General features: G+C 36.3%; 3 protein-coding genes across 7 annotated transcripts; 2 read left to right on the forward strand and 1 right to left on the reverse strand.

The window, feature by feature from the left end:
* Positions 1–3,529: 3,529 nt before the first annotated feature.
* MCM3 (Minichromosome maintenance (MCM2/3/5) family protein) lies at positions 3,530–11,796 on the forward strand. 4 transcript variants are annotated; one of them, XR_016110300.1, is made up of 18 exons: positions 3,530–3,711; positions 3,797–3,909; positions 4,045–4,253; positions 4,898–5,028; positions 5,110–5,348; positions 5,434–5,670; positions 5,748–5,902; positions 5,984–6,192; positions 6,295–6,460; positions 6,558–6,751; positions 7,225–7,284; positions 7,394–7,486; positions 7,712–8,820; positions 8,917–9,065; positions 9,257–9,325; positions 9,438–9,579; positions 9,732–9,824; positions 11,545–11,796. XR_016110300.1 is itself a non-coding variant. In XM_088979606.1 (17 exons), exons 1-16 carry the CDS (start codon positions 3,646–3,648, stop codon positions 9,786–9,788), a joined length of 2,316 nt encoding a protein of 771 aa, XP_088835732.1. In that variant the 5' UTR covers positions 3,530–3,645; the 3' UTR covers positions 9,789–9,824; positions 11,489–11,796. The 4 variants fall into 4 exon arrangements, 2 of the variants coding, with proteins under 2 accessions (XP_088835732.1, XP_088835731.1); XR_016110299.1 differs by having other exon boundaries at positions 7,712–7,887; positions 8,987–9,065; XM_088979606.1 differs by lacking the exon at positions 8,917–9,065 and having other exon boundaries at positions 7,712–7,887; positions 11,489–11,796.
* Positions 11,797–17,651: 5,855 nt separating this feature from the next.
* Positions 17,652–22,961, forward strand: LOC148866922 (uncharacterized protein At2g34460, chloroplastic-like). Of its 2 annotated transcripts, XM_088979498.1 has the most exons (5): positions 17,658–18,237; positions 18,438–18,557; positions 22,004–22,052; positions 22,149–22,276; positions 22,384–22,961. In XM_088979498.1, exons 1-5 carry the CDS (start codon positions 18,040–18,042, stop codon positions 22,546–22,548), a joined length of 660 nt encoding a protein of 219 aa, XP_088835624.1. In that variant the 5' UTR covers positions 17,658–18,039; the 3' UTR covers positions 22,549–22,961. The 2 variants fall into 2 exon arrangements, with proteins under 2 accessions (XP_088835623.1, XP_088835624.1); XM_088979497.1 differs by having other exon boundaries at positions 17,652–18,237; positions 22,004–22,276.
* A 7,053-nt stretch (positions 22,962–30,014) lies between these two features.
* KASI (3-ketoacyl-acyl carrier protein synthase I) lies at positions 30,015–43,302 on the reverse strand. Its single transcript, XM_088977510.1, has 7 exons — positions 42,684–43,302; positions 40,170–40,601; positions 39,429–39,602; positions 30,791–30,904; positions 30,592–30,693; positions 30,416–30,482; positions 30,015–30,329 (listed from the first exon to the last, which is right to left on the reverse strand). The coding sequence occupies exons 1-7, from the start codon at positions 43,140–43,142 to the stop codon at positions 30,262–30,264; spliced, it is 1,416 nt and encodes a 471-aa protein (XP_088833636.1). The 5' UTR covers positions 43,143–43,302; the 3' UTR covers positions 30,015–30,261.
* Between the last annotated feature and the right edge of the window lie 10,544 nt (positions 43,303–53,846).

A 53,846-nucleotide genomic window follows, 5' to 3' on the forward strand; every position in this document is an offset into this window, starting at 1 on the left:
TCATTGAGTCAAGCCGATTCCCCTCAACCATCGATTTAAGACTAATAACCTGCCTGACTCAATTCGGTAGTCCATCTCTCTTCTCTCACTGCATTTAGTTGATCTGATGGAGCAACCTAATTGAACACCATGGGCATGAGTAGGATACTCATGTCGGAATGACAACATCTGTTGGATTTAAGTACCAACTACAAGACTGGCCCGACCAACGCATCTAGCGACGCCACCGCGGCAGCGTCGAAGAAAGGTATTGACCATGGTTTTCAAAACCGGATGGCTGGATTTTTTTCAAAAACTGGATTTTCCCCAAAAATCGTTGATTTTGGTCAGCGAATCGTTAAATCGGGCAGTTAATCGTTCTCGTCTGAATTGTTCAAACAGTTGACTTTTTTTTATTTTTTTGTTAGAATGGGTCGAGCGTTCGGTTTGAGTAGACTGTTTGACCCAGTAATTGGACCCCTAACTATGAAATTTAAATATAAAAATATTAATTGATAGTTTTAATAATATTATTAGATAATTTATGAGTTAATACCTTTATTGTGCATAACGAACTCATTAAAAATGATAAAAATAATGAATTTAAAATGCAGAACCCATTTTATTAACAATATGTTATTGCAAAAATTACTGAATAATAATGAAAAAATACCAACAATTAATTCAAATTAAGAATTTTAAATATAAAAATATTAATTGATAGTCTTAATAATATTATTATATAACTTTGTATTAATGGGTTTTTAATTAATTAATATTTTTTATGAGTTGAGACATTTATGCATAATGAACTCATTAAAAGTGATAAAATTAATGAAAATATAAAATACGGAACCTATTTTATTAATAGTATTTTATTGCAAAAATTATTCATATGTACAAATTACTAAATAATAATGAAAAATACCAATAATTAATTAAAAATACACAAATTTTTGAAAAAAACTAAACATAATTAAAATACTAAAAATAATTAAATAATATTGAAAATTAACAATATTTTATATTAATAAGGGTATTTATTGAAAATAATTAAAAAGTACAATTAATAGTATTTTATTATTAAAAAATTCCAAAGATTATTAAAAAAATACCCAAGCCAAAAATTATTGAAAAATATTGAGAATTAGTTGTATTTTTTATTAACTATTCGTATTTATTTAGTTATTTAATTTATTTTTACTAAAACAAATGCAAATTAATTTTGTAGTGAATAATATGCAAAATAAATGTTGAAAATACTGAAAATTATTGAAAAATACTCATATGCAAAAATTACTGAATAATAATGAAAAAACACCAAAAATTAATTAAAATTTTGAAAGTTCTAAAAAACCTAAAGCTTAATTAAAATACTAAAATATAATAAATTAAATTAATTATATTTTATTGGAAAAAAGTACTAAATAAGAATGTATTTTAATTATTAATAATAATATAATTAGAAATAATTATTTTTAAACTATGATTAACGGTAATTATAATTTAATTTATAAATAGTAAAAATTTGCATTTAATTACCAAAAAATTATATTTAATTAGTTTTGTCCAAGAAAATAGCACTATTTTTTAAAATATGGTAATTTTTAGAAATTACTGTATTTTAAACTTAACCTAACCCGACTAGGTTTAGGTAATTGGAAATTACTGTATTATTAAATAAATACAGTAATTTAATAATTATAATATTTTAATAATTAATAATAAAAAGTAACAAATCATTTATAACTTAACCTAACCCTACTAGATTTATAAATTTTGCTAGCTCAAGCAAATATTTTTTTTAGTTAGGTCTAAGTGATATATCCACCATGCCCACATATTACGAGGGATAATCATATTCGAAGTCTAATTAGGTATCCAAGTTTTGGAGTCCATTGATAGCTTTAGTCGATAAGGCCCAAGCTAAACAACCCCTAATAAGTTCATCTTGGAAGTTATAATTAAAATAGGCCTCTTTATCAACAAAAAATGCGCAAGCCCAAGCTTGAGCCTGGCCCGACCATTGGGCCTAGATCTTGAGCTTGAGCCCAACCCTTATAAAGAGTCCGAAGCTCAAGCCTAAGGCTGAAGCCCGATTTGTACACAAAATGTCTTATTTTCAATATATTTTTATAAACTAATTTTGTATTAATTTAGTAATAATTTGATAAATTAATAAACTAATTTATATTTCCCAATAGTAAATTGATATTTATTAATAGTTTAAGAATCATATATGTATATTATATATAATATAAGTGTTTTTTTATATATGTAATAGTATTGGGTCGGGCTTATTTGAGAAAGCCTGAGCTCGAACCCACTGACCTAAAATTTTGTCAAAGCCTAAAAGATAATAAGTCAGGCTAGGGCGGGTCGTCAGACTACCGGCCCATGAATAGGTGTAATTGTATATATAAACAGTTGTATATATAAAAAATCATATGAAATAAAAACTTAAACATCTTTTTCAAATTAAAAAAAAATGGACCTTTCATAGCTTAGCCCAATCCACAACCTGGCCTAGCCTGGCCCAAGGCTCGACCCATGGACTAACTTGGCCCATGGCACGACATGGGGTTGTGCGGGCTTAGGCTGTGCCGAACCAACCCCCTAAATTATCCCAAGGGAGGGAGGCACGGCTTGAGACGCCCTGTGGACTAGCACGACACGATCCACAGGCGGCCCACAGGGTCGGTCCACCATGCCCCAATTTACACCTCTAATTGAACCCACCCAATACTAGGGATGGGGTGGGGAAATTTGAAGATTCCCCATCCTTGATGAGGAGTGGGGTGCCTTGCCTTTGAACTTGCCCAACATCGAGGAGTGATTGTCTTGCCCTTAATCTGTTTGACACTGGGATGGGGCAAAGATGAGGTAGAGTGTCTTGACTATGGGGCAAGGAGAGGGATAGGGTGTCTTGCCTTAAACCCAATTCGTTGTCATTCCTATATAATTATTAATTATTAGTGAAATTAATAAAAATATTAACATTTGTAATTATTTTTATTTATTTAAAATTAATCAAAAATTCATTTAAAAATAATAACAAATATTAAAAATAGTATAAATTATTAATAAAACTAAGTTTATTAAAAAATATTTGTTCATGTTAAATTAATAATAATTATTTTATACAAATCAACATCGAAGAAATATACTATATTAATTTTAGATATTAACAATAACTTTGAATATTTTTAATTAATTAACAAAAAATTTTTACAAGAAAGTACAAACTAAATGTAGATTTCTAATTTCCACTAAGAGCTATAAACATCAAAATGTCAACAACCCACCGTGAAGTGGCATCAATTCCGGACTAACATCTACTTTGGGCCTATAAATTATGACCTATGCTGAATTATTCTTCTCTCAAACTTTTAATATTAATTAATAATAAATAAAATTATTAAATCTTTCAGATTTTTCGTACATCGCACGGGTTGTTAAACAGCGATAACATCTTAGCACGTGTCACCCTTTCGATTTGCTGACGTTGCATTCCCGCCAAAACCACTCCACTCATCTCTTAGTTCCCGCCAAGAACCCTAAGAGAAGAACAACGAAATCGGTCACAAACTCATAACTCTCTCTGCCTCATTTCTCTCTCTCTCGTTCGCTCGCTTGATCGCTGGAGATTTGTGATAGGGAGAAGAAATGGATGTCAGCGAAGAAATCATGGCTGCTCACAAGCGAACTTTCATGGAGTTCTTGGATCAAGATGTAAGCCTATCGATCTACTCCCCATCTCTCTAAATATCTGTCTGTGTAGTTGATATGATAACAATAAAAGAGTTAATGTAAACAGGTAGGGAAGGGCATATATATGCAAGCTATTAGGGATATGATCGATCTGAAGCGCCGGCGTCTCATCATCGACATCTCCGATCTCCACGACTTCAACACCGAACTGGCTCGTAGGTCAGTCTTCAATTTCTCATCAGTCTTTCCCAAAACCTGCTTGATATATTTTTTTCTCTTTATTCTATCTCACTCAATTTTTTTGTTTGTCTTTGAATGAATGAAACTTGCCATTTTTGTCCTTCTCTCTCACAGGCTCCTGAAGAATCCGAGTGAATACATCCAGCCGTTCTCCGATGCGCTGACAGAAGTGACACGCAACATTGATCCGAAGTACCTGAAGGAAGGGGAACAAGTTCTCGTTGGCTTCGAAGGTCCCTTTGTTTCCCGCAGAGTCACTCCCAGAGAACTTCTCTCCTCCTTCATTGGTTCCATGGTCTGCGTCGAAGGCATCGTTACCAAATGTACTCTCTACTCCCTCCCCTTTTTCTGTATGAGACAAATACTGCGTCGTAATTCTGTCTTGTTTAACAAGAGTTTCTATTTCTAAGCGACAGCCTTTTGTGGAGCTTTAAGTCTTTCTGAAGGTGCTTAAATTGTTAATTCTTTGTGCTTCAGTTAGACTTTCAACCCCTATCCACCAGGGGCAGGTGATCTGAAAACTATTTTACTTTTCACAAGTTTCTGAGAATACTTGATTATGCAGAGGAACACGCATTGAAGAATTGAAATATTATGTATAAGCAGTTTGTAAGGATGAGAAGTTACTTTGCAGCATTACAAAGACATCAAATCCAGTAACTATATCCTGGCGTACAAATAATTCTCTCTGCACTATTTGACCAGTGACATCAAGCTGGTTATCAAAATAGGGACGAATATGTAGCCTTATACAATCTAACGTAGATGGTGGGTTGAATGTTAGGAAACATTAGTATAAAACATTTATTTTGGGTTGACATATTTAAGGACCTGTTTTGTTTGAATGTTCTATGTTCTAGTAGATTCAGCTTATATAATGTCTGAAAGATGAAAAGTCAGTAATTTTCCAAAAAAAGGATGAAAGTTCTGTTGGATGTGTTCTAACCTCGTTTTTCGCCCATGAAAGGTTCGCTAGTGAGGCCAAAGGTTGTAAAAAGTGTTCATTTCTGTCCCACAACTAGAGCCTTTACAAATCGTGAGTATAGAGACATTACATCCACTATGGGCTTGCCCACAGGGTCCGTATATCCTACACGGGTAATCTCAAGTTTTTTGCTGGAAATCTACGTTTTATTCTTTTTCTGGAGGAGGATATGTTAACAGCAAGTTATTTGACAGGATGACAACGGTAACTTGTTGGTGACCGAGTATGGATTGTGCAAATACAAGGACCATCAAACGTTGTCAATGCAAGAGGTGCCTGAGAACTCTGCCCCCGGTCAGCTTCCACGTACGGTGGATGTCATAGTAGAAGATGACTTGGTAGACTCATGCAAGCCTGGTGATCGTGTTGCAATTGTTGGAATATATAAAGCTCTTCCAGGGAAAAGCAAGGGCAGTATGAATGGGGTTTTCAGGTAGCGCCACTCTGTCATTGTTCCTTTTCACGCTAATGTTGTGTTTTCTGTTTTAAAATCCTAATCCATTGACTTTGTTCTGTAGAACTGTCCTCATAGGTAATAACGTTTCTCTGCTCAACAAAGAGGCAAATGCACCAATCTACACCACTGAAGACCTGAAAAATATAAGGAAGATAGCTGAACGAGAAGATACATTTGACCTACTTGGAAATTCACTTGCTCCGTCCATATATGGGCATTCATGGATAAAAAAGGCAGTGATCTTGCTAATGCTTGGTGGAATGGAAAAAAACTTGAAGAATGGGACACACTTGAGAGGGTTAGCATTTTTTCTACTTTTTTTTTTCCGGCACTTAAAAATGTGGTCCCTTCATCTGATTTCCATTGCTGTTTTAGTGACATAAACATGATGATGGTTGGTGACCCTTCTGTTGCAAAGTCTCAACTTTTAAGAGCAATCATGAATATTGCTCCTCTGGCCATATCAACAACAGGTCGAGGTTCTTCTGGTGTTGGATTGACAGCTGCTGTGACTTCTGACCAAGAAACAGGTAGTGTATCTCACTGAGTTATTGTATGTCAATACTGTTTGTGCTTGTCCCAAAACAACATTGAGTGTACTTGTTAATCAGGAGAAAGAAGGTTAGAGGCTGGAGCAATGGTTCTTGCTGATCGAGGTGTTGTTTGTATTGACGAGTTTGACAAGATGAATGATCAGGATCGTGTTGCCATCCATGAAGTTATGGAGCAGCAGACTGTAACTATTGCAAAAGCTGGTATTCATGCATCTTTAAATGCTCGATGCAGTGTGGTTGCAGCTGCAAATCCTATATATGGGACTGTAAGCTCTGCATCCATTTGTTTTCAACTTATTACTATCAATAGATATTTCATGATTCATGTAATGCAAACCTTTGATGCTGATTGCTGACTGAATGTGCAGTATGACCGCTCACTGACACCGACAAAGAATATTGGACTCCCTGACTCCCTCCTATCCCGTTTTGACTTGCTATTCATTGTGTTGGATCAAATGGATCCTGATATTGATCGTCATATTTCAGAGCACGTTGTACGCATGCATCGATTTCGTTCTGCAGTAGATGGAGGTATTTTATAAGTTCTGAAGAAATTGTGGGCTTTCTAGCCTCCGTTCAATTTTAAAAATTCCTACCTGCAAAAATTTGAAAATCGTGGCTGGTGCAGAACTTGATGGGATTTCAAGATATGGAAGAGAAGATGATGCTGAAGCAAACTCTGCTGTCTTTGCCAAGTATAACCGCATGCTACATGGGAAGAAGGCTGGAAGAGGACGCAAGCATGAGATACTCACCATCAAGTTTCTTAAGAAATATATTCATTATGCGAAGCATAGGATTCAACCAGAGCTGACAGATGAGGTCTGCTGGTTGTTTCCATTTATGTCCACACTATTTAATTGTCACCATACAAAATGGTGCTACCAGATTTATTATCTCCTCCAACCTTCCTTTACAAGGGGTGCAGCTTAGGAGTTAGGTCATCTTAGCCTGAACCCAACATGAAAAAGTTGGGCTTGGTTAAAGTTCAGGTTGAAAAATATGAACCCAACTTAACTTCAAGTTGGATTAAGGCTGAGGCCTTGGCCAACCTGACCTAACCTGAATCTGATGTCCATTCATACTGGCATATGTAAATGTGTATTGCATACATGTATGTTGTAACATAAATGTGGTAGTCCTAAAGAAACATAACTCTGTTCCCACATATCCTGATGCTAAGGCTGGTCTTCAACCTGACCTGGCTTGCATCTTGAGTGGTTTGAAACTATAGTGCGTCAGCCAATTTTAGGTTTATGGTGTTTCTTGAGCTGATTCTTATACTAAATCTGCAGGCATCCGAGCATATTGCGAATGTCTACGCAGAACTTAGGAATAACAGTTCAAGCGGAAAGGTTGGTCTTGACAGTTAGTGAATATATTTGAACTGAGCCAAAATTCCTCTAATAGTCATGAATCTTTTAATTCCTGAATAACATGAGTTATCTTTTTTGGTTTCTGTAGACAACTGGAGGAACACTTCCAATTACTGCCAGGACCCTAGAAACCATAATACGTCTATCGACTGCTCATGCCAAAATGAAATTGAGTAAGAAGGTATTTCCTCTATCATTGCAAGCTGATTATCAATTTCAACAATATAGTTTCAAACCCAGAAATACATAGGGTTGTTGTGAAATAAGAAAGTCATATGATGGGCATGGTCCTTGCACATATCTTTTCATGTCTTCTAGCAGCTTGCCTGTGATTGTATCATAACATCATATTTCTTTTCTTTACCAGCTCTTCATTTCACACTTTTTAACATTAATCCGAGTGCAGGTTACAAAGATTGATGTTGAAGCTGCTCTTAAAGTCCTAAACTTTGCCATCTATCATAAAGAACTGACAGAGATGGAGGAGCGTGAACAAGAAAGAGAGAGGGAGTTGGAAAGGAAGCGAAAATCTGACCATGATGGTAGGAATAATGATAGAACTACTGGTGCTACAAGAGATAGGTAAGAAAATGAGGTGATATGTGTTTTCTTCTTTGCTTAGGCCTTAGATATTTACTTCTTATTGGTTCATTGGTTTTTGTCTGTGCCCATATATTGGGTTAGAAAGCAAACATTAATACACATTAACATTCCCATGCCTATGCCTGTGCCTGATTTTAATCTGTCTACAACCTTTGCATAATAAACACTTCCTAGAGTTGATAGAAAAAAAGGGTTCCTACTTGGTGTATATGGTTGTTTCTCTAGCAGAAAATACATCATAATTTTAGGCTTCAAAATCTTTGTTTTCACTAGCTTATACCATAAAAGGGTACTCTTCAAGAATTATATTTGCATATTTATATTTAGTCCAGATGTCTTTGTATGCACACCAATAGACTTGATATTTAACTTTTGGAGTGGCCATTCTCCAAACTTGCTGATAATGCCAGCACCTCTGTACCACTGGCTTCTTTGCTTTGGTTCTCAAAAGTTATATTCTAACGGGTGAAGGACAACTACATAAAGGCACTGGTTTCCTTTGTAAAGAAATTAAAGGAAAATTAGTTAAGAAGGATCATCTTTTATTCAAAAGATATCTCCCAAGGAATCCTAACTTTATTCTCAAATTCGGTATCTCCATTCTTTTAACTTATTTGATTGTATGGTTTCCAAGGGTTCTATCTCTATGGTTCATCAATAAAAAAGTGTTCTATCTCTATGATTCCTTTCACATACACTAACAAAGTCTTGTGTTTTTCTTATTTATGCCATCTACCATTTATTCTCAATACGCTGTGTCTCTTCCCAATGTCTCAAGTATCTGTATGAAGCTCTTTCTACATCTGGAAAAGTACTTATGAAGCCTTATTATATACTGTATGGGTTTCATTACACAAGTCCTGTTCCCCTTTTCCACTCTATCAAGCTACATGTCATTAGTTAAACTGTGAGGTATGAAATTGTTTGTCTACCTACCCATGTTCTTTTTAGCATGCCTCTAGCTCTTCTAAACCCATTAACTCGCATCAAATGATTATTTGAGTGCAGTAGGTGGTTTCTATAGACAGATACATGAAGATTGACACAAAATATGTGGATGCAATTCTTCATTTTTCAGAGTTCAAGACTCACACTCATATGAACGCCCCATCCAATATGCCAATACTACCATATTTTGATTTTTTTTTCTAGACTATGTAAGTTCAATGTATACGTCCCTTCATATCCAAAGAAAATTCCAATTACAAAGTTTTGTAATAGTAAATTAAGGGTGCAACAGGTTGGGCTGAGGTCAATCAAGGCCTTCTGATGAGCCCAGCAGATTAGTAGTGACATTAATTGTAAACCCTTCTTCTGATGCCTGCTTTTTTATTCTTGGCCTTTATAGTGCAACAACAGATGCAATGGAAGTAGATCAACCTCCAGCTGAGTCCAATCTTAACATTTCTCGAGAAAGGTTAGCTCCAACAGATATTTCATGAAAAACTTATTATTGTTTATCAACGTCTTTTTCCAACTACACTCATTTTGACTGTTGCTTTGTCACCTGTTCATCTCATGGATTGCAGAATCGAAGCTTTTGACTCTGCGTTCGGCCAGCATATGCGTGCAAACCACTTGGATCTAATATCTATTACAGAGATTGAGAAGGTTGTCAATGTTGGGGCAGCTGCACATTACACCCGATCAGAGATAATGTCCTTATTAGAGGCAAGTTATAATGATATTAAATAATTTTGTTGAATGCACAAGCTCCGAGGTTATTTTAGTTGTAAAATAAAGTGAAAAGCATTCCATGTTAGAGTTTTTCCTCCTACCAGATACTGCCTAATTTTGGCTACTAACAAGTTTTTATTTTTCAGAGACTACAAGCAGATAACAGATTGATGATAGTTGGTGAAACTGTGCATATGATGTGAATACTTGCAGGAAGAGTATCCCTGATGGAGGCCCAGGTTTGAGAGGAATATTGTTTATGAACTTTCTTGCTTCCTGTGATATTTAAAGAGTTCTGTTTTCCTTTGTTCCCTTGTTTGTTGTTTCTCCACCTAGTTTTTTGGTAAAAATTGGAGGAGAGAAAGGAAGACTAGTTTCCTTATTTCCTTTTTTTCTCTCAATTGGGTTTCTGTTTCTGGGTGAGCATATTTATTTCCCTAGGAACTTATTTCGTAACTTAATACTGCTGCACAAACGAATGGGTTAGGAGTAGGATTCTCTGTCAGGGTGGAGAATGAATTCAATTGCATTTGAACATCTTGCTGGTTTTCTAAAATAGGAACACATTAACTGTTTTTGGTTATCCTGTTTGTCAGAAATTTGTCTAAATTGAGGGAGGAAAGAAAAAAAGCTGACCCTGGGTCTTTATTCCCAGAGTAACCACTTATTTCTAAGGCCTCATTTGGTTTGCAGGAATAGGGGTCTGAAATCGGAATCAGAATGGGCTATTCCAGTTCCAACTGTTTGGTTGGGCGGGATTGGAATCCCATTCCCATTTCCTTCTGGAATGGCATTCCCCCATTTGAGGGAATGGCCATTCCTGCTTATTTTAATTTTTATTCCCATTCCTGTCTGAACCAAACAGACTATGGGAATAGACCAATCCGATTCCAATTCCAAAGGATTTTGATTCCGATTCCGGTTCCGACTGCAAACCAAATGGACCCTAAGAACTTCCCATCCATGCCAAACATATTCTTGTTCCTAGGAAATTATTTTGCTATGAAGAAACAACAAAAGCATTCCTAAACAATATATTCTCATGGAACCAAAGTTTAGAGGGAAATATATAATTGATTTGACTGCAACTTTAAAGAAAGAGCGATGTTGGCAGAGCACTTGTGCAAACAAAACCATCTATGCAAAAACTCTCAATTGTCAGATATGCCGCCTGCATTGAAAATACATGGGTGGGTCTAGGTGTCATTAGAGCTGAAAAGAATTGAGTCTTCCAGTGTAAAGCATTGGAACTTTGATATGGATTAATGCTGATTTAGTAAGTCTAAATTGTTATTTCAATGGGATCTTCATTTTCCACCTATGGTCCATTGTACATAGCTCCTTCATAAACGACTTTATTTGTTGAAGGACTCTTAAAGATGGTTAATTTTGAATGAATTATTGCTTATTTTATTTTGAAATATTTCATGGACCAAAGTTTTTTTGCCTGGTGTCAGATTATAATTTGTTTGAGCTGGCTATAGTGAATTGGGAGTTCTCCATGGGTCTTCTCTAAATCTGAAACTCTTCATTGAAATTTAATTGCCTGCGTCAGATCTTTCCAAATCTGTGAATTTCTTGCCAAATCCATGAATTCTTGTTCAAGTGAATGAAACATTTGGGGCTCTTTCGTTATTTCCTTGGTGAATAAATATATTTAAAAAAAGAATGATGAAAAGAAATGCATAATTAATTAAGTGCATATCAACCCATCTATGGAATGCATATTTTGATTATGGATGAACCCTGAAATGTGTCATTTGCACTACAAATGACATTACTCAACTAGTAAGAGGTGCTCTGGGGTCAACTTTTGGAAATGGAATTGTTGCTTGTGATCTCATTGTTGTGCATCTTTGTTTCCACATCTTTTCTTTTCTGTGATAGTCGGTTTTCCTTTCAGGCATTGTTGCCTGTCTCCTTATCCTTACAACCAGCAATTTTATCAATAAATCTTAGGTTGTACGAGAAACGCACAAGCAGCAGCAAGATGACATGACTGCTATTTGGAAACATGGTGCGACTGCTCAATGTTTGATTCCACCGGGCCTGCAAGATGTAATCCTGCAAATTATGTTGCTCAAAATGTTGTTTGCTAGTGTAGCAAAACTTGTTTGTATTCTATTGCCAGCCCAAGAAAAAGGGATATTTGTGTGTGTGCGCACTTGCAATTGACAATGTTTTCAAGGATACATTTTTAAAATTTTCCAATTCTATTCTTGTTTGGATTACAGTTCAGTTGATCTATCCCTCGTTTCAATTTTTAACTATTTGGCTACCTCTGCCATTCAATCAGACAATGGAAAATCAGAAGGCAGTCTAAAACAAAGTTTAAGGAGTCCTGTATTCAACATTATCTCGTTCAATGCCATATCTTTTATTTTCTTGTTCATGTGGTGTGTTGAGTCTGCTGACATTTAACTATTTAAGAATATCAGTAGTTATTGAAAGTATGCAGCAACCAAGTAAAAGATTAACACCTATTGTTTTTCTACAAAGTAGTCTTGAGGGGCTGACCCAACTTATAATTGATATCGGAAGATAAGGTACGAGTTTTCAACAACAATTGTGGAATAATCTGGCAGAAAATTTTACTTGCCTTGCTGCAAATTCCATCAAAACTTCCAAGGGTCTAATCTGAGACTTTCCTATCTGAACTGTTCCAGAGGTCATTGATTACTTCTGATTTCTAAATCCTTCATTAAACAAGGGTGGCATGGATCAGAAATTCTGGGCCTGACTTAACAGTAAACTTCATTGAATCACCTATGAATCCATGATTCCTAAGTTTTCATCCTCGTTAAAAGGGAGGAATTCTAGTTTATACTACCATAACCATTTCTCTTACGGGTACATGTAATATTATCAGAAAGCCATCAGCCCATCACATGAAAAAGAGTCAAGACACGGGCATTTTTGCGGCTTGACATGCAAACGTGTATGAGCAACAGGAGAATGAATATCGTTACAGGTTACCATTGCAATCTCTAGGTGATGTTCTCACCAACGACTAAATTACCAGTATTGAGTATCACTTGGATATAAATACCGATACACTTTATAAATGTATAGATGCAGATGCACTTTATAAATTTTGGCCACAATTAATGTATAAATACATAGAAAATGTATATTTAGTGGTGTGTACGAAAAAATATATGAAAATTAATATAATATAATGCATAAATATTGATACGAAAAACAAAGAAGACAATGGGGGAAAATAATAATTCTTGATCTCAAATTCAAGAGGTTACAGCCCTATTTATAATAGAGCTAAGGATACAAGGTTGGCTACCTAAATTAGAATACAAAAAGGATATGTACAACTAATTTCGATAGGACTATCTCTCCTTAATTCTAGGATGCTAATGTTGATAGAATACGCTAACATCCCCCCTCAAACTCAAGATGGTAATGTATCAGTCATCTGGAGTTTGCCAACTAGAGCATGGAAGCGAAGAGGAGAGTGAGCTTTGATAAATATATCTGCAGACTGATCCTGGAAAGAGACAGGAATAAGGCGAACAATACCCTCGAGCACATGATGACGAATAAAGTGACAATCAGTCTCAATATGCTTAGTGCACTCATGAAATACATCATTGTGGGCAACTGGGGGGATGTATATAAATCTCTTCAAAAAGATCGCCATTGAGAAAAACATTCTTAACATCCATCTGAAATAGCTGCCAGTGCTTAACTACAGCAATTGCAATAAGATTGCGACCAGAGGTGAGACGGGCAACTGGGGCAAAAGTCTCATCATAATCAATGCCATACTCCTGTGTGAACCCTTTAGCTAGCAATCTAGCTTTATACCTTTCAACTGAACTATCTGCCCGGGTCTTGATTTTGTAGACCCATTTACAACCAATCACGGATTTATCAGGAGGTAGGTCAACTAAATCCCAAGTGTGAGTGCTTGTAAGAGCTTGAATTTTTTCTGCCATTGCTTTCTTCCATAGAGGGTCAGTACTAGCCTCGCGATAGGTGCAAGGTTCGTATAAAGACATAATGGTAGAATAACAATGAAAATCACGAAGAAGAACGGAAGGTTTAGTGACCCTACCGGAACGACAGAGTGGAGCATCAGAATGGTCAGGGTTGAACCCATCAGGAGCAATCAAGGGCTCAAAAGAAGGCAGAGCTGGAGGATCCATAGCCAAGGTAGATGCATTCGGAGAGTTTGTAGGTTGTGGAGTACTGTTAGAGCTATCAAAGGAAGTAGTCGGACCTGCAGGTAAATCATCAGGAAAAAGTGAAATAGTAGGATCAGTAAAAAAATGTGAAGATGTCGTGGTAACTCGAAATGGGGAGAGATTTGAGAACATTTTGTGTTCCCAAAAGGTAACATGACGAGATATGCGAAGTCATTGGGAAAGAGGATCCCAACACCGATATCTTTTATGTTCAATACCATGCCCGAGAAAACAACATAGATGTACTTTTGGTTCCAATTTGGTATGTTAATGAGATTGTAATAGAACAAAACAAGCACAACCAAATACACAAAGTGACTGGTAATCAGGGCAATGGCCATACAATTGTTCATAAGGAGAAATGTTACCAATAACAGGAGAAGGAATGCAATTGATGGTATAAACAGCAATGAGGTCTGCTTCCCCCCAAAAATATTCAGGACAAGAGGAAGAGATTAAAAGAGCTCGAATAGTATCAAGAATATGCCTATGTTTTTGTTCTGCACGTCCATTTTGTTGAGAGGTATCGGGACAAGATCTATGAATGATAGTTCCATTTTGTGAAAGAAATTGGGTAAGGATAGAATTTTTATATTCCATGGCATTATCAGTGCGAAAAATTTTGATGATAGAGAAAAACTGAGTTTTGATCATGGTGGCAAATTGAATATAAATTGCAAGTAATTCAGAATTATTACGCATGAGATAAATCCATGTATATCGAAAGAAATCATCAATGAAGATCACAAAATAACGCGAACCACCCATGGCATTATGAGGCGAAGGTCCCCAAACATCAGAATGAATAAGGTCAAAAGGTACTGAAGAAATATAATCAATTATATTAAAAGACAAAGCATGATGTTTTGAAAGAGGACATGAAACACAATCAAAGTGTGTTGTTTTAACAGAACTAAAACATCCATTAGAAATTAAAGATCATAATCTAGAAGTAGAAATGTGACATAGGCAAGAATGCCAGACACTAGAGGTAACAACAACAGCAAGAGATGGTAATTGAAGAGATGATAGCTCAAACAATCTCCCAATCTTACGACCTGTCCCAATGATCTTCCCTGTCCGTGGATCTTGCACAGTACAACCACGACATGAGAAATGTATTTCAAAATCAAGTTCACATAATTGTCCAATAGATATAAGGTTTAGAAATAATTGAGGTACCGAAAAAGTGTTAGGAAGTGACAAACGAGATGTTGAAATAGTTCCTACACTTTTGATAGTTAAGGTGGAACTATCAGCAGTATGAACAATTGGTGCAGTAGAAGGATGTGACTTGAAAGTAAACATGGATGAATTGGATGTCATATGATTGCAACATGCAAAATCAAAATACCATGATGAGGTAGTACTTGGAATGATGGGCAAGACTGAATTAGAAGGCATACCGGAATTAGGTTGGAGCTGGTGAAGAAGAGCTTGGAGTATGACTAGTCTTCTTGCAGTAATTGCAAAAAATCCGTTTTGAAGATATATATCAATTAATTTCTATTTTTTTACATTAACAAAAAAGTCAATCAAATATTAAATTCTAAAATGTAAATCAAAATATCAGTTAATAATTTATATAAATATATAATCTCAACTTAAAATGTATAAAATTTATTAAAATTTCTAAGATATATATCATATGTGGATTCATAATTTTTTTATATATTTTTTAAATTAAAAATCAATTTTTGATATAAGTGTAGATTAGTAGGTTCGTTAGATTCAATTTAGTATTATATTCTTGAATATTTTATAAATATATATTTTTATTTTAGTAAATAATAAACATGTTATTTAATGTAAATTAAAATATTAATTAATAATTTAAAAAATATAAAAATTTTAAGATATATACCATATGCAAATTTGTAAATTTTAATTACTAAAATAATTATTCTATTATTAATATTTTATTTATATAAAGTTCTTGAGATTCAAATAATTTTTTGATATAAATGTAGATTTGATAGATTATTTTTTCCATTATTTTATAAAATACTATTTTTGAATATTACTCTTTTTAATTTTTAGTTGGAGTTGTTAAACTTAAATGTGCATTCTTTATTTGGATTGCATTTAGATAATAAAATCAATAAAAGTTGGGTCCATTTGGTTCATAGTCAGGAATAAAAAACCATCGGAATCGGAATTAGAGTGGTCTATTCCCATAGTTTGTTCAAATAAGAATCAGAGTGTGAATTTAAATCAACTGGTCCCAAGGGAGGGGGAGGAAATAGGATTCCAATCCCATCCAACCAAATAGTTTGGCCCATTCCGATTATGATTCTAGACCCCTATCCCCGCGAACTAAAAAAACCCTTATTTTAATTCATTTATTATCATAAGAAGCTAAGTGGTTTAGTGGTTTAATAGTTTAAGTGCTCAACATGCTAATTGATTTGGGTTTGAATCACCCCGTTTACATTTTTTAGTAGAAAGTTAAATTGGTACATATGGCGTATCATTGAGTACTAGTCCATATTGGTGTGTATCCCATACAATGGGATGCGGGCCAATACACCCGGTTGGTAGATATACCTCTAGTCATAGTGTATATTGTGCCGCTTAGTAATAATACCGATATGATATACTCCATATAAGACATGTAATATTAATATTTCAATCATTGGTGGTCACAAATCAGGCCTGGGCTGGACTAGTCAAGCATAGTCACCTCACACCGACCTCACACGCACATCCTACCATGCATTGGAAACATCTCCCATACTTGTAAATTATTATTCACGGGAAATGTTCCCAATGCATGGTGGATGTGCTTGTGAGGTGCCCGTGTGTGAGGAGTAGATCCCGTTCCGTACTAACAATCCTGAACTTGTCTTGTTCTTGGTGAAATGTATAATACATGTCTGTAACGACTCAAGTAGTATTACCTTGAAGCTAACAACATCTCTCCCTAAGCCCATGTAGGCATTTGGCATGGAACACAACAGAACAGTGCTATGTATGTATAAGTAGTAACACATATTTTTTGTTTGGAAATAGTGATGCCACATAGGTTGTTTTGTAGGAAAGCAATATTGGTTTTGTTTGTTACCAGTGCTATGGAACCCTTGTTAGTATTGGTCTATATTATCTAACGTTCAAGATGATGCCATAGTAATGCCACATCATTGCACTGCTGGCAAAAACATTGAATTTGGCATTTCTTCAAACCACACTTTCATGATTTTCAAGACATGGTCTAGAGCAACGTTTTTTCTGAAAATACGATACCAAACAAAAGACCATTTTTTGAAACACCACTTTTTCTGATGTAATGCTTATATAGAGCCATTTTATGAGAAAATAACATCGATGTCAAACACTACAAGGGCCTGACACCCAAGGTGAGGTTTTCTACACACTTGTGGCTGCCAAACTCTGCTAGCTAATAGGTTTATTCCACCTCAGCTTTGATAGCATCATATATTAAAGTTCTGCCTTGATTTTTTTTTTTTGTTTTTATATAGACCCAAAACGAATATATTCTCTAATGATGTGTTTGGTTTCCTGGGAATTTATTATTACATTAGTGCGGTGTAAGCTTTTATTTCATATGAAACAATTATTTGATTTTACTATTTATCAAATAAATGGTAGAAAATTGAAATGCTTTGGTTTTTGTGTATAAGACATTTCTAAGATGAAAAATAAAAAAATATTTAAAGTAGAAAAATACAAATAAATATTTAAAATAAAAAAATTATAAATAAAATAGGGCGAATCCATGAACGTCCACGAATCCAAACACATAAAACTTACGGAACCAAACACATAATAAATTTATATTTAATTTGTAAAAATTGTAAAACCTTATTGGGAGGCATTTATTGAAACTTCTAATCTGTAACGTCTGTTGTTTCATTTTATTCTAGGGCCTGGTTTGTTTGTATTCATGGGACTCCAAATGATTCTGATTTTATTCTTGGTTGTAGTGCAATTTCATGGGACTGCAAATTATTCTTGTTTTCTTGGGTTCTCTTAAATTCTGAAATGAAGTTGACACGTGGAGCCGAGTCAGCTAGTTCGTGGCATTGTTCCAGGAGTTGTCCATCTTAAAAATGACGTTTTGACAGTCGTTTTCAGATAAATAAAATAACAGAAGTGGCATAGGCCCATATCTCTCTTCCACACAAACTTCCATCTTCTTTCCGATAGAAATTTTCTCGCCAAACCCTTCTTTTCTTCTTCCCTCTCTACATTCCGACATTCTTGCCCCATTTTATACTAATTCTACTGTCAGATGGAAGGAAGTGAGATTAGAGAAAAAGAAGCAGCAAATGCAACTGAGAGAAAGAAAATCTTTGTTGCTGGAGCTACCGGGGGCACCGGAAAGAGAATTGTTGAGCAACTGCTGGCCAAAGGCTTTGAAGTTAAAGCCGGAGTACGCGATTTGGACAAAGCAAAAAACAGTCTTTCTGACAACCCAGCTTTGCAAATTGTGGGTATCATTTATTTTCAGTTCTTTACTAATTGCGGTTCTCGGTTTAGTATTTTCAAGGTTAAATTGAAATGGGTTTTATTATTTTATTCTCTCTCTCTCTCTCTCTCTTGCTAATCACAGTTCATTGGAGTTTTTAAGTAGTGCATTTTATTCAGAAGTGATTTTGATAGAGTTCTTATTGTTTTGCTCATTTACAGGTGAGGGCTGATGTAACAGAGGGTCCGACGAAGCTAGCAGAAGCTATAGGCGATGATACAGAAGCTGTAATATGCGCCACAGGTTTTCGACCTTCATGGGATCTATTGGCCCCATGGAAGGTGAGTCAGTTAATTATATGACAGAGCAATGGTTGACGTCTTGTTTTACTTAGCTATGTTGCTTCTGTTTGATCGATAAAATAATCAATAGTTTTTTCTCTTCTTTGTGTCCCATCTATATGTTTCTCCTTGTTCATGTTGCATGGAAAAGGAAATGGTAGTCCCTCTGTTATATTAACAATTTATCTATGAACCTGAGAACTACTACTTGTAAAAGGATCCCATGACTGAGAACTTTTACTGCCAATCACACAATTATAATTTCTCTTTATCCTAAATAGTTCTTTCGAGAGGGAAGGATTGATTGTCTGCACTATGTGCATTCATTTAGTTCATACACTTCATTTTTCCCCATATGATAATGCATTGATTAGGAATTAACTTGTCTAAAGAAAAAAAATATAATAATTGCTTTCATATTGGTAATTTATTTCCTGTCTATGCCTAGAAAGCTTGAGTAGCTCAGACTGGTATCACCACCTCTCCACCTTTGCGTGGTCCAATGGACTGCTGAGACTCATTTCTGAGATTACATTCCTTTCAAATAATTGTTGTAAAGATCAAAGATGGTAGTAGAATGCTCTGAATAAACATATTATTGGTGACACTTTAAAATGATGTATCAATCTGGAAAAATCTGTCATTCCTTCGGTTCCTGGGCTTTCTTTGTACACAGTCTTGTCAGTCAAGCACCTGCAAGGCTAAAAGAGAAATCTTCAGTAGTAACTATATGACTAGCTACCTGAGAGGGACAGTCCCTACAGAGAGACTCATACACCCCGACCCAAAAGGAAAAATTAAAAACAAAAAGAAAAGCAGAACAGGAAGCTCAAAGCACAAAATCTGTACCAGAAATTTAGGTCCACTGTCCACATTGATATGACCTACTTTCTTGTGTTGCTGTTTTTTTTTTTTTTGATAAGCAAAACAATTCATTAGAACTAAGCAAACAAACTATTTACATCAGAAGATAACCAAGGATGGGGACACTCCCCTTGCAAAACCTTTACCTTTCTGAGCTAGTCAATGAGCAGCAATAGTAAAAGTTCTGGGAACATAACTAAAATTTACATTAGGAAAGGAGAGTAGAGGTGCCCTAATTGAAATCATTACTATTAGAGTGTTCCATTGGGTTAAGCCCTTGGAACTCTTTGAGGAGGATGTCCGTGCTGATGACTTCATGAGAAATAGAAGGAAGTAGCTGATCCAGCTCCCCTCAAGGCTGTCATCAGGCCAAGTTGGTCCCCACCTTCAGGCGTTCATAAAACTGAACTTTGATCGAAATATTGAAGGAAATTTAGGTCTTTCAGGCATTGGAGGAGTCTTTAGAAATAATGAAGAAAGAATCTATTCTCTTTTTACGGGTCCAATTAGTGTGGGTGATTCTTTGAGGGTTGAAATGATGACCGTCTAGGAAGGTGTTCAAAAAGCTAAGGAGCTGCACATCTGTAAATTGATAATTGAAGGGGATTCAAAGCTAGTTATAATTTGGATGAAAAAGGAAGAAGTTGCTGGTTGGGGGAACTACATTAATGAAAAAAAGTAGGTTTACATGGCTGTCACAAGGAATGGAGGTTAATCTACAATGGGTGAAAAGAGATGCTAATTCTTTTGCTGATACATTGGCTAAATAGGGGGTGGGAAGAAATCAATTGTTTTGGGCTATGTTGTAAACATGTACTTTTTTCAAGGCAGAGCTAAGAAAGCTTATCTCTCCCTTATTTCCTCTTTGTATTTACTTGTTTTATTATTAATTTAATTAATTAGATTCATATATTGGTAAAAAGAAATTTACATTAGCAAAAAATTTCACAACTGAATATATCTGATCCACAAGGCCATGCAGCTTTGCATCGGAGAAACGATATATGTTACTCCAACCTTGATCCCTAGCAAAAAGTAGTGATTGAAGATCAGCAGAAAAACTCTGCTTCTAAAGCTACACTTACAAGACCAACTGGACCTGCCACTGCAACCAAAAAGCATTTGTTAAGTCATAAACCACAAAACCAAAAGAACCTAGGTTATTTTTACTCAAACCACCATCACACTGGATTGAAACAGAAACCTCTTCAAAAACAGAAGATAGAATTTTTAAACAACAGTCAGGTTCAGAACTGTTAGTACTAACTTCTCTGCAGCTCAATGACAAATTATTCACTATATTACAAGCATTCTTAATTACCCACTAGACTGGTCTAGCCTGTTCTGGAAAGAGTTTATCATTCCTGGCTTTTCACACAAAATACAAAACCACAGCAACCCAGGCCAAAAGATCTGAAAAATCAGAAGAATTAATTCCTGAATCTAAAACGTACAAGAAAAAATGAAGCACACTATTACAGTGCTGAGGAATCTGCAGAGACCAAGGGCTCACAAATAAAACTGCCCTCGAAAAAGGACAAACACAGAAAAGGTCAAGCAAGGACTCTTCCTCCTGTGAATATAGAACACAAGTAGTTTCTACTTGCATACTTCTCCTTGCCATTTCTGCTTTAGAAGCCAGAAAATTTCTGCACTCTCTCTACTAAAACAATTTAAATTTTGGAGGTATTCTTAACTTCCAGACCTAGTAACACACAACACAGAATTATCCAAAACATTATGAGTTAAACACCATTCTTTCCTCAAAAAAATTTTAACTGAAAACTTACAATTTGTTTCTTCTAACCAGATAAAATGATCCTTATTTCTGTTTGACAGAATGTACATTCCTAAAATAGCTTCTTGTCCCCACCAGAAAAGTAACTAGACACTTTAGACTGATCCCAATTCCCCCTTGGATTAACTAGGTCCCTTATTACTAATGATTTCAAATTCTGATTTGAGGGACCAACTGGAACCTTAAAGGAGTTTGACCAGAAATCCAGGGGGTGTTCCAAACATTCAGGTTTGAATTAGGATGTGTTTGAACCCCCACTTTATTATACATCTGGATGAGAGCATTAGAAATAGACTTCCAAATGGGAGAAGCATTTCTACCTATCTTCCTTGAAAATTTCTCATTCTTTCATAAGTACGTAATCTGTAGCAGAGTAATCCGCAAGGATTGTTTGTCTGACAGGAACCTCCGTTATTTTGACCCAGATGTTGCTTACTGATACATGTAATCCATTCATATAATGCTAATTGATGGCCTTGGTTGGTGATTAATACATAATTTCCTTAAATAGGCATTCTTCTAACTAGTTCTCTAATTAGTGCAATCTATTTTTATGTTGACACATTCTCTAGGTACTATTCTCTCATGAAAGAAATTCAATAGTCATTCACCATTTTGGTTGAATTACTTGTATTTTTCAATGCTGATCGATAATTCAAGCATATCACAATTTACTCAAATAGTTTATGTACTTCCTGAAACCAATTCCAAAATAAGCTTCAAATTCTCACCTGTTATGTTGAATGCATTTTCTTCTAGGACCTGATGTTTCCTATCATTGCAGGTGGACAATTATGGGACAGTGAATCTTGTTGAAGCATGCCACAAAACTGGTGTTAATAGATTCATTCTTATCAGTTCTATTTTAGTCAATGGAGCTGCAATGGGGCAAATATTGAATTCAGCTTATATCTTGCTTAATGTATTAGGACTCGTGTTGATTGCAAAGTTGCAGGCAGAGAAATACATCAGGAAATTCGGTATAGACTATACCATTATAAGGCCCGGTGGGTTGAGAAATGAACCCCCAAGTGGAAACGTAGTCATGGAGCCTGAGGTAGAGCTGCTAGCATTTCCCTTTTTAAACATGTTTCCATATTTTTGTATGGCAACTGGGTTTCTTATCTATTAGCTTCATCCTTTCTTCTTGGGTCCTCTTTTCAGGATACTCTTTATAAAGGTTCTATATCCAGAGATCTGGTTGCAGAAGTTGCTGTTGAAGCGTTGCTCCATCCTGAATCCTCATACAAGGTTGTGGAGATAGTATCTCGACCTGAGGCTCCTAAGCGTTCCTATGAAGATCTATTTGGCTCTATAAAGCAACGCTGAATTGGTCTCTCAGGTCTCAACATGCAAGCCTATGATTGTGATGCTCACTACTGATCAACCAAGGGTGCTGCTTTTTCTTGGGATATTTTAACAATGACAGGCCTGTCTTGTATTTTTCTTCTTACGTGGTGCTGTAATATGTTTGTCCTTAAGTTGGAAGGATCAATTTACTGTATTTAGTCGAATAGTCGTCAGAACACCAACCACTGTAACTAAGTCCATTTCAGTGGAGCAGAAGAAACTTGCTTGATGATTGTATACTATGCATCAACTTGATCAAAGTAGGAGAAGATGCTGAAACTCTGAAGGAAGGCACAGAGGGGATGTCTATCTCCTCAACATGCTCGTTATGTTGTACGATTGAAGTTCTGTTTAATTATATTGATGAATGGAATGCAGACCATTTAGTGTTAGATGTGTGTGTGGGTGTAGAATTTGGAATGTCCAGACTTCAGATACACAGAGTAACGCATTCGAATGAATAGTCAAACCATTTCTTCACAAAAGCATGAATTTCATGACATGTCCATTTACAGAAAAGAATGAACCCCAACCAAACAATCACGGGAAATCAAGAATATGAAAATATAAAATTCAAAAGAGCCATGCAGCCAGAGAAGCCATGGCTGCAAGAATGGCAGGTGCACAGAGAACAACTCCAGCGTTCTCCATGGCTGGAGATGGGGCAATCTCTCCAACATCTTCGACTGCAGCAGCGGCTTTGGAAGTGTAGGAAACCATCAGGACCATAATGTAGATGGTGATAACCAAGGACAACCTGCGACCCTCCATTACAAGTTCTCTAGATATGAAAGAGGACGGAGAAACTAAAAATGGTGAATGGGACAACTTATCTTTAGAATTGGCTTTGAGTTCTGAGAAGGAAAGTAGAGTCTGAATGCTTTTAAAGAGAGTTTTGAGTGAAAAGGAATCTGCCAGCTCTTTCAGTGATGGCATATCCACAAGCTCAATCATTTGAGGTTGTGGGTTGTCATCATATTTTACAGTTCAGATTGTCTGGACCGGTAAACAGGCTGGAGTCGATGTTGCAACAGTCCAGAGCATTGAATCTGGAGCAAATATATTTGTAGCTTATGGCTTATAAGATTAAATTACATAGAAGCACATAATTGCCCAGACTAATATAATAGATGCTAATATTTTAATATTTTATAATTGCAAAGATTCCTGTTAATTTTAACTATTTAATTATATATGCTTAATTAACAGCCCAAAGCCGGATCTCTGTCAAGATGAATAAAATTACAACTAGCTGCCCCACTGCCAAATTGTTGAGACTTCAGAGATGCCTGTAACTGCCCTCTTTTAATTTTTTATAGAAACACTAAAATATCACTCATGTCACTCGACCTGTAACTTTCTCAAGGATCCAACTCCTTTTGGCTCAGTTAGTGTTAGCTTGTCTTATCTCGCTTGCCCCAAGCCTGGATGAAAGAGGGATTTATCAAGCTGGCAATTGTCATTAAAACTTTTGCCTAACTCTGATGATCATGGTCATGGATCCTGATATGCCTTTGATGTGTTGTAGATTTAGGTGTGTAATTCAAAAGTTTAGGAAGGATAGTTTTGTCTTTTTTTTTTGCTTTTATTTGCACACACTCACACATATCTCATACTCACATAAGTCATTTGATTTTTTGCCAAAGTTCAAATTTTGATTCCTTTCACTCTTTGAGCCCACTTTTCATTTCTTAGCTTTGCTTGAATCCCACATTAACTCAAACCTGGACCCTCATTGATAAAATTTGTCGGCATGCACTACTAAATGCTATGACCAACCAACTGTGTAACGTTTACCAACTATACCCCATTGCTATTGAAATTTAGAATGCTCTTAAAATTAAACATATCATTAAGGATGTTGGGGACAAAAAATTATGTCATTAGCATTTTCCTATCCTTTGCCATGATAGAGGAGAAGTTTGTCTCATCACAGATTCATGACTACCATATGATTATAAATGCAATTTATCATTGGGACTCTCATTGAGAAGCTCCCTACATCTTGGAAGTACTACAAAAATAACTTGAAACAGAAGCAAAAGGAAATGACATTGCAAGAATTGGTGGTTCACATCAGAATTGAAGAAAAGAACAAGGATAAGGAATGAGCTGATGCACTTAGTGAAATGGCCTTGAAGGCTGCTATAAGATAAAACATGAAAAAAACATGAAAGAACCAAAGGAAAAAAATGGAGGACAATACCACCAAGGCAAGAAATTTAAGAAAAGCTTCAACCTCAATTTCAAGAAGAAAGGTGCTTGTCATAGATGCAAAAAGCAAGGACATTGGGCACTGCATAGCAAACTCAATAAGAAGAACTCAGACAATGTTAATAATAACAAAATTTAGTTAAGTTGATTGAATCAGATGTCATTGTTGTAGTTGTTGTTTCTAAGGTTAATATCGTAGCAAATTCTATGGAATAGATCTTGGATATAGGAGCTACAAGACACATTTATAGCAACAGAAGTTGTTCCCAATCCTATACTCCCATTCGGGAAGATAAGCAAGTATTCTTGGGTGATTCTAGGCCCGCTCTTGTTATTCGCAAAGGAAATGTTCTCTTAAAACTGACTTTCTGGAAAATTCTATCTCTTTCTAATATCTTTCATGTTCCCAACACTCATAGAAACCTAATTTCAGGCTCCTAACTCAATAAAATAGGGATAAAACTATCCTTTAAGTTTAATAAATTTATACACAACATAAATGGGGCTTTTGTCAGGAAAGGTTATTGTAGTAATGGTTTGTTTGTTTTGAATGTACTTGAAATCATAAATGAAAATGATTTAACTTCTGTTGATATTGTTGACTCTATTGACATTTGGCATGATAGATTAGGATATGTTAGTATTCCATACTTAAAGAAAATGAAACAAATATGATTAATTTCTGATTTTTCACAACATTGACAAATGTCAAATATGCGTAGAATCAAAATTTACTAAGAAAAGTCACAAACTAGTACAAAAAGAAAATGAGTTACTTGGATTGATACATAGTGACTTAGGAGATATGAAAATCACTATTTAGAGGAGGAAAATCATATCACATAATCTTTGTTGATGACTTTTCTATATTTACCAAAATATATCTTCTTAGAAGTAAAGATGAAACATAAGAAATGTTCTATAAGTATAAAAACGATGTTGATTGTAGTTGGGCAAAAAAATTAAAAAACTTAGAATTGACTAGGAGGAGGATATGATTCTTTATACTTCAAGAAATTTTGTAAAAATACAAAAATAATACATGAAACCACTGCTCCCTATTCTCCTGAATCAAATAGAGTTGCAGAAAGAAAAAATAGGACTTTAAAAGAAATGATGAATTGCCTACTAATAAGTTTTGGTTTGCCTCAAAATATGTGAGGGGAAACCATAATAATTGCATGCTATCTTCAAAACAAAATTGCACATAAGAAAACAAGAAAAACACCCTTTAAACTTTGGAAGTGTTATAAACCAAATTTGAAATTCCTGAAAATGTGGGGGTGCCTAGCAAAAGTTGGAATCCTTGAACTTAAAAAGAGGAAAATTGGACCAAGAACTATGAATTGTACTTTTATTGGATATGTACAAAATAGTGCAACCTATAGGTTTCTAGTGCAAAAAGTCTAAAGGCAATATTGTAGAGCCTAATAATGTCTTAAAGTCTCAAGATACATAATTTTTTGAAGCCATCTTTCCCCATAAATGGGATAAAACTAATACATACAATATAATTAACAGAATAACTGAAAATCTTAACATCCAAGTGCTTGATAATAATTCTGAGTTAATTCTTGATCTTAGAAGAAGCAAAAGAGCAAGAAAAGAAACTAACTTGGGTGATCTTATGTTCTCATACTTGGTTGATGAAGATCCTAAAACCTATAAGGAAGGTGAAGACTACTTTGATACATTTTCTCTAGTAACAGAAATCTCCTCTATTACAACACTCTTAGTCATAGCTTCTATACATAACTTGATTATACAGTAAATGAATGTAAAAACCACATTTTTAAATAGTGATCTTGAGGAAGAAATCTATATGAACCAACTTGAAGGTTTTCAGGCCCTAAGATAAGAACATAAGGTATGTAAATTAGTAAAACTCTTCTATGGCTTAAAATAAGAACCAAAGCAATGGCATGAAAAATTTGATAATGTAATAACCTCTAATGATTTTGTAATTAATGATAGTGACACTTGTGTATAGAGTAAATTTAACGACAATTCTGGGGTAATAATATGCTTATATGTTGATGATTTGTTAATCATGGGAATTGACTTGTCTGTTGTGTAAGAAACTAAAAATTTCTTAATGTCCAAATTTAATATGAAAGATTTAGGTGAAGCTGAAGCTGATGTTATTTTAGGAATGAAAATTTACAAAGCCAATATAGGTATTTTATTACCTTAACCGCATTATGTTGAGAAAATTCTTACAAGATTTGGACAGTTTGATAGTAAACCAGTTAAAGTCCCTTATGATCCTAGTATTCACCTAGTTAAGAACAAAGGAAATGCTATATCTCAATTAGAATACTCTAGAATTATTGGACGTTTGATGTATTTTAAAATTGTATTCATCCTGATATTGCATATGCTGTTGGTAGACTAAGTAGATATGCTCATTGTCCTAGTATTGATCACTAGTATGCCATTGTTAGATTATTGAAATATATTAAAGGAACTATGGGTTACGGTTTATTTTATTGTGGTTATCCTTTAGTGTTAGAAGGATACAACAATGCATATTGGATTTCTGATTTAGAATCCAACTTTATCAGTGATTATATTTTAACACCTGGTGGTGGTATTGTGTCATGGAATTCTTCTAAACAAACATGCACAACTAAGTCCGCCATGGAATATGAATTTATAGCCTTGGAAAAGGTTGGGATTGAAGCTGAATGGTTGAGAAATCTCTTCATTGATATTTCTTTATGTGAAAAACCAATTCCCCCTATTTCATTACATTGTGATTTTCATGCTACTATTGCTCAAGCAAAAAATAAACCTATAATGGTAAAAATAGACATATCAGATCGAGACATAATGTAGTGAAAATATTAATTTCTAATGAGATAATATCCCTTGATTTTGTAAGGTTAGAAAAGAACTTGACAAATCCTCTAACCAAAGCTTTTCCTAGGAAGCTTGTGTTTGAATCTTCTAGAAGTATGGAACTTAGGCCTATTTTAAAGGTCATTATTGATCAAAACCCAACCTATGCAAGTGGAGATCCCATGAGTTAGGTTCATATGTGAAGAGCAAAGTCACTAAGTGACCTGTCGAGTACTATAAATTTTACTTATTTGTCCCTATTTCATTTTAAAGTATTCATTGCTTTTAGGTTGAGTTGCATACTCTTAACAAGTCACTGTTATTTTCATGATTATTAACTTTGTGTGATAAAGTAGTTCACACTTGTATTATATATTTTTGGATTCACATACGTGAGCTTATATGTGAGGCTGCCTCCTATGGAAACTTAGGCCGGTTTTCTAGTAAGCTCATGAAACCAAGATGACGCAAGGCCAAATTAGTGCCACCCCGTTGAACATGCAGTAATTATAAGACAATTGTGTGGGTATCAAATTATCGTCTATAGTGAAGGAGACTGGTTCATAGGCATAGTCCACTAGGCTTTTGTAGGCCTTGATTTGCATATCATAAATATAGGTTCATAGTCCAAAAGACATCTACATCATTGCACTTATATTTTAGCATCTCAACTCGGTATCACTTATTGCATTAAACTTGTTAATCATGTGGAGGATTGTTGTAGTTTTAGGGGTGTGATTTAAAAGTTTAGAAAGGATAATTTTGTCATTTCTTGCTTTTATTTGCATACACCCACACATATCTCATGTTCACATAAGCCATTTGATTTTTGCCAAAAATTCAAATTTTGTTCCCCTCCACTCTTAGAACCAACTTGTCATCTCCTAGCTTTACTTGAATCCCACATGGAAAAATTACAATATATTTGTAACTTATGGCTTATAAGATTAAATTACATACAAGCACATAAATGCTCATGAGACTAATATAATAGATGCTAATATTTTAATATTTTATAATTGAAAAGATTTCTGTTAATTTGACTATTTAATAATATATGCTTAATTAACAGTCGAAAGCCGAATCTCAGCATGAATAAAATAACTAACCGCCCCACTACCGAATTGTTGAGACTTTACCTATAATTTGCCCTCTTTATTTTTTTTTTTTAGAAACAGAAAAATATCACTCATGTCACTCGATTTATAATTTTCTCAAGGATCCAATTCTTTTTGCTTCAGCCAGTGTTAGCTTGTCTTACCTCGCCTGTCCCAAGCTTGGATGGAGGGATTTATAAAATTGGCTACTGACACTAAAACTTTTGCCTAACTCTGATGATCATGGTCATGGATCCTGATATGCCTTTAATGCCGATTCAATTTCTTTTGGGCTCCACTAGTGTGAGCTTGTCTTGCATTGCTGGTCCCAAGACCGGATAAAGGGGGTTGCACCAAGTTGGCAATGAAGCTTTTGTCAAGCTCTCATCATGATCATAACATGGTTATGAGTCATGATATGTCTTTACGACTCATTCATGCCTCGATAAATTATTTACCTGGGCAAACAAATGTATCCGAGCACCCTAATAAGTGCACTTACCATTCTCTTATTATCCAGGTAGAAGTTGTACAATGACCGTTTTATTCAAAGAAAGTAACATTATTAAAAGAATAATAGTCCCATCACATATTAACAATTTTCCACACGGATGGATAAGTGATTAAGTCTGGGGAGGGTATTACTTGTGCAAGTAAATGAGCTACTTGAGAATCATTCTTTTCCACGGGTACTACTAATACCAAAATATAAACGAGTTTATTTCTTTTCCATGACAACCATCAACTAAACCACCCCCACTTCTTGGAAAAGGATGAAACTTACTCCTCCATATGGTAGAAGCAACTGCCTTTTTCCCCCTACTAAAAACAGTTTGAGAGGCCAAGCCTTTTAGTTTTTGCTATAAAAACATCCTTAAAGCGAGGCGGTTTAAGTATAAAACAATTTCTGAGGCATCATTGTACAGTCTACCACCATTTTCTTGTTTGATTGACACATAAATAGCGAGTTACCATACAAAATCGCTTCCGTCCTGATCATTCGAATCCCCTCATCTCCTTAGCTCTTGATTGATGATTTGCGTTTTGAAGTTCTAACTGATTTTCTTTGAGAATCAATCCCACTCTGAATCATAAGTTCAGAACCACCTTGTATACATACATTTACCTGCCAACTAGTTGGCTACTGGTTTGAACCGTTAATAGATATGAAACAGCAAAGGCTGGAGCTCAACCCTCTAGCAGTTGACTTTCTGTTAATACTAACGTAAAAGAAAACTTTTGCTTACCAATAAGAACTTAGAAGCAGAAGCCCTTAAGCACAAACTTTAACAATTAGTAAAATGTCATGCAGATTCTTAAGTTAGGCACTAAATACCGGCCCTTAAACTAATAAAATGCATTACAGAAAGCTGTGAAAGTTGATTTGGTTCGAATACTACTACAAAATTGCAATTTTAAAGAGAAAATCGGATTTAAGTGATATGCTAGCCTCTATAAGAGATACAATCTGGGAATTCTTGGATGGGCAAGATTTTTTGTTTTTGTTTTTATTTCTTCCCGAATCAAATATGATTGACAATCAAGGCTTGAATGCTGAGAATGCCACAACTGAGTTATGTCCTCCAAAACCAAAAGAATTTGAAATGGCTACAAAATGGTGAAAAATGGTTAGTCTGCTTATACTTTACATACAAAGAGATGAAAACGAAAGATCTAGGAGCTTCAGAACTTACCAACATTCACTTCATGTTGTTTCTTTTTATTTGCGACAGTGTCAAACTCCACTGAAGGCTCTGGGTTCTGCATTAATGAAAGGAGATTTTTTCAAAAAAGAAAAAGAAATTCTCCATTACCATGTTGTTTTAAATATAATCAGAGAAGCATGAAAATATTTGCAAGTAATACATACAAATTGGTTTATACTAGGATGCAACCACCCTGTAGTAATGGCTTTCACTGTAGCAATGGCTTCTAGGCCTCCAGCTGCACCAAGGCAGTGCCCTATCATAGACTAAAAACAGAAAAGATAATTAGAAACAATAACATGCCATGAAAGCAATATGTGTGTGTGTGTGTGTGAGAGAGAGAGAGAGAGAGAGAGAGTTTACCTTGGTTGCATTTATTTTGATCTCTTTAGTGCTCTTGAATACCTTTTTAATAGCATTCACCTCAGCCAGGTCACCAGCAATTGTGGAAGTTGCATGTGCATTTATGTAGTTAACCTAGGAAAAAAGTAAAGAAGAGTGGGGAGAGAGTTATTTCATTTACTAATGAAATGATTCAGATTTCAGAATGGTGAAGCAGGATTCATGTAGCCAACCTCATATGGTCGGGACAAGGTATATATGATGACAATGAATGAATTGAGGAATTTAAAGAGAATTTGATTCCTTTTGGAACTTCAAACAGAAACTAGTGTACCCTCAAATCAAGGAAAAAAACTTTAAAGCTAATGATGGATTAGAACTTAGTTGTCACTTGGCCACTGTGTGATGAATTTAAATTCCCTAACTTGCAAAATTTCCATGAAATAATGAAGTCACGAACTGGCCATTATACTGCGAAATAAAGAAGAAATGTCAAGCCTTTTGATTCCCCTACAGAAGAATACCTATATTGGAACTTTGATAAAGGAAAGTTGTTCCTCTATTTGGTCATGAGCAACTTAAAAAAATGGGGACATAACTATTTTTTTTTCTTTGCTACTAGGTAGGGCTCTCAATGTTCAATGGATTCTCAATGAGCAATTGGTCATGGTTAAATGGACTCTGTGCAGCAATAGATTTCGTATCCATAGAAATGATCAGATGTTATCCATGTTATATTCACAGAAAACCTGTACTCACAGTTTTCAAGGCACTGAGGCAAGGCTAGGCGATAGAGGGTGCCTTGTCCTAGCTGCCTAGGTTATGGGATTTTTTCGAATAAAAACCATGAACCTTAGGATAATTCCCTAGGTTCCATTGCAAGCAGCAACCATCTTTCACTATTAATTGTTTACAATCTTAAAAAAAAATGTATAAACTTCATTTAAAACATAAAAAATCAACATATTTATGAAAAAAATGGAAGAAAGAAAAGATTCAGAAAATAGAGGGCCTGAGCCTCTTTTTTTGTCCTAGGAAAAGAAGCAAAGAAAAGAAGGAAGAAGATCAATATAGTGTACATCTTCGCTGAACCCTAACTAAGAAAAACAATAAAAAGAAACTAGTCTTTTAACTTAAACTGAATAATTTAGTTTAATAATGTCTATTTTATTATTATGAAATAGACAGCTAGGGCTGTCAATGGTCGGTCCGAGTGTCTGACCTGACGGACCCGAACCGATTGGGACGGTTCTGGTTCCAGTAATTGGTTCCAGGTCCTGATATAGTGTCCCGATTATTATCAGTTCAGAACCGGTTCCACCCAGTCCCAAACCGAGTCAGACCCAACCTGAGCTATATATATCTATCTATATATATATATATATATATATATATATATATATATATATATTATAATTGGGTCTGTTGGGTCAGACCCAATTGTCCTGAGAACCGGTCAGTTCGGTTTTGGGTCTAAAAATTACAGATTCTATCGGTTATGAGTCCTCAATATTTCATGCCGGGTTGGTTCTGGTTCTAGCTGGTCCCAGCCCAGACCTGACCCGTTGACAGCCCTACCAACAGCACCATGTAAAAAATATCTTGGTGATTGAGGTGATCCTCAATGAGCGTCTTATTGCCTAGTGTCACCCTACATAAAAAGCTACCGTGTTATTACCTGATTGTCATAGTTAGGTAGTATATCCTAGAGGTAGTCTCTATTTTATACGATTGGTAGCAGCATGCTTGTGTTTTGTTAGATGGTTGCAGGAAATTGTTGCGACTATGTGAACTCATGACCCAGGCATGCATTCAGTGGGTGATTTGGTTTATCCTTCTAGTTATAGCATGTCCATGTTTTGTTTTTCGAAGGTCATGAGAAAGTGCTATGATTATGTGAATGCATTGCTCCCATAGCTGTGATGAGATGACTAGCGGCGATGAGCAGAAGGCTAGCCACGATGTGACTAGGAGAATGATGAGGCCGAGAACCAAGTGCAATAGAAGTAAGGAGTGACGAGTCAAAACTCATTCCATGAAGTTGCAAAATCGCACTGGTGAGCGATCACAAGACATCCTATTCATTGCACTGATTTCACTCACCAAGACCCCTGTGATGACTCACCATTGCATGCAACAAGCTTCAACGTTCAGGCTGTCGTACTAACCTGCAATCTGCCAGAGTTCTATTGACAACTCCTCTCTCCTAGTATGTGACAATCACAGAGCTGACCCACCAGCGGATATCACACTGAACAATCTCCTGATAGCCAGATCACGTGTCAGACACCATCAGATGCCAATTTCTCTTTTAGTCTTATGATTGTCTTCTATTCAACTACCCTATTCTTTAGCAATTTTAGTAGAATGTTCTTTAGGTGCCAACATTCATAATGCTTCTTTTTCTCAGCATTATATAAACCAGGTCGCATCTTGTAAAAGAGAACTTTTGAGCATTTGAATACAACTGGTGTTTCTTGGCCTCCAAAGTTGCTGGGCCTTGTAAGGTTGCAAAACTGGAGGTTCAGTGTAGCTACTGTTGGTAACCCTCTATGAGTCTTTTAGGAATGCCGACCAGATCAGCAGTGGACCCTAGAAGTAGTCTCTATTTTTTTCATATAATAGCAGTTAGCTTGGGCTAGCAACAATAGGCATACACTCATTGGGTGCTTTGGTATTTCATTTCATTCATAGAATGTTTGTGTTTTATTTGATGGTTACAAGAAAGTGTTGTGACCATGTGAACCAGTTGAAACCACATGACCCAGCCATGCACTCACTAATTATTAGCATATTTGTGACTTATTTGAGGGTCACACGGAAGTGTTGTGTCCATGTGAACTCATCAAAATAAAAAATCAGTCAAGCATGCACTCACTAGGTGATTTGATTTTTCAATTGATTGATAGCGGACTGTTGAAATCAGTCAGTTTTGTTAGTTTCTTTATTTACTTTTTATTATGTTTCTGTTCTTTAGTGCCGCAGTGGGCATTCTTGTACTTTTACTCCCTTTTATTATTAGTTGGGACACTCTAATATAAATACCAATGACTGGCGCCGTTAGCCACTGATTTTGGTCCCAGAATTTTTTCTACCTCTCTTCACTCCTTTCTCTCTCTTCTTCTCCTTCTCTGTTTCTCTGACACCTTTAACCCAGAAAACATGGTATCAGAGTGGGCTTTCTGGGTTAGAAGCAGTGCGATAAAGTCCTCTCAGTTTTTCCTCTGCTGTGGATCAAATTTGATCAAGGAGTGGATCGGACTGATCTGAAGGGGTTTCTTCTAGTCTTTGTTCCCTTCTTTCTTGGTCGTGTGCCAAGAAACCCTTAAAGGAAGGGAACTCTGATGCTGTGAAGGCAGGTCTGCTTACTTCTGTGGGTTCTGGGGGTGGTGTAGGTCTAAATGACCTGTGACTGTGTGACAATGGTTGCTAATGTTTCTTGGGGAATTACAGTAGTTGTGTGCCCATGGAAATTGATGAAGGGGTACATATAAAGGCAGCCTAGCTTCGGAATTGTCTTTTTTTTTTTTCCATCTCTGAAATGGTTTTCAGCAGTGTGCAAGTAATTTTTTCTTATATGTGTGTGGTATCCCTATGACCTTTTTTGACTGAACTGTGGACTGAACTGTTGACTGAGTTGTGACCGAACTGTGACTGAATTGTGGCTGAACTGTAACTGAACTGAACTGAACTGAACTGTGAAATCAGACCTTATATCATGTCATCTGAGGATTCTATTGTGTCCAGTCGGTCCTCCAGTCAAGCTGTCAAGGTGGAGTGAGTGGAGGATTTGACATGAGTTTTTCCATGGTTGTGATACTGTTTGATGGTTTCAATTACCTAGAATGGTCAAGGGCAATTAAACTGCATATGATTGTCAGGGAGAAGGTGGGCTATATTAATGGTAAAACCAAAGAACCAAAGTCTCAGGGTGCAGAGCATGATAGGTGGGACCAGGAAAACAGCATGGTGATGTCATGGCTGTTACTTTCTATGCTGCCTCTGGTCAGGAAGACATTCATGTGGACTGAAACAACTGTTGAGATTTGGGAGCAGGCAAAATCTACCTATTCAGAGAAATGTCATTTATGCCAAAATATACCAGTTGCAAGCTGCCTCCTCTACTTGTAAGAAGGGGGAGAGGAGTCTCTCAGCCTACTATTCAGATTTGATATCAATTTGAAAAGAACTGGACCACTATCAGAACATAGACTGGATGCTAAGGCCTACAAGTCTTTGGTTTCCCAGCAACAGCTCTTGGCCTTTTTTTGGGATTGAACCCTGTATATGAGTCTCTTAGAGTTCAGATATTAGGAAGTAAAGATCTTCCTTCAGCACAAGAAGTGTATGGCCATGTACAGTTTGAAGAGAACAGGCAGACTGTGATGAATAACTCCGAGGGGGAGCAAATTGTCTTAGTGGCTAAAGGGAGTGTGGGTGTAGGTGGCAATAATTCTTTTAAGAAGAGTGACTTCCTGAAGGCCAGAAATACTTGGGATACATGTTGGGACTTCCATGGGAAGCCAAAGTGGGCTCAGGAGTTGAGAGTAAGAAATCAAATCAAATAAGAAGGCAGGACAACAAGTTCAGAAAAAGTACAATACAACAAACTTGGCCTCTCAGGAGTCTCAGCTATCTATTGCTATCAGCCAGGACCACCTCTCTGAAAAGGGCATGAACTTATTAGGTGATTTGATTCACTTGATTATTTTTTGATGAATAATAATAAGTTTATTGATTCATAAGCAAATTAGAGTGAGTTCATACAACATCCCAACGAGAGGCGCAAGCTGCAGTCCCTCCTTGAAACTTACAAGTAAACTAGGAAAGAAAAACAAGAATCACAACTGAGCCCAAAATAATTCTTCCCTATTTACCCCTTGCTTAGCTAACACATCTGACAAGGTATTTGCTGATCTCCCCACCCACTGTACAGTGACCAACATATTCCTTGTCAACCAACTAAATTTCTTCATTTCATTCTTGTATCGCCACATAGCCTCTTCAGAACTTTTTAACCAACCCACCACCACTTTGGAATCCCCCTCGATTATTAGATGTTGTACCCCCAGCTGGTTTGCAAATTGGACCCCTTGTGCAACATCTAAAAGTTCTGCCCTGATGGAATTCCCAATTCCCAAAGGACCTGAGTAGAGCAACAAGATCTCTCCCTTCTCATTTCTCAAAACACCCCCCACTCCGGATAATCCTGGATTACCCATGTTGCTTCCGTCAAAGTTCAACTTAATTGAGCCTTCGGGTGGAGGAGACCAGCTTGTAATTGATTTGGCCTTTAAAGATGAACACCTTGCTACTGCTGACAAATTTCTTCAAATGTCATTAAAGGAGAATTGATGAAAGATTTCCAAGGTCTTCAGCCAATGTATTGCCCTGTTTAACACACAGTCTTTCAAATCTTGGTTGTTCCTTTCCTTATCTTGAAAAATTCTGAGATTCCTTTCCTCCCAAAGAGTCCAAGTCAAGGCAGCACGAAAACATCTCCACATAATTCTCCCTATTTTTGTAGGCCAATAAAAGGTAGAATGGTTGAAGAGCATGTGAACTTCTATTGGTAGAATCCAACTACTCCCAAACAACAAAAGTAGCCAAGCCCAAAGGTCTGTAGAAAAGGGACAAGATACTAATAAATGGTAACAATCCTCACCGTGAGCTCTACAGAGGATACACCAATTAGGAGAAATACAGAGAAAAGGTCTTCTCTTTTGTAGGTTGTCTAAAGTGTTTACTTTCCCATGGAAAACTTCCCAACAAAAAGCCATAATTTTTGGGGGAACTGGCTTACACCAAATTTCTTTTGACGGAAAGGGATGGTGAGTAGGAAGTTGAGAGATGGACTTGAAAAAAGAAGCACAAGTGAAGGTTCCATTGGGTCTAGGAGTCCAAACCCTCTTATCTGGCTTGGAGGGATCCAAACAAACCTGATTGAGACACCCAAGCAACAAAGAAAGAGACTCAATTTCAGCATCCCTAAGTCCTCTACGAAACCCAAAATCCCAAGTAGGACCTAAGGGTGTCCCCAAAGGTGAGACAAATTTTGAGATCATCTCTTTTTTGTACAAAGAAATAGAAAAAAGCGAAGGGAACAAATCCTTTAACGGTGAGTCTCCTACCCAAATATCCTCCCAAAAAAGGATAGAGTTGCCAGAACAAACTTCATACCTGTTCAAATTGAGGAGTTGAGGAAGGGTGTTGTGAATAGCCTTCCAAGGTGCTGCTAGGTTAGCTTGCCTCGATACTCCAGCATCCCATCCATTCTCTGACCTCCCATGAATGCTTCCCACCACCTCATGCCACAGTCTCTCTCTTTCCAAGGGCCATCTTCACAACCATTTCCCTAATAGAGCTTGATTCTTTCTAGTTACCCTCCCAATTCCCAAACCCCCCTCTTCTTTACTTCTGCAGACAATTTCCCAATTAACCAAATGATCCTTTCTCTCTTGTCCTGGCTCCCATAAGAAGTCTCTCATCAACTTCTCCAGCTTCCTATCTTCCCTAACTGGTATCCTAAAGACAGACAGACAAATAATAGGTGGGTAAGTTAGCCAAGGTAGCTCTTATTAGGGTAATTCTTCCTCCTGAAGAGATATAGTTCCTCTTCCATGAGACTAATCTCTTCTCAAACTTTTCTAACATTGGGGTCCAAAATCTACTCTCCCTAGGATTTGCCCCTAAAGGAAGCCCTAAATATGGCATAGGCCAAGCAGAGGTGGAACACTCAAGACACTCCGCAATAGCCTCGACCTCCCCTACCTCCAAATTTATACCTGCTACGCAACTCTTTTCCAGATTTATTCTCAAATTAGAAAAACTTTCAAATCCTTTTATTAGCTCCTTTAGGTTTGCTACCTTTTCACTAAGACCTCCTTCACAAAAAAATCATTAGGTCGTCTGCAAATTGAAGGTGGGTGACGGGGACTTGGTGTCTCCCTATTCTCCAACCCCTAATGGCATCTTCGCTGTCAACCTTAGTAACGATCCTACTAATCACATCAGCTACTAAGGTAAAAAGGAAGGGTGAAAGTGGATCCCCTTGCCTGACACCCCTGCAAGCTGGAAAAAAATCCTTAACGGTACCATTTACCAGAATAGAGTAGTGACAAGTACTGATACACCCAAAGATCCAACTACACCACTTGTCCCCAAATCCACCATTTCGCATAACCTCTAATAGAAACTCCCAGTCCACCAAATCATAGGCATTTTCAAGATCCAATTTACAAATGAATCCTTTCCTACTAGACCTTTTCATTTCCCCCACACTCATTCGCAATTAGAATATGATTTGTTATTTGTCGCCCTTGAATGAAAGCCCCTTGAGTTTCACTAATGATGGTAGGGAGGACTGTTTTGATCCTCAATGAGAGCACTTTAGCCATAATTTTATAGATGCTTGTCACCAGACTAATAGGCCTATAATCTTTTGGGTGGTTGGCATCATTCTTCTTAGGTATCAAGGCAAAAAAGGTGTCATTAATTCCACATTCCTGTGTTTTATTAGCATCATTCACTTGATTATTGGCATTCCACATTCCTGTGTTTCATTGTATCATTGCAAGAAAGTGTCGTGACCATGTAAGCTCATTGAAATCAAATCACCCAAGCATGCACTCACTAGGTGATTTGGTTTTTCATTTAATTGATAGCATGTTTGTGTTTTATTGGAAGGTTGCATGAAAGTGTCATGGTTTTTTAAACTAATCACTCAACATGTTAGGCTACCTTAATATTTCTAAACTGTCATAGTAAGGTAGTAGACCCTAGAGGCATTCTCTATTTTTTCATATGTTAGTGGGTTGTTACTTGTTAGTGAATCATTTGGGTAGAAACAGTAGAATGTACTCACTAGATAATTTGGTTTTTCATTTGGTTAATAACATATCTGCATTTTATTAGAGAATCACAAGTGTTGTGACCATGTGATCGCATCACATGAAACTGAATCACCTAGGCAAGCACTCACTAGATGATTTGGTTTTTCAGTTGGTTGATAGAATGTTGTGTTTTATTGGGGGGTCAAAAGAAAGTGTTGTGACCAATGTGAACTCAAGCTATTTTTGTATTCTTGATTGTTGAAGTAAGGGAATGGACCCTATAGGATAGTTTTCAAGGCATTGCAGCCAGGCTAGGTGTTGTTCCTTTTTGGAATAAAACCCATCCTTCACTATTAATTGTCACCTAATCACATAGGTGATGGTTTTTTTTTTGAATAAAAAACATGAATCCTAGGGTAATTTCTTGGGTTTCTTAGCAAGCAACAACCACCTTTTGCTATTAATTGTCTATAGTCTTCATAAAAAATGTAAAATTTTCATTTGAAACATAGAAAATCAACATATTCATGGTTTAAAATTAATTTGACTTTAAATAAAATGGCTCCAATTGCAAACAAGGTGGGAAACAATTACAAAAAATAAAAGACGTACAGCTTTAAGAAAGTGGAGTTATATATTCAACTATTAGTAAAAAAATCTTCACTTGGGATACAAAGGAAAAATATAAAGGACAAACATAGAAAACAGTTTATTTACTATAAAATACATATAAAAATAAATTAAAACAATATTTCCATGCAACCTGAGCAGACAAGAAATAAATAACCTATCATAATATTAGCGTTGAATAAAAGCAAAGAGAGTACCTCCTCTGGAGACACACCAGCATCTTCAAGGCTGCTCTCAATACATGATGAAACACCAAGTCCATCAGCTCTTGGATCAGTCATATGATAAGCATCACAGTTAACTGCACCTCCCAAGTATTCAGCAATAATTGGTGCATCACGCTTCATTGCATGCTCCAAACTCTCCATTACCTATGAAGAGAATGACCAAACATTAGCAACCAAGAAGAAAAAGAGACCTTATTACATAATCTAAGACAGCTTATTTTAAGGAATCAATGACTGCTAAAACAAAGGCTTAATGACAGCCAAGCTGGAGTAGTATCTATGTATCACTTAAGTAATAAGTCCAACATAAAGATGTGCCTAGACTACATCTCAACTTGTTTTCCTTTAAAAAAAACTTGGTCTTTCATATAAAGAGTCCCCCCCCCCCCCCCTTCTTCTCCCTACTATTTATTCATAGATGAAAATTTGTTCCCAAAGGCCCAAATTCCTTGCTATGTACTAGAATGAAGATTCTTTCATTGGTATCCTATATTTTAAGAAAAAAACTAGAAGTTTGCACAACTATAATTAATTGGGCAGAAGTCCAATAAAAGGTTGAATGTAGGGCTCACTGTGGAATTGAACATACAGTTGAGTGGATCCCCTATCTGATGGACAGTGTGGGACTTACCACATGTAGAAAAGCTCCCTACTTGGCCTAATGGGTGAAAGATGTCATAGATTACACATCCAATGACTTCTCTAACTTACCAACACTCCAGCACCTTCTCCCATAACAAAGCCATCTCGTTCCTTGTCCCAAGGCCTTGAAGCAGTTTGTGGATCATCATTTCTCTGTGACAAAGCTCTGCATGCAACAAATCCACCTAACCCAATGGGAATAATTGCAGCTTCAGTTCCACCAGCAATCATTAGATCAGCTTCACCTCGCCGGATGTGGTTGGCAGCAGCATAAAAACAATAATTGGATGTAGCACAAGCAGTCGAGATTGAATAGTTTGGACCCATGAAACCAAGTTCAATTGCAAGCAAAGCAGACCCCATGTTTGTTATAGCATAAGGAATAAAAAATGGAGTAATTTTCCTGTGACCTTTCTCTATTAGAGCTTTAACACCATCAGAGAACACTGTAAGACCGCCCATTCCTGTCCCAACAAGCACACCAGCTCGCTCCTTGTCAATCTGTAAAAAACATAGATTGAACAAAGAAGAGAGTGAGGCATATTACATTAATAGCATTAATGCATAATCTATGGAAGTTTTGAGGACAATAAAGCTCCAAAGTGAAGCTAATTTTATCTTACAGATTGTTTTGAACTAAGGCCCCGTTTGGTTCGTGGGAATAAGGGTCTGGAATCAGAATCAGAATGGGCTCTTCCAATTCCAACTGTTTAGTTGGGCGGAATCGGAACCCCATTCCCATTCCTGGTGGAATGGCATTCCCCCGTTTGAGGGAATGGCCATTCTCTCCCCCTCCCTTGGGAATGAAATCCCATTCCTGTCAATACCAATCCCCATTCCCATTCCTGTCTGAACCAAACAGACTATGGGAATAGACCATTTCGATTCCAATTCCAAAGGATTTCGATTCTGATTCTGATTCCGATTCCGATTCCGATTCCGATTCCGATTCCGACTCCGTCTGTGAACCAAATGGACCCTAAAACAAGCATTTGATGATATATCACCAACACATGTACAAGGGCAAATTCACTGGAGTTTTAAAACCTATTATAGAGTAAACAAGAAATCAAGCCATTAGTATATCAATGACAGAGAAATACAAATTACAAGAAAGCTTTGAAGAAAACTCCCTGTGAAAACAACACAAATAGCAATATTTCATGTAGCTATTGCCTAGTACCTCTACCAAGTAACAGCTCTTTACTCCAATTCAATTTTGTCTATTTGTTTCATGCTCACTCAAACCAAAATCCTGGCTTTTCAGAGGCTAGCCAGTTGTATAGAGCATCCTCTCATGACTAATCACAAAACTCCAGATTGATGATGAACAATAGACTGTCAAGGGCGAGAGAGCCATCTGATTTTCCATTTGTTGTCTTGATCTACAATTTCTATTATTTCCTTATAATTTTTAATCACTTTTAAGTTAAAAAGAAGAAACTTAGACGACAAAAGAATAACCTAACTCGGGATACACCTTTGTCTTATCGATGCACTTTATCCAAGAAGATGGGAAACATTATTGGGTCTACACCCAGAGTCATAGGGCTTATAATTCAAATAACCTTACTTATGTTGTACTATAACAATTAATTGGTCTATAACCAGACTGAAACAATTGAAATAACACCATATTAAAGATGCAGAAACACTACATATCTAAGCAGGGCCTGAAGCTCCAGCTAATACTTTGAACATGATTCTAAACCTTTTTCAACAATATTTTACACAAAGGCCACACTAAAGAATTGAGTATCAAAAGAAAACACCTCCTACCATGTAACAGCAGAAGTTTTCAAAACATTTTAAGGTTTACTAATGGTAAAAAAAAAATCCCATTGGTTGCGGTTTCTTGAATCCAAGTAGGATGTCTCAAGCACAGCAACTCTATGCAATTAGGGTCCCTAAGACTTCTTTGCAATCTGGTACTTGCTACTTTAAATATGTACAGGGTATAGTTTTCACCCCTTGAACCTCAACGATTCACCTTTTAGAGTAAATGGGTGTAGAAGGACATGAATTTATAACTGATGCAAGAGATAACTCAGCCAAGTTCTTCATAGTTCTCATTAACCCAACGCAAATCCTTTCTGCTTACCTTTCTATGTAGAAAGCCATGGAAAAGTATAAAACCAATAACCTCAATCCTTCTGGGAATCAAGGGGAGTGATTCCATGGTTCAGCCAATTAGAGGTTTACGTCAGTTTTTAATCAGAAATCCAACACCCAATTAAGGTGTTTGAAACAGAAACAAAATTAGATCTTGATCATTTACAGCCCTCCCTCTGAATCATTTCTCTATTCTATTCATGGTTCACTACCAGTCTACCATAACTTGTACAGAAAGCGATATATTTGAATCTATAACTCAGATCCAAAATGCAAAGTTCGCAATTACCTCCACGAGTCTGAGAAACATGACATCATTATAGAAATGTATGATAAGGGAAACCCACCATGTTGAAGAGTTAAATCCAACAGCTAACGAGCGAGAATAACGAAAGAGAAATTACAGCAAGCTAGCATCAGAAGTAACGATGTAACAAATGGATTAAACAAAAAGAACCCGAAGGTAATGACCTTGGAGAGGTTGTCGCCACCAAGGCCAGCATTTTCGAGGGCCTTCTTGCCAGAGACGAGGCAGTAACGGAGACAGTCGTCGAGGCGACGGTCGTTCTTGCCGTCAATGTAACCCTGGGAAGTGAACCCCCGGATTTGGCCAGCGAACCTGGTTGGGAATTTGGAAGCATCAAACCGATCGATGAGACTAATGCCGCTCTCTCCGGCGAGGAGACGATCGTAATAGGTATCGACGTCGTTTCCAAAGACGGAGACGAGACCCATTCCCGTGATGACGACTCTCTTCTTGGGGTCAGTCTCTCTCTTGGGGGCTGATGTTGTTGGGGCTACAGCACAGATCAGAGTAGAAGGGTTCTTCTTGGTGGTGGTGGTGGGCTTGATGTTGGTGAGTTGAGGAGATTGCTTGCGGAGAGGCTCCAGTGGAGAGACTCGGAGTGTTGGTGACTGGAGGGCCTGCATATTTGCTTCCGCTGCTGCTGTCGCCGCTGCTACCGGTGGTGGTAGTAGTGGTGAATCGGGTGATGCAGAGGTGGTGAGGGGAGTTGGGAGTTAGCTCAGCGCCTCACCCAAATACGAAAGATTTAGAAAGAGCACGTGAGTTCTGAGTTCTTTTCTTTTTTCTTTTTTTTTTCTTCTTTTTTAATTAAAAAATGTGATTGCCTTTCTGAGTTTCTGTTTCCGAGTTGGGAAATGATGACCCACCCACCCGACTACAAACCCGTTTTTCCTGATCCAGATTCAAGCTGTTTAAACTTTAAACCGCGTAGGCATACTCCGAGCTTTAAATGGCTCTTTGTTTAATAAATGTTTGATGTGGAATTTATGTTAATAGCCTAGAAAGGTGGTTGATCAACATTTTTCGGCGTCATTATGAGTCGAATAAAAACATTAAAAATTGATAAATAATAATAATAATTATCTGATATATTAGTATCAATTTTCAAATAACGATAATGGAACTAAACACCATCCAAATTCATAATAATTAACCAAAATCAAACCCATGTTAAAAGTTGAAACCATGAACCCTAACCAAATCAGAGTGCAGTTTGGGCATGACGAGATCTGTTTTTTACAAATGGGCGTCTCACAAGCACATCCACCATGCACTGAGAATATCGATCAAAATTTGCCCAAAACATTATAAACTATTAACTAGGACCAACCCGATCATAATGTGACATCATCTATGGATTCGGTCTCTTGCTCCAATTTCCTTACTTCTTTTAAAAGGAAAATGTTTGTTCCCACTTCTGGTATATGAGAACAAAGTTATGGTGGTTTAGAAAGAGTGAACTAAGTACGTACATGTAAGAAAGGGTTGGGGTTAAATTATGGGTGAAGTTTCAAGTGTCATGCGTATTGTATGGTCTTGATTATGATGCCCAAACCAAAATATATGATAGAGAAAAAAAAAAAAAAAACATTATAACTAATCAACTGGCTCAAAGAAGCACTAACCATTCATGGGTGTTTATAACTAAGTACGGAATTATTTCATTAACAATTTTGAACCGTGTATTTGTGATAACTTTAATCGGTCTCACCATGTATCTTCTTATTCGGTTGAGCATACATCTATTATTTTAAATTTTATTTGAAATTGTAATTAACCACGTACCGGTGATCGAACCAGTCAGGGTCCAGTTATTGGTTCGAACGATTTGACCATTCTATCCGAATGGCTGACTCATTCTGACAAAAAATAAAAAATAAAAAATTAAAAAATCGGTCAAAACCATTCAAACAGTTCAAACGGTTAAAATGATTAACCGACTGGTTCAGTGGTTTGCTGATCAAAATCAACAGTTTTGGAAGAAAACGGAACCAGTCAAACCGATTCCCGGTTTTTCTGGTCCGGTTCGGTTTTGATATATATAATTAGCTGGCACCTTAATTAATGAAATGGACATATATGTATATATAATTAGCTGGCACCATCAAGAGAAAAGTTGTATAGATCTTCTTAGAGATGGAAATCTAACTGCTTTCAATTCCCTTCGATCCAACACGAAGAGAGCACATACCAAAGAGAAACATCACACCAAAAGCAACCCAGATCTTCTCAGATAAACGCCGTCAAATCTGCATTCAATCCTCTTTCAGAACTTGGAACCATCTCAAGATGTTTATGCCCTGCATGTTTACAACAGTACACAGACAAAGACGGTACCGATAAATAGAATCACAGTATGGGCTTGCAGCCTTGCACCATATTGAACTCACTGTTTTAGGGATGCTCTGCTATGTAGTGGAGCTAAGTTCATGTTTCATTTACAAAAAAAAAATAATAATAATAATAATATAAATAAATAAAATAAAATCTTGCATTATGATTGTTTGTAAACCATAAAAATAACAAATCTTGCATCATAAACCCAACAAAACCATGAATAGGTGGTCCAAGTACAAACCAAACATATCATAAACAAAATAAAATAAAAAAACAAATCTTGCATTTATGCTTGTTTCTCCATGTTTTCTATGTCATCCATCATTGGATGTTCTTTGTGTTTAGCCTATAAGAGGATACATGAAATTTAAAAATTATAGTACAAATCTAATATATTATGCAATGCAAGTATGAAATTAAAAAACCTACCAAGTACAAGCACAGGAAGGGATAATCAAATATCAATCAGCAATTACTATTGGTTTTGATGTGACTGTAACCTTTGCTAAGTTTGAAAATTGAAGAAGAAAATTAAAAAACACTCATCTACAAATCATAAAGGTTAAACAATTATGATTTATGAAGAGAAAAATGGCAAGTGACATGAAACTTAAATTGAAAAGGTTGTTGCCATTTTCAATTTATCAAGCTCCTCTACGTCTTCTTCAACATTAATGGCATATTGTGGTGTTAGGATCCATTCTTGAGCACATAGAAGTGCTTTTGCTATTTTAAGAGTAAAAAAACTCCTAAATACATCAAGCACTTGTCTTCCAGTGCTAAAAACAGGCTTTAAAGCAATTGTAGAGATAGGAACTGCCAACAAATCCTAAGCCATTTGTGAAAGGATGGGAAATTTGGGACAAATAACTTTCCACCATCCTAGGATATCAAAGTCATCATTTTCCTCTTTAGTATCTTTATTTAAGCATCTATTCAACTTTAATTTGCTATGTGCCCCCCCATTCTTTGACTTGTACTTTTTAAATTGAGACATTGCCAACATCTTCCTTACTTGGGATGGTTGTTCACCCTCTGTCTCACTTGAACCTGAACATTGGGTTTTATCACTAGTATGCCCATTTTGAGGTGCAATCATGTTCTTGTATTCATTATACAAATCATACACTAACTTTCTTAACTTTTTTCACAAGCTCTTCACCCTTGGCACCTTCATACATATCAGTAAGGGCAAACTCCACATACTCTAATTTCTGGCGAAGGTCAAGAATAGCTATAATATAAATCAATTTATTTATCTTTTCAATGTTTCCCCATTACTTATCGTACTTTCCTTTCATCATTCCTACCATTTCTTTCAATTCTTTGTTCTCACTACATCCCCACTCTTGTAAAAGGTAATCAACTGAATAAATTTTTTGAAAAAAAATGTTAGATGTGCAATACAAGGAGCCTAAAACCCGCAATGTGCGATCATAGAAGTGTTGTAGAAATAGCACTAGCCTCCTAACGTAGGACCAATCAAAATCATTAGGAACCCCATGACCATCCCCCATCTCAAGTTCACTTCTAAAATAAGGATCATGATCCTCAAATCTCTCAAAGGCTCTTTCAAACTTTTGAGCCGTCTCCAACATTAAATAGGTTGAGTTCCATCTAGCACTCGCATCTAAACACAATAAACTCTTACTTTGATTTTTTTTTTCAATCTCAACAAACTCCTTAAACTTTTGCAGCCTTGCTAGAGACTGCCTTACAAACCTCACTGCTCATCGAACACAATTAACAGATTCACCCATCTCTTTTAAGCCATCATTAACAACAAAATTTATAATATGTGCAATACATCTCATGTGAAGCAATTTTCCATCTAAAATGCTAGTTCCCCAATTAGCAATTTTTTTTCTTTAAAAATGCAATTGCAACATCATTTGAACTAGCATTATCAACTGTAATAGAAAAAAACTTTATCAATCCCCCATTCAAGTAGACACTTTTCTATTGCCTTACCAATAGCCTCCCTTTTGTGACTAGAAATTGGATAAAAATTTAAAAATTTTTATTCAATTTCCAGTCATTGTCAATAAAGTGGGCTGTTAAACACATGTAATTAATCCTTTGCAAGAAAGACCATGTGTCAGTTGTAAGACAAACCCTTCGACATGAATTTTTTAATATATTCTTCAACTTCAACTTTTCATCTAAGTACAATTTATAGCAATCTTGAGCATCAGACCATCTAGATGGAATATGAAACATTGGACAAGAAAGCGTCATAAATTTCTTAAAGCTCTCACTACCCACAAACTTGAATGAGAGCTCATCAATAATGATCGTATGGGTTAACCCCTTCCTAATAGCCTCTTGATCAAATTTCCAACAACTAAGGCCAAAGGGACTCATATTCTCACTATCTCCTTCCTTTGAGTTTGGGTGCAAATTAAGTTATGCTTGTTTCATATCCAAGTTATAAGGGTTCTTCTTGTATATATTCATGTGATTTCTTAGTGAGCCAGTCCCATTTTTTTTAGGGCCACAACAAAATTCCCTATCACAGTAGTTACATCTAGCTTTTGGCTCACCATTATCTAAAACAAACTTAGAAAAGTATTCCCATACTTCTGACCTTGGTTGTATGGCTTTTCTCTTTCCTTTAGCAATTGTACTTGTAGTATTTGTCGAACCTGTTTGGCTTAAAGGTTTGGGATATGAATTTGCACCATCAATACTAGTTGTTGTATCACCTTCTTCTGCTTGATGTGACATCTACAAACAAATAAAATATATATTAGAACTAAAAAAACAATTGAAAACTCAAAATGAAAAAAAATACCAGCCATATACTCAAGATTTATTTTATGTCAAACTTTGATCATGTCAAACTTTGAAATTTGATAAGAAATTGCAGAAGTTTATGGAGGAACCTAAAGCATATTCAGGTACAACCATAGAAGTTAGAACACATTTATTTTATGTCCAAACACTGAAACACATATCATTCAATAAGAAATTCGGGTTCTGCAATAGTGTTTATGTCCCACCACTGGACACCTTTGAACTTTGATGTCCTTTTCTTTTAATGGTTTAGTTCTAGAAACCCAATCCAAAGCAATATAGATATGTCACACATATTTTCAGCATAAATTTTGTATGCAAATGTTTCATAAGAGCAAACTTACATTACACGATAAGGTAGATGATGCCGTTGCTAAAAAATATAGCACACTAAATAAATACTCCAAGAATCCAATTCCAAATCCCTATCAAGATAAAAACAACACTTTAAAATGAGAACTATGTAGATTGCAGCCACAAAGTGGCAAAAATAGAAAAAATAAATTTAAAAATGTAACAAAAATGAGAAGTTTTTTTTTTTCACTCTCTTTGATCTCATTAATGGTGATTGAGGTTACCTCTCAGGCCATTTTCTGGGAAACATTTACCCTGTAATTACATTTATTATGTTTTTTTTCAATTAAATAAGATAATAATTGTTTTAGTCATAAAAGTTTTATTATAAAAAAATATTTTTGTCCTATTAAAATATTGACATTTTTTTTTGTATAGAATATATAACCATAGGAGATGAATAAGTGAATTGGATTATTGGAATGCAGACCGATTCATTTCGATCACAAACTGTTAGATCTATGGCTAAATCTCATCTCATGGATCAATTCTCATGCATCAATTCACGCCATACTGGATTGAATGATTACAATAAATTATTAAGATATTTTATTTATAACACATCCACACCCAACAACTATAGAGTTTTTTGTGATTTACACCCTCTATGGTTTCAACGACAGTCGACAACTATGGGTTATGGGGCTGGTAAATTCAAGCACACCACATAAGATGACAATAGTCAACAGTACCAAATACCCCCTACTGCTGTACTACCCTACATCTACCATCGGACCTAGCGCTTAGAAATCTTATGTATGCAATTAAAAGTCTTCAGGTGTTTTCCGATCTCAGTCAATCTGTAACTCTGTGTTCTATAAGTCGAGACTTGACGGAGAACACAGACTGCCTGAGTGCTTAGGAGGCTGGGACTCTGGTCTCTACACTCTTGGAACCAGCGTATTCATGGAACTCCAGTTTACCAAGTCATCACTAAGCTGAAGGTTTGTAAATCAGCTCAAGTCCTGGAACAAGAGCCAATTTGGTCATATACAACTTCACATCCAAAAACTTTCTGACCAAATTTCATCCCTTCAAAAGAATGAGTTGGACCGTCACCTCCACAAGCAGCTCCAATCTCTCAAATACTAATACAACTATTGGCTCCTGAAAGAAGAACAACTGTGGAGAGTTAAATCACATGAATTATGGTTACAGGAGGGTGATAGAAATACAAAGTATTTTCATCACATGGCAAACTACAAGAATACCAAAAACAACATCGATTGGATAAAATCTCCAGCTAGCTCATGGACATCAGATCAGGCTTCTATTGTCCAAGCTTTCAAGCAATCAATCCTAGACATCGGAGGTAAGCAAGAGTCATTTGATCCAAGCATGCTATTTGATATTTCACTCCCTACTCTATCCCCCTCTCAACAGGACTCTCTGCTTCTCCCACTCTCTCTTGAGAAATTAACTAAGTGTTTAAACAACTACACCCACATAAAGCCCTAGGTCCAAATGGGTTCACACCATACTTTTACCAACATTTTTGGGACTTAGTGGGACTGGATATCTTTGATATGGTTCTGAAATTGTTCGATTCAGAGTTCCTGGAAAAAGAAATCAATAATACAAACTTGGTCTTTATTCCCAAGAACAATCAACCGGTGGATAGCTCAAGTTATCGCCCCACCAGTCTCTGTAATGTGATTTATAAGATTATCACCAAATAGATGGCTTGTCGGCTGCAACTTATATTACAAGAGCTGATATCCCCGTACAAATCGGGTTTTTTAAAAGGCAGACAAATCTTTGGCAGGATTTTGTTGGTGAAAGAGATACTACATAAACTAAAAGGCCAAAAAAAGGGGAAAGGTTTCATTGCCCTTAAATCAGACATGTCGAAAGCGTTTGATCGTTTGGGCTGGTCATTCTTGTTTCACACTCTTCAAAAGATGGAATTCCCTAAGAAACGGTGCAACAAGATATATCAATGTATATCCATGGCTACCTTCTCAATCAAAATTGCAGATGAATCTCATGACTATTTCAAATTGAACCAAGGAGTACGATAAGGTGACCCCATCTCGCCGTACCTATTCATCATAGGTATGGAAGTCCTTACACAACTGCTGAACCAAGCCACTGTCTTTAGCCAAATTGAAGGAGTTAAGCTCAGCAGGAACAATGCTCCTATCACACCTTCTCTTTGTCGATGACTGTATTCTCTTTTGTAAAGCTAACATGCCACCAGTCAGAGCTTTGCTCAACATTCTACACAAGTTTGAGCTCATGACAGGTCAAGAGATCAACTATTCCAAGTCGAGCATTTTTTTTCAGCAAAAATGTACCTTGTCAAGATCGTAAGTTCCTCTCCCATGCACTTCATGTTAAAAAGTCACTAACTGGATCTAAATATCTTCGAGTCCAAGTGGGGACAAATATTCAGCTAGGTAGCTCTCACAAGGAAATTATTGATAAGGTGCAAAAGAAAATTAACTCTTGGAGCTCTAAACTTCTATCTCGAGTTGGTCGTACTGCCCTAGTAAAATCGGTGCTCCAAGCAATCTTATTCCATGCTAACAACTACTTTTGGTGGAGCCAATCTTCGAAAACCTCATATCATACCCTCCCATGGAACAAATTGTGCCCAAAACACAAGGAGGTGTGGTGCTCAAATTGGTCTAAACCCATCGTGCATATCTAATCTCCCCATTCACTCCATCATCATGAATTGGTACACTTCCTTGTGCACACACCTGGGTAAACATCAAGCTTTAATATGTCTTAGTAAATTCTCTATAATTATATATCACATATGGAAAGCAAGAAATAAGTAGATTTTTGAGAATGTCATGCAACATCCCACGCAAGTGGTAAACTTAGTGATAAGTTATAACGTGGAGTTTTCATCAACCCAGCCTAGGCATCATCACCAGAATTAGCCACGACAAAATGAACTTCCCACTTCGTATACTGATGGCTCTTTTGATACAACTACAGATAATGCAGGATGAGGGTTCATCCTCCAACATCCCCACGAGCATTTCACCATTGCTGAAAGCAGACCTTCTTGGGCCCTTACTAGTTATGATGTCAAAATTCGAGCCCCACTAGGCAGACTACACATGACACTTTCCAATGGCATCTCCTATCTTTTGGTATATTTAGATAATGCAACTTTAATAGAGTTGGCAAACACTGACCGAATATCCTAGTGGTTTGAGCAGCTACATAGAAGACATCTGAGACGTCTAAAGTTTGTACATATTATGAGGTAGCACAACCAAACAACTCATCTTTTTGCTTATTTAGCCTGTAAGGGTAAGTTTGTATTGCACTATAACTCCAAACAATCATAGCATGTAACTTTTAACGTATAATATATGCTTAGTTCCTTTTTTGGCAAAAAATAAAAATAAAGAAAAAACTCCTAAGGCCATTAATATACTCATAGTATGTGGTCATAGTTCACATCACATCGTATAAAATTATAAGGGGGAGGGGGGCAAAGCATAAATGAAGTATGGATGTGCCTATAGGGGGCCAACCATTGAGATGGAGAGTGGAGGTGGAGAAATTTTACATGGAAAGCTGTATTACAGTGGGGATTTTCTGAACCATAGGGGGGGCATGGCTGCCCTGGTCCCCCTGTTGGTGACATCCAAATATAAAGCGGGATCAATATACATAATTCCAGCTCACTGAACCTCATCAAGTACATCCTAGTATATCCATATCATTTTTTTTGAAAGATCCCATATGCATTTCATTTGGTCATTCCCCTAATATATGATTTGAGAAATCTAAGATATGAGTGATGAGGCACATAAATGAGGCTTAATCTCGAGTTTTTATGTAATGTTGGATGGAATGTTCAAGGAATTCATCGATGATTTAGATTGAAACAAAAGATTATGGAAAAGTTTGGGTTGGGACTGGCAGTTGTCTCCTAATAGGATTAAAACTCCTGGACGAGTACGGCACCTCCTTTATAAATAGTTAAGGCACTACTAAAAAATGGTACACATACTTAGGGGTGGAAATGAATCAACTTTTCATGAGCTATTTGAGTTCGGCTCATGAAAAGTTCAATTCAACTTGGTTTAAATTGAACTTCGAGTTCGAGTTGGGCTCAAGCCTAATATATAGGCTCATTCGCTAATTGAGTTGAGTTCGAATCACGCTCGAACCTGACATGTTTTTGACAAGTCAAGATCGAATAGCCAAATATTCAGCTCGATTCCACCCTTATACACACTATATCCCTCTTGCTTTCATCGCTGGCCTAGCCTTCTCTACTAGATCCAACTAGGAATGACAATAGGGTGGGTTCAAGGTGGGGCACCCCTCCCCATTCCTGCCCCGTAATCAAGATGCTCTGCCTCATCCCCAATGGTGAGGCGGGTTTGGCACATAGTACCCACTCCGCAAATAAGATTATGGGAATTTGGTGATACTTTAGAAATGGAATTATGGGATCCTAATATTTTAAGAATTTGGGGAAAAGTTAGAGGTATTTTAAAAATCAATATTAAATCTAGGGATGTTTTACTAATTTAACATCGGGTTTGGGGCAAGTTTGGGGATTATATGCAAACCTCATCCTCGCCTTGTCCCTGATTTGGGGCAAAAATATGTTCCCCATCCCCGTTTAAGATTAGGGAAAACCCACTCCATTTGGGATGGGGTGGGGCAGGGCCTAGGCCTGTAAACAGAGTGAATTTGAATTGAATCAAGTCATATTCAAATTCAATTACAAATTAATTTATTCAAATTCGATTCAATATCCATCAAATATTTAAAACTATTACCTAAATTCAAATTTGGTTAAAGAACTGAACATTCAAATTTGATCAATTGTATAAACATTGAAAACCCTATTCTAAAAATCGAATTAAGAAGGACGAAACCCGCTGGCATTGTTATCAACTATGAACAAGAAGGAAAAACCTCAAAAATAAAAAACCATAATGAAAAAGAAAAAATACCTCAAAAATCAAGAACCAAAATGAAAAGAAAAAAAAAACTCACAAAACCTTGAACAAACAATGTGTACAGAGAAACAATAAAGTAAGAGCATGAGATCTTTGATGATAACTCCAATGCATAGGAAGTTGAAGTTCAAACAAAAAAAAAAAATGGAAATGCCATGAAACCCCTTTATCTTCAACAATACCTAGTTCGAAGTTCAAACAAAAAAATGGAAATGCCATGAATCTGATGAAACTCCTTTATCCTCAACAATGCCTAGTGTTTCTATCCCTTTTCTATCCACTAACTTTGAACAATAGAAGTTAGAACTCAGAAGTCAATGTTTGAACAAACACAATAGCTTCAGTCTTGTACAGTTACAACTTTACAGGGGTGGAGAGATAACAAAGAGGGAGGAAAAGCAAGGGAGATGTGAGATAGAGAGGTCGGTTACTCGGTCCTGTAAAGTTACAAGTTAACGGGGAGGAGAGAGAAGAGAAAGGGAGGGAAAGTAGGGGAGATGTGAGATAGAGATGGAGAGGGGTTAATGAGTTACAGTACGTGCTAGTAAAAGTGACATAAAGCTGTAAAAGTAATAAATTCTTATCTATCAGTTGTTTTAGTTTTATCTTTAATAATAAATGAGACTTTCTTGTAAAAGGTAATAAAGAGATGTAAGAGATAAGATCATTTATATATTTTATTAAATTAATTTATATTATATTATATTTCATTTCATATGTTAATTGAATTCGAATTTTATCGAATCAAACCAGCTTAGATTTGAATTTGATTCGTTAATGTCCAGTTTTAAATTCGACATTGGATACTCGAATACCGTTTACATCCCTATCAGAGACCCCATTTTATGGGTAAAATTGACATCCATAGATCCAGGGCCTCCTGCCTACTTACTAACA

This window comes from Nelumbo lutea, chromosome 3 (assembly GCF_056320005.1).
Source record: "Nelumbo lutea isolate HS-2025 chromosome 3, American lotus-T2T, whole genome shotgun sequence".
NCBI lineage: Eukaryota > Viridiplantae > Streptophyta > Magnoliopsida > Proteales > Nelumbonaceae > Nelumbo > Nelumbo lutea.

Coding starts and splice junctions, on each gene's coding strand:
- MCM3 (XM_088979606.1), top strand. CDS start 3,646: ATGGATGTCAGCGAAGAAATCATGGCTGCTCACAAGCGAACTTTCATG. Junction 4,254..4,897: donor CGAAGGCATCGTTACCAAAT/GTACTCTCTACT, acceptor CGCCCATGAAAG/GTTCGCTAGTGAGGCCAAAG. Junction 7,888..9,256: donor ACTGGTGCTACAAGAGATAG/GTAAGAAAATGA, acceptor TGGCCTTTATAG/TGCAACAACAGATGCAATGG.
- LOC148866922 (XM_088979497.1), top strand. CDS start 18,040: ATGGAAGGAAGTGAGATTAGAGAAAAAGAAGCAGCAAATGCAACTGAG. Junction 18,238..18,437: donor ACAACCCAGCTTTGCAAATT/GTGGGTATCATT, acceptor GCTCATTTACAG/GTGAGGGCTGATGTAACAGA. Junction 18,558..22,003: donor ATCTATTGGCCCCATGGAAG/GTGAGTCAGTTA, acceptor CTATCATTGCAG/GTGGACAATTATGGGACAGT.
- KASI (XM_088977510.1), bottom strand. CDS start 43,142: ATGCAGGCCCTCCAGTCACCAACACTCCGAGTCTCTCCACTGGAGCCT. Junction 40,602..42,683: donor GTGGCGACAACCTCTCCAAG/GTCATTACCTTC, acceptor TGTTTTTTACAG/ATTGACAAGGAGCGAGCTGG. Junction 39,603..40,169: donor GAGAAGGTGCTGGAGTGTTG/GTAAGTTAGAGA, acceptor TTCTCTTCATAG/GTAATGGAGAGTTTGGAGCA.